This window comes from Macrotis lagotis, chromosome 5 (genome assembly GCF_037893015.1).
Source record: "Macrotis lagotis isolate mMagLag1 chromosome 5, bilby.v1.9.chrom.fasta, whole genome shotgun sequence".
NCBI classification, from domain to species: domain Eukaryota; kingdom Metazoa; phylum Chordata; class Mammalia; order Peramelemorphia; family Peramelidae; genus Macrotis; species Macrotis lagotis.
The window spans coordinates 46,081,579-46,153,667 of NC_133662.1; the positions used below are offsets into that span (position 1 = coordinate 46,081,579).

General features: G+C 33.4%; 1 pseudogene; it reads left to right on the plus strand.

The window, feature by feature from the left end:
• The first annotated feature begins 163 nt into the window (after positions 1-163).
• On the plus strand, positions 164-412 carry LOC141489690 (short transmembrane mitochondrial protein 1-like; annotated as a pseudogene).
• The last annotated feature ends 71,677 nt before the right edge of the window (positions 413-72,089 follow it).

The following is a 72,089-nucleotide window of genomic DNA, read 5'->3' on the forward strand; positions in this document are numbered from 1 at the left end:
ATCTTGAAAAACTTTCATAACATGTATCTGGAAAGATAAAATATCAGTTAAAAATAATTTGTTGACTTCTTCCTCCCCCCTCCCTCAGGGGGAGGGCTAGAAGGCTTCGGGGAGGCTTCGTGTTCCGGCTGCTCCCGTCGCTCCTGCCTCCAGCGCCATCACCATGTTCCAGTTTTTGCTAGGATTTACGCTCGGCAGTGTGGTTGGGCTCAGAACTATGACATTCCAAACTTGGCCAAAAAGCTTGAAGAGATAAAGAAAGATGTAGATGCCAAGAAGAAACCTCCTAGATCTTAATGCCAACATATTAATAATATTGTCTGGACACTTTCCTATTCAAAACAAAAGCTCCTATTCTCTCCTCCAGGACTGGATGACTTTCCTTACCCTAAAATACACTGAGATGCCTTTGAGCTAACCAGAACTACCCCTTATTACTCCTCCTGGACTCCTGACCCCTACACCTGTGTGGGAGATTCTGATACTTGAATAATGGTGCTTGACTAAGAAATGCTAGTTTTGATTAGTGGTCTCTCCCCTTAACTTTTAAATTGTGGGTTTCTAGTAATTTTTTAAGTTGCTTTTTATATGGCTGAACAGTTGGCATTAATACTAATTCTCTAATTATGTCTACCATGTTGGATGCTTTATAAGCATTTAGTATCAAACAGTGTTGTTCCAAATCAATTAAAATCATATAGCAACTGAAAAAAAATAATTGTTAAAAAAATTTAAAAATTAAAAAAAATTAAAAATCACAAAAAAAGGATTAATCAATCAAACCTTACTGAGTTAGCTATAATGAACAAAGTCCTATTCTAGAAAAACTGTTGAGATCAAGTAAATGAATGAGTTATACCTTCAAGTCAGGTAGTAGTGAAAATAAAAATGCAGTTTGGTTCTCAACCCAAAAGAGAAAGGAGAAAACCAATTGCGTGCTTTTCCATGGACTTTTTCCTATTAGGTCCTCATTAACTACAACATTTTCTTTAGGGATTATTTTATTTCCCTCTTTGTGTCCATGATTCTCTCAGTGCATCACACATAATGGATCCTTTATAAATATTTTAATTAAATTGAATCATTTGTTGAAAATTTGCAAATATATCTATAGTCAGAGAGAAATCCTTAATTTTAAAAACCAAACAATCTAATGGTTCAATCCCAAAATTTCCACACTAAATAACAAAATATTCAGTTAGTCAAGTAAAAAAAGATCTTCAACAAACAAGAAAAATTTATTTCAAACTTGGACTTCTAAGAGAACCATATGGTCCAAAAAACAAAATAGCATAAACTTACAAACGGAATCAATAAGAATGTAAATTTGAATCATTCTTGCAAAAAGAGCAATCTCCCTTCTCCAAACTATCATATATAGGTGCTAAATTGAAGCAAAATGTAAACATAATTCTCCCATATTTGAAATAATCTAGGTGTCCTCTATTGCTTCTAGGATAAAATACAAACTTCAGTTACATGTTTAAAGTCCTTCACAATCTGGATTGTCTACTTTCTAAAGATAATTATCATATTTCCCTACAGATTCCTACATTCCAACCAAAATGATTTGCTTACTTTTCCTCCTATATTCTATACCATTTTGTATCGCCTTTGTACCGCCCCATCCCATACCTAGAATTCACTCCCTTCTCACCTATACTTCCCTAAAATTCTTTTTTTGCCAAATTCATCTTAATCACAACCTCCCATATGAATTCTTCCCTGATTTCCTAATTTCTAGAAACTTCCCCCAAAAAGCATTTTCACATTCATTGTGTGTATATTCACATACATATACAGACATACATGTGATATATATATGTGTGTGTGTGTGCATATGTATATATATATATATATATATATATATATATATATATATATAGAGAGAGAGAGAGAGAGAGAGAGAGAGAGAGAGAGAAACTTGGCATCCCAAATATAATCTTTGTGAAGGCAAAGACACATTTCTCTATATAACCAGGGCTTAACAGAGTATTTTATTTGACATCTCATCAATAGTGTATATTCCTTTATTTTTCCTGAGAATTATCCCTATTGACAGTGAAGTTTATGACTTGTTTTAGAGGTAAATCTGCTCTGATTTTACTATATTTGTATATGAAGAATTGACAGATGACTTAATAAAGAATGCCCAGCTGGATTATAGAAAGACCAGCACAATCAATTTGCACTACAGTTTAAAACTGCATAAAACATCTGTACCCTACTAATGAGTTTAATAGTTATTCATCTTGTGCATAAAACCATTCAAAATATCTATAATTAAATGTGAATTTTGTTAATGAATCTTCTCACTAACATACTTTTTAAAATTTTTTTCACTGCCAAAAGACTTTTCTAGTCACGTTGGCTAATCTGTTGTTTTAGTTCTCAACTTTCAAAATATAATTATTCTAGATCAATTTGCTTGACATACAAAACAACTTCTTTTCACTTCCATCACCATTTAACTGCTGTTGTTTCTTTCCCACTGTTAGGCTGTCATAGATTCTAAAGAAAGACATAAACATTTGAGTCACAAGATTGTGAAAACATTCTAATACAGTTGTATACTCAAGCCCCACAAAAGACTGGAACACATAGAGAAAATATTATTTTTAAATTGTCCTTGTGCTCATGTAGAACTTTTTTATAGATGACTAAAAATAAGATTAACCCTTTCAGAGTAGAATAATCATATGCTTGTAGTTTTCAACCCTATTTCTAGAGAAGACAGAATTGATTTCTTTTACACATGCTAATTTTTCTTTCTTTATATTAGATGTACAATCGTTTTCAAGAGATTTGAGATAATATTCATGAGAGGAGAGATCTAACTATAATCAGTCAAATAATCAATCAACAGGGATTTATCAAGGGCTTGCTATACTCCATGCATGGTGCTAGGTTCCAAAGAGACATAGACTATGGTAAAGCATTCCTTGCATTCAAGGAATTAACAATTTAAGCAATACATATATGTTTGTGTGAATATATACATATTTACATAATGCTTACATATTTATATGACACATATTCTATTATTTACATATATATATATGATGCACAACTATTAGGCCCAGTATTATACAGATGTTTAATGTAGTTTTAAATTATAATCCAAGTTGATTGTGACACTCCTTCTAAAAACTATTTGGGCATTTTTTATTAAAATATTTATTACTTATTTATGGAACAGCTAGGTGGTAAAGTACATGTAGTGCCAGACCTGGGAACCAGAAAGACTCATCTTCCTAAGTTCAAATATGTCCTCAGACACTTACTAACTGTGACACATTCTCATCTGTAAAATGAGCAGGAGAAGGAAATGGCAAATCACTCCAATATCTTGGTCAAGAAAACCACGCAAGAGACCATGAAAACCTGACTAAAATGACTTAACAATTCTTTATATATAAGCAATAAAATCAAACAGATTTAATTATAAATCAAGTCATAAACTTCACTTTCATTTATATATATATATATATTTCATATATATTAAAGTAGCTCTAGATATATCTGTATGCATGTGTAATTTTGGAGGGAAGCTACAAATAGCTATGGCCATCTGAAAGATCATGCTGTAAGCATAAGTCCTGAAGGAAAGTGGGAACTTTAAAAAGCAGATGTACACAAATTATTATAAATGCATAAAATATTTTAAAGAAAAATAATGAATATGGTCATTGAATGAAATCTAAGTTATAACATTAGAATTCCTTGCAAATTAATTAACCAACAAACATTTATATGCCTACTCTAGATATATTAATATGGTAGGAACTATGCTGGACGACAACAATAATAATCTAGAAAAATAGAGAATGTTAGAAAGTATGTAACTTATCTACATCTTAAATCTTTCCCTTTCTAGGTGACATTTCCTAAAGAATCCCATAATCTTGAAAGATAAAGGGAACTCAGATGCTCAACATCCATTCTATATCTCAGTTGTAAGCATCTCCACTATAGCCTATTAAATAGTCATCCAGTTCTTTTCTATTGCTATTATTAAGAATGCCTACAGCCCTACCTTACTATTAATGTAACACATTATCAAGACTTGCTTGTTTGCATTTTTCAAGTGATAATGAAAATATTGTCTCAAGCTATGAAGTCTTTTCAAATATTCCTTCTAGACCTCTCCCTCCTTGAAGTTTCATGCTCTGATCTGACTTTTCCTATGTATGTATAAGCTAAATCACAGTATAGTTAATGCATATTTATCTGTTTTCCACATTCAAACTTGAACAGGCAAACTCCTATCTTAGGCAACAAGCCTAGCTTGACTCCTTGATCATAGAGGTACTTTTAAGATGCTTCTTCATTCCTTTAACTCAAAATTGAAACTTTTAAAAAATGACTTCAAAAATTTAGCATATGTTTAAAAGCAAAGCAAAGTGGTAAACCCTGAAGATATAAAAAAATAAAAATTAAAAACAGTTTCTACCTAAAAAGATTTACCTTCTAACAGAGGTGATATTAAGAAGAAATATATTCTATCCTCAGTGGCATATCCAATACATATTATTTACAATGTCAAAAAACTATTGGCATGTTAACAGTAAAAGGACCTGATATATTAATTATAATATTTTAAAAATTTATAATGATTTAATGTTTCTCCATTAAGACAAATATACTTTAAATATGATTAATTAATTTTACTTTAAAAATTTTTTCATTCTGTTATGTTTATTTTTTTGCCTCATGGAGAAAAAATAGAAAGTACTATATCAATTGTTGCAATTTGGTCCTTTGAGTTATTCTAAAATTTCAGTCCTTCAATATGTACAGTACATTTGGAGAAAAATTGAAAGTGGGATTTAGATAGGACATTTTCACTTAACAATGATTTTCACTTAGATATAAGGGAATTGGAACTGGTTTTATTTTTTCCATATTTCCAGTCTTCTAATAAATGACAAGTTGTCTTTTATTCCACAAAAGTTGGGAGCATTGCTCAATACTTTAATTTGTCAGTAGTCTGTTGTTCTTGGTAATATTTTCCATCAAAAGAAATATTCTGTTATTCATCATGCCTTATATCTTTTGAAGGCTCCTGGATTCTGTACAGATAAACACTTTCCACTCAGTTTTGTGGTATGAGTTTTTCCATAGAGAAATGTATAAAATGTATAATGTTTAGAGCTATATTGTAATTCACTGAAAGTCAAACTTCATGAGCAAATACTTTTATATTCTTCTTTTTGGGTATATCAATGAAACATTTTAAAAGATTTACTGATTTCATATAGAAAATTATTTTATAACCCTATTAACACAAGAGGTGCTACTATCCCTTAGGGCAGCTAGGTGGCATAGTGGATAGAGCACTGGCCTTGGAGTCAGTAGGGTGTAAGTTTAAATCCAGCTTCAGACACTTGCCATATTTAGTAGCTGTATGATCTTGAACAAGACACTTAATCCTGATTTTCTTGAATCCAGGGTCATCTCCAGTCATCTTGACTCATATCTGGAGCCAAGTGCTCTGGAGGAGAAAGTGAGGATGATGATTTAATCTATTGTTAAAATTCCATGAATTAGTTCATTATTTTTTGATAATGTAAATAATATGTATTGTGTATGTTACTGAGGAAATAGTATATTTCTACTTAATTTCACCACTGTTAGACTGTAAGCCTTTTTTAGATAGGAATTGCTTTTATTTTTTATTTTTTATATCTCCAGGGCTTAGAAGAGTGCTTTGCATTGATGATTTAGCACCCTAACTCAAATGTAATTCATGTGCTTATCATGACATCACCTCCCTGTTGTCATGGTCTTCTTTGAGAATGAAGGACAAACATCATCATCCCTTAAAGGGGATCCCTTTCTATAGGCCTAAATCCTTACTAAGAAATCTTGGGACAAAGAATGCAAATATCCATCACTTGTCTTTGTTTTATCTTACCCTTTTTCCAAGGGTGATTTCCAAGGGTCAGTAAAATGTTTGCTGTCATGTACTCTGGTCATATAATTTGGGTTTAAATACTGGTTTTTCCACATTGCTACATGTGTAACCTTAGAAACTTTTTCTCTGGATTTCAGTTTTCAAATCTGTAAAAAGAAGAGTATTGAATCAGATATATTTTTGGTCCATCCAAATTTTCAATCTATGTTCCTATCATCCTTGTTACCAGTTCAACAAATCACTACACATAACCCTTGAAAAACACATGATATTCTCCAATTATTCGAAAAGGGGTTCAGAAAAAATAAGCATCTCAGTACTTGATAATATTTAAATTACTTATGGCTGAAGAGTTCAATATCTTTGGCAACATAATTATTGAATGAGGTCTAAAAGCAGCAAAGGACACTACTTTCTAGCATTTTTTAATAAAAAGAGACTGACAGTTTCTCAAAATGAAAATTCACTTTCCATGATATTTAAAGGAATATTATAAATGGGAACTGTATGATTTTTATTCTAAAATTGTTCTATGTCTATTTCTTTTTTCCCTTGAATTCATAAAATATTTTTGGAATATTGAAAAAAAAGACAAACATATATTAAATTCACTAATTCCCAAAGAAGTCAAGTCCCATTTTTTAACATTTTACCAGTTTTTTTAAAAGAATTAAGAGGTAATACAATCCCAATTTTGAATTATAAATGTTTGGATCCCAACAACAACAAAAATATCTGCAAGTGTGCATATTAATATTTAAATACGTGATCTGGTAAGACAGGCTTCCACAGAAACACTTTCTACCTTCGACTGTTAAAAAAATCAATATTGTTGAAATGGATCTGACTTTTACTGAAAAAATTAATATAACTTGATTATAACAAGTGGCTTCAATTGTTCCCCTCTGTATTAGGTATTTGCAATAACTTCAAAGGAAATGCCAGCTGTTGGAAGGAAGATATGCTCATTGAAAACTGGGTCTATTTTGATCTACTGTTTCCTGGTGGCTGTTTCACAAAAGTCAATTCTCATGGCAACAGAAGCTCCCCCAAACCTTGGCTCAGTATGATACTGGAATAACAAGAACATGCAGGTCTCAGTGGTTTTATTATAAAAGACTATAGTCAGCCTCATGCCAAGCAAATAGAAAGGAGCAGTCAGGAAATACTTTCAGCCACTAAAAGTCAAAAAAACCTTCTCTTCAAATGATTCCGGTATCATCATTAACCATTTAAGGCTTCAGAACTGAGCAGATGATAATGGGACAGGGAGACAGATTAATGAAAATTCTCAAAGCATAGCTGACAATCTTTCCCTTTGAGAAGACTATATGCTATGGTTTGTTCTCATGTATTATGAGGCAAAATTAGGAAAACTACAAAACTGAAGTATCTTAATAAAAAATAGATTACTTTGAGTGATCCTGTGCTCAATTGCTTCTGATTTCATCCAAGCTTAATTTAGAATATTTAGGTTCTATAATTGCAAGGAAGTTTATATTTCAAGGAGAAGAAAATTTTAGGGTGGGAAAGAATTGATCAGTTCTTATATCCAAGCTTAATTAACCAAGGAAAGTTCATTAATTAAGAGCTAAATTCATGTAATTATGTAGTTAGTAAGGGGGAAGTTGGTCAAGGCTCTGACTTAATGAAAAAAGCCTCTAGTAATCTTCATTTGGAATACCAAATAGTTCAAAGTTCTAAAATATCAATAAGAGAAAAGGGAGGTTATCTCATCACAGTATGTATATTATAAATAATAAAACCCACTATTTTTATTAAATATTCCTAAATAAAGGAATTTTAAATTTCAAATAATGTTTTAAGCAATGTCATGCAAAAGATTTTCATGTCAATGAAAAAATTGAGTGTTTAGCAATGTTACATTTGGTATTCTAAGATGTAAGTTTGAATTCCCTCCTCTGCCACTCACTATCACATGTAAAATGAGTAACAATAAATATAATAGCATTTTACTGCCTGTCTCATATAACTGTGCTAAAGAAAATATTTTATTTATTGTAAATTTTTTTATTTTATTTATATTTGTATATGTCTATGTTTATAATTGTTATTATAATTTAATATATGTTGCTCAATATTCCATCTCAAGGTGGGAGGGCAGGCATAACATGTTATGTTTACTTAGAAGTTTTAAGTAAATTTAAGAAGAATTGAGGATAAGTCTAAGGCAATGATCCTGGGTCACTGGGAAAAGAGATATGCCCCCTTATCCCTCAGTGGTAGAGGGTTTAAACTTGTTTGAGATATGGGAAGTTGAGATAATACATTTCTTCAATTACATATTTTACACTGCTCCTCTCACATATATCCTCATTTATCATGTTACATCCTATTCATCTCTACTGTATACTATTTCATTGTCCTTGTGTGAACCTTAAGATTTTTTTGGAGGCCAGAATGCACAAAACTGGTAGCCACACAGAACTGTCCGAAGAATATTGATCCTGAAATGCCATCTGATATTTGATAACAAATGTGTGAAAGGATAATTGATAAAGTTATGCAAATTCCTTTAGCAATTTTTAGCAGCCAAAAATTTGAAGTAGAGAAAGAAAAATGAATTTGCTCAAAAGAGATTACCAAGATAGATAAGTAGAAGGTTAAGACACAGAGGATATCAGTAATGCTAGTAAATAGCTTACAAATAGATAAAACTCAATTGAGTTTGGTCAGTGAAACAGAGGCAGTCAATGGACAGAAAATAAAGAGCATCTAGAATACATAATGTGAGCAAAAAAACATCTTCAGTAGGAATGCAACAATAGGAGAGGTGGAAAAACTATGTGGCTAGATAAAGGAATTTCAGTCTGAGTCCTTTAAGACTGCACAGTATCTTTTATATCAGGTTCAGATATACTTTGTGGTAGCTAAAGAGGAATGGAGATAACAATCATTGAAGAATACGATTCCACTGCCCTACTTAATTATTATGTTTGTGTTGGGCTGTACCTGAGTTACGCCAAACCCTTCTTGGTTTAGATTCACTATGGAACAAAATGAAACACTTTGAAATCAGTCAACAGTTAATAAAAGTAAATTTAATTAGCTATAAGAGAAAGATATTCAACAGATTGAGGACACTAAGAGATGATTCAGTTGAGCTAAAACCCTTTGTCTGAGTTTACCCATCATGATGCACCAACAAAATATCAGAGACTCCAGTAGACCAGAAAGTTATGTCAACAGACTAAGCTGTTAGTCCCCTGACCCCAAAAAGATTTTAGGATTGTCTTAAAAATTTCAAAGGAAAAATTAAATTAGCTTTTTTGCAGAGGTTGATTAGGATATAACTCTACCACAAAGAAAGATAAGAATATATCCAAACTAAATTAATTAATATTTATTAATCACCTACTATGTGCTGAGCACCATACTAAGCACTAGAGATACAATTGAAGCAGCTCCTTTCCTTAAGAAGCTTATAATCTGAGTAGAGACAGAACACTAAAGGAGGTAGGAAATGGGGAGGGGGTTAAAAAGGGGAGACTAGGTATGGATATATCTTGTTTTATGGAAATGAAAACAGTCAGAGCTATAGATGCAAAGAGGAGTGAGTCAAAGTCCAGTTTCAGTATTTGATTTTAAAAAAAGGTTTTATACTATATCTTCTAGCACTCAGAGAGAAGGGGAGGCTGAGGTAGGTGGTGTCAATTAGCAATATGGTATTGAGTTTAAGGGTGATAAGCTTATCCTGGAAGGGTCATATTGTTAGGTCGAATTGAAACCAAGTGGAGCAATAGATGCACAATGAAGTTATATTTTCATCAAATCAATACCAGATAAAGAAATTAATTAAGGTATAAATTAATTAATTCCCAAATAAAAAAAGAGGAAAGAAAAAAGAGACAAACATACAGACAGAATACAAAGACAGAGACAGAGACAGAGACAGAGACAGAGACAGAGACAGAGACAGAAACAGAGAGGTATCAATTACTGGGAAAGAATAGGTGCACAACACACACAAGCAAGTGAATGCTATAATATGGTTTTCAACAAACCCAAATACTCAAGTTTCCTTAGAGGAATACTCATTATTTGACAAAAACTTCTGGGAAAATTGGATAACTGCTTAGCAGAAATTCTATTTTGACTAACCAAAATAAATTCTGATTGTACCTAGTCACAAAAGGTTATGTCATGGACAAATTAGAAAGGTATGGAATAAATTACCTTTGTTTCCATGAATAAGGGAAAATTTTCATAATTAAACTAACATCAGATCATTCAATATAAAAATAGATTACTTGAAACTGTAAACGTTTTTGTATTGTCTAATATAGTAAAAATTAGAAGGAAAATTTGAAACTGGAAAAATCTTTGCAGTAAGCTTTTCCCTTAAGACTCATTTCTTTTTTTTAAGACTCATTTCTAAAATATGTTAGGAACTAATTCACATTTATAAAACTGAGTCATTCCTCAAGAGGCAAATGGTCAAAGGAAATGGACTAGTAGTTTTTAAAAGCAGAAATGCAAGCTATCAACAACTCCATAAAAATGCTTTAAATCACTACTAATTGGAGAAATGCAAATCAGCAATTTTGAGGTTCCATCTCATACTCATTAGATGGCAAAAGTGGCAAAAGAGGAAAATAACAAGTGTTGTAGGACTGAAGCAAAATTGTTATATTAGTAGATCATTAGGGAGAGTTACACTTTGGTCCAGTTATTCTGGAAAGCAATTTGAAATTATTCTCCCTAATTTACTAAACTATGCAATGTTAATATTATACATATGTGTGTATATAATTACATATATATGCCATCAAAAAATAAATAAAGGATAAAAATACCCCATGAAATAATATCTTAGCAAATCTTTTTATGTGGTAGCAAAAAATTGGAAGATGAAGAACTTTCCTGCTTTTAGAAAAACTACTAAACAAATTATGGTATCTGAATGTAATGGACTATTACTGTGTCATAAGAAGCGATAATGTAAAGATTAAGAGGAAACTGGAAAGACTAAAATGAGACTAATTTATACTTTGGTAACATTTTAGAGAAAAACTACTTTAGAACTCTGATCAACACAATGATTAAAACATGAATCCAAAAGAACGAAGATAAAAAAAATTCCACTCACTTCCTCACAAAGAAGTTATTAGTTTAAAAATGAAGAGGCAGTACAGTATAGGTTGTTTTACTGGTTTTGTTCACTTAATTCTACAAGTCTTTGCTTGTATCAGGTATAGTCAATATGGAAATTTATTTTTACAGACTATGTATCTATATATGAAGGACTTTATATTGTTTTTATTTTATTTGTCTATAGTAGATAATGAGGGTTAGAAGGAACAAATTAATTTTGTGAACTTTTTGCCTCTTGTAAAATTATATCAATGAAACTGATTTCTGAGAAAGCATACATCAGGAAAAAAAATGTCTCTACAATCATAGTCCAAAAAGCTGTTTGGCCAGAAACCAGATTTATTCACTCGTTCTTATGTGGACTCAGCTGTCCCTGCAGCTGTAGATATTGTGAGAAGTGCATATATGTTTGCATAATTATGGAGAAGTTACCTAAACATTATGAACCTTAGTTTTCCTCATTTAGTAAAATGAAGATAATAGCTGTAGCACTTCCTTCACTGAGTTGTGGTGAGGATCAAATGAAAAAAATCTATTTTAAAAGATTTTGTAATTTTTAAAGTGCCACAAAATGTCATTTACTTTAACATTATAATTAATGTTATAATTAATATAATGAAAATAATTATTATCCTTATTTTTTTATTGTAACTATAGACCATCACGGGTAAGCGCAACTCAGGCAACCAGAATAATAAGCCAACCTGTTCCAGAATTTAGTCTGGTGCTTGGCAGAATTGTTTCTTGATTGATTGTTATAATTATTTAACTTGTTACATGAGTCACTCCATCCAGCTTCTTGGTAATAATACTGCTCCAAACTTATCTCCTCCCTTGGGCTCCCTGAAAACCCCACCCTAATACCCCAGTTAGTTTTCCTACCCCAATGTCATTTATATAATAAAGAACTTTCTTGGACCATTTCAATGCATCTAACAAGATGGCAGTCTGCTTCCCCTGTGTTTACCTCTTTTCATTGACTGCCCAGCCAGAATAGTCAGTAAACTGAAACTGCATAGCTGTCTTTGGTCCTCTATCTTACCTGCTATTTTCAGAGGATGAAAATCATGCATGATTCACCTTCAGTACCAGTGACATGAACTGAATCTGAAGTAAGGGATAATCCTCCCCTTTCTTTCATCCAAAACTCACAGAAATTGATCTGGGTTCTATATTGATTCAGTTTGTCTTATCCTTTTTCATATCTGGTATAGGAGACAATCTCTATGGGTCCCAAGAGTTTGAGCCATAGTGACCTCAGAGTCATGTAGCAACATGCTACAACCAACCAGACCAGAAGGGAAGCTCTGAGAAGTCCAGGTGCCTAGGACTTGATCATCTGATTTAAAACTTGAGACTGTACAATATATGAAGGGATTAATCCCCCATTTATGGGGAAGCAAGATGTATGTTTGTCATTATGCCTTTGAAGTAACTATCTCTTTTTAAAACTAATCTGACCCTTAGTAAATAAATAGAATTAGAGTGTAGGGGACCCCACCCCAACCATTAAGGGAACATCATTAGTGGGGTCTGGAACTGTTGAAAAGAGTCTAGAAACTCCTGTGAGTGTGCTGGAGAACCCCAGAGTGATTACAGTGAAATGTAACATACCCAACATTTAGTTAAGGAGGGGTGAGTGTGTCAGGGGAAGCAGGGTTTCATGTAAAAATATCATAATCAAATATTTTGATGAAGTGATAAATTCATAATTCTTGGAATATTAACCACTAAGAAGTTTCAAGGAATATGTTTTAGCTTGCCCTTCATTCTCAAAGAATACCTTAACAACAGGAAGATGATGCCATGACAAGCACATGAACTGGATTTCAGTGAAGGGGCATGGTGCTAAGTCACCAGCCTCACTTTCTCCTCCAGAGGCATCTAGGTCCAGTGGTCAGATATGAATCAGGATGACTGGAGATGGCCCTGAATGAGAGATAGGCAAGGTTAAGTGACTTACCCAAGGGCAAAGAGCTAGAAAGTGTCTGAGGCTAGATTTGAACTCAGGTTCTCCTGATTTTAAGGTCAGTGCCTCTTCACTGCTCCACTTATCCTTATAAGCAAACATATACATAAATGAATGAGAGAGCATTTATTCAGCACTAGTGAAAAATACTGTGTTAATCACTAGGGATACAAATGGAACTATATAGATGGTCACTCTAGGAACTCAAATTCTAATGGGGGAAACAACATACATAAAAAAATTAGCTGCAAGTTTGCAAGGCATAATGGTGAATAGAGTATAGACCTGGGATCTGTAAATTATGTAGTTAACAAAGCAGATGGCAATGTAACTGCTTTAGTGTCCTTTACATGAATAAAACTATATTCAATGAACCATTTAATAGTGTCAAAGGATTTGGTAGGTAGAACTTTTTTGCTGGATTTTCAGTACCTCTATAAGGAAGAGTAAGAGGCTGACACCTGTTGAGGTATTTGCTAGGTTACATTATGACAATGATTGTTCCTTCTTATATTAGAATGCTGATGGTAGTTACTCCTACTTTTAAAGTCATAGAATTTTTTACTTCTATTTACTTCTTCCTTTGAGATTTTTTACTAATGATAATAATTCTATTGAACCAATTATTAAAACTGATTAGAATATGTTTAGCTTAGTGGGGACTCAATGTCATTCAAAATCTAATTCACCTAAGATTCAATAAATATCTATCAATAGAAAAATATTTATTTTTGCTTAGCATCATGTTAGGCACTGAGAAGAGAATACAGAACATAATGTTCTGCTTTTGAAGAATTGCAATCTAATTAGGATTTTGCTATTTAAGTTTTAAAAATCCCAATTTTCAGTTAGACATCTAAATTCCTGACAAATTTCTCATGAGGTGTAGGTTATATTCAAGGAACTGTAGTACCTCTGGTGTGAGCACTGCCAAGACCTTTTCAGGAATACTTTCCACCTTTGATGTCCACCTGAGCTATCTAGCTCTTACCTGTGGCTCCAAGAAGCTATAGCACAAACAGCAGCCACACTCCAGTAGCCATTTTGGCGAGCAGGCTAAACCGGATTAAAGGTATCCAAGGGAGTCTCAAACTCATCAATGAGTTGGGAGGTGGTGTGTCTTCCCTAAGCATGTGAAGTCTTCCATTGGTAGAATGGGTGAATGAGAATTCTGCATTCCAACAGCCATGAAGGCAATTGAAAGCAGGCATGTAGAACTTGGTTAGATATTGAAAATACCAAGGTCATACATTGCTTCTAAAGCATTCACCAGTTATCTTGACTCTGTCTTGACACTAGACCATGATAACTTTGGAAAAACAAGTGAGGCCCATGACTTCATGCAACTCTGCCTCACTTAAATCCAATTTGAACCAAAAAACATTAGCCACACCACTTTACTATTTCTGTCTCAAAGTCCTGTGGCAAAAGGCAAGTAATGAAGCAGCAGGTGCAGATACACTGAGAGCTGTAGTCACACAGGCAGCCTAGGCCATATGGTCATTTCCCCACTGAAAGTAACAGTGGGATTCAGTGTTCCCTGGTATCTGAGAAATCCTTTAAGGATTGCACTGTTCACCTTCTGTTATGAGGAAGAAGCTACAAAAAGTGCTCTACAAATTGTTTGCTTACCCAACCCTGGTCTGATGACCTTGGCAGGTGGGGATCCCACTCTATGGTCAAAACAATAAAAAGTTACGAAAACTTCTTCAAAGCTCACCATTAGTGCATGGAACATGCACACAATCATAGATAATACAAGATTCAATAGACCTAGAAAACTAAAAACTCTTCTTGCAAAAGAATTCAGCAAGTATCAAATTCAAATATTTGTCCTTTGTGAAAAAAAGACTGACAAATGAAGACCAGTTTATTTAACTCAGAACTGGATATATATTCCTCTGCTGTGGCTACAATAAAGGGGAGTGCCATGAAGCTGGGCTAGTTTTGTTTCCTGATTTTTTTTTATTTTTGCAAGGCAATGGGGTTAAGTGACTTGCCCAAAGTCACACAGCTAGGTAATTATTAAGTGTCTGAGGCATGACTCCAGGGCCAGTGCTCTATTTACTGTGCTACTTGGATAGGTTTTGCAATTGAAATTAATCTAGTCAACAAACTTGAATGCCTAGTAAAAGGAGTAAATGACAGGCTCAAGATAATGAGATTGCCACTTGCAGGAAAATGCCATGCCACTATCCTGAGGGCTATACGCCCATCATGAAGAACTCTGATAAAATCAAAGAAAAATTTTATGAAACCCTGGAGATCATTATCATCAATGAATCAAAACAGGAAAAATAATTCCAGGTGACTCTAACAAGGCAATGATAACTATTACTGAAGTGTTGTGCTTCTCATCACAAATACTGTCTTCCATTTACATAAATGAAATAAAACTTCCAGGATGCACCTTTGCAGCAAACATTGATATTTAATAGACTATGTAATTGTAAGGAGAAAAGACAGATAGGATGTGAGAATGACAAATGCAATGTGTGGTGCAGAGTACAGACATGATCACAGACTCATCCTTTCTAAAGTAAATATTCACATTCAACCAAAGAGGCAGCCCCAAAGCAAAATGACTACCTGAAGAATTAATCTAATCAAGAGATTTGAGTCTCTCTAACTGCAGGAGCAGTTTAACACTAACTTGGAGGGAAAGGTTAGCGCACACACACACACACACACACACACACACACACACACACACACAGAGTTGACAACAGTGGAGCATAAAAAGTGGGTAGTTTTCAGAGATTTGGTGTACAGCATTGCATTTGCTCATCTGGGTCACAACACTTGCAAATATCAAGACTGGTTTGATGAAAATGATGAGGAAATATAGAAGCTGCTAAATGAAAAATGAGAACTCCACAGGGTTTACCAGGAATGTTCATCCATTTCTAAGAAGGTAGTATTTAATTCCAACAAAAGTAAAATATAAGTGAAGCATAGACAGATGTAGAACTCTTGGCTCAGTTAGAAAGTGATGGAATTCAGTCTTATCCAAATAGTAGCAATCCTGTGCTTTTATGGTGTCCTAAAGGTTATTTACGGACCAAAGATCTATGGTGCATCTTAACTACTCAGTGCTGATGGAGCCACATTAATTAAGGACAGGGAAATGATGCCAGAGAAATGGGTTGAACACTTCCATAGTGTTCTTAGCAGATCATCAACATCAATCAATACAAAAGCCATTGACCATTTATCTCAAGTTTATGTCAATCCATCCCTAGCTGAAGTTTCAGCTAAAGAGGAGATTTTGAATGACATTAGGATCCTTTCATGTGGCAGAAAACCTAGTTCTTATTCTATTCCAGCTGATACTTACATGTTGGGGACCCATTAATTACTTATCCAAAAACTTACTGAAATTTTTCACCTTTTTTGGCAAGAAGAGCTTATTCCCCCAAGAATTCAAGGAGGCTTCCCTCATCCATCTCTATAAAGGTACAAGGAATAGATTGTCTGTGACAATCGTAGGTATATTTCTCTTTTAGTCATTGCTAACAAGATTCTTGCCAGAATCCTTCTCAATTGGCTGATACTTCATCTGGAAGCCTGTGTGGCTTCAAAAATGGTTGAGGAACTCGTGATATATTATATGCTGCCTGACAACTACCAGGAACAAGAACAGAGATCTATATACAAAGTTTGTAATCTGATCAAAGCCTTTGATATCATCAGTCCTGAGGGTTTATGAAAAATTATGTCAAAATTTGGTTGCCCATAGAATTTTATGAGTATTATACATGTTTTATGCTGTTGCTTGCCTGGGGTTCTGGATAGTGGATGATGCTGTTGTGATTTTCCAGACATCAACGGAGTGAAACAAGGATTTGTTTGTGTTACCATGCTTTTTATCATTATGTTTCAGCCATGTTTTCAAACACCTTCAATGAGCATGAACTAGGCATTGAGGTAAATTACTGCACTAATGGCAAATTCTTCAACCTGAAAAGGCTACAAGCTGTGACCAAAGAGGAGGGAATGTTGATGTATGATATTCTGTTTGCAGATGATTGTACACTCAATGCAGTCTCTGAAGTTGGAATGCAGTGGGTCAGTTCTCTGCTGCTTGTGCTAATTTTGATCTAACAATTAACTAACAAGAAAATATAGGTTTTCTATCAGTCATCCATATGTGGAATCATCAATTACCGTAAATGGAAAAGTTTTGAATACCGTGGATTTGTTTACTTATTGTGGCAGTATCCTTCCAGGCAGGTACAAATTGATAATGAGATTGGCATGCATTGAGAGAGCTAGCTCAATATTTGGGAGGCTCCAAAAGAAAGTGTGGGAGATAAGAATGAAACCTGGAATGTCTATCAGTGTCATGTCAGTAAACTGAATCACTTCCATTTAAATTACCTTGGGAAAATTCTGAGGAACACCTAGCAGGAGAAGATGCCAGACACTGAGTCCTTTCTCAAGTTAAACTGCCAAACATCCAAACTCCACAATAGAGAGCAAAAATACAATGGGCCAGTCATGTCATTAGAATGTCAAAAATATGCTTGCCAAAAAGAATATTTTATGATGAGCTCACCAAGGACAAATGCACATAAGAATTTCAAAAGAAGTGATGGGGGACACACTGAAGGTCTTTTTCTTAAGTATTTTAGAATTAATTATACAGCATGGGAGACACTGAGAAAGGACCACCCAGCATGCCATGTTCTCATCAAAGAGGGTACTATGCTCCATGAGCAAGGAAGAATGGAAGCAGTTCAAAGGAAGTTTAGAATAAACACCCCAGATATTCACATGGACCATTTGTGCCCAGACTGTGGCAGAGTATTCCAAGCTTCTATTAGTCTGATCAGCTACAGTTGAACATATTGTATTTTGTCTCTAACATAATGATGTTATTTCAGTCCTCTTTGATAATGAAGGAAAAGAATCAACCACCCATACTGAGTTCTCAACAAATTCATTTAATCATTGATTCAACAGAGATTCAGAAAATTATTATTATGAACCTTATATGTTTCAAATATTGTACTGGGTTCTCTATATACAAAAACTTTTAAAAAATAGAATTTTCTATTTAAAAAGTTCTAATGGGGAGAAATAAAATGGGCACAGTTATGTAAATACAGAATATATTCCAAATAAAGGCAAATAATTTTTAAGAGATAGGGTACTAGGATTTAGGGATGAGATATTGATAGGTCTAATGAAAGAGATAGAACTGTATTTAAAATTTAAATGAAGTTTGTCTTTCCAAGAGATAAAGAGGAATAGTGAGAGCACTCTAGGTATAGGAGACAGTTCATGGAAAGGCACACAAAATCACACAGGGTTACAGAAAATAGGTCAATTTTGTTAGAATATGGAGTATGTGAAGGAATTTAATTTGCAATAAACCTAGAAATATAGACTGGAACCACATGGTGGCTTTACATATCAGACAGAAGGATGGATATTTGTTCCTGCAAGCAAGAAGGAGCCACTGGAATTTCTGTGCAGGGTAGTAAAATTTTCAGACCTGTAACTTTAGCAATATTAATTTCACATGTAGACAATGGACTTGAGAGAGGAGAGACTAGAGACATGGAGACCAATTAGGAGATTACTATAATAATCTAATTGAGAGGTAACAAATATTGGAATAGAATGTTGTCCTGTTAATAGAGTGAATGTGAGGAATGCTTTGGAGATAAAAATCTTCTTTTGATTGGTAGAAGCCATTCAAAAGAAATAAGAAAGCAGAATTCTGCTTTTGAATTAATGAATAGATAATGTTGGGAGGTTGAAGTTCAAAGAAAAAAAAGATTAAATCTATGAAATATGCTATCTATTGCTGAGAGTATAGATCTTTTCAAAAGCAGACTCTCAGAATATACCACATATAGAAGGTGATGCATATTAATAATTAAACAAAGGAGACAGAAGAGGACCAGAGAGTTCAGTAAAGATGGCGGTGTAAAAAGAAACAGTAAAACCTGACTCTATCTATACAGAACAATCTAAAAAACATACCACAATGAATTCTGATCAGAAAAGAAAAAGTCATACTGAATCATTTTTCTAGACCAGGGAAGTAGAGAGGTATGTGGTCAAAGGATGGAGTTTGACTGGTAGCTCATATAGTATGAAACATTCTAGTCCACAGGTATGAATAGGCCTGAAATAGGCACAAGGGCAGGAAATATCAGTCAGAAAGGGTTCTCAGTGAACTACTGAACTATTACTGGACATAGAGACAGGTGCCATGTGACTTTCTGTCTTCCACTATTCAGTTTAAAATTAAAATCTAGGAGAGGTCACAAGAGTAAGCCAAAAAAGTGTATAGAACAAGAATTAAGTTCCTAAAACATAGATGTGTGGTTCTGTTCTGAATTCCAGAAGGAATTCAGTTCTTTCTTCTTTAGCCTTGGATATAGGTTTGCGATAGAATATTCTGAGCAAGAGTCCTAGACTAAAGGGCAGAGGCAAGATGGCAAAATGGAGGCAGGAATTCCCAGAAGCTCTTCTCGAGAACACTCCAAATGCTATAAATTATGACTAAAATCAAACATTAGAGTGGCAGAACCCACAGAAAGACTGAGGGAAACAATTTTCCAGCCCAAGACAACTCAGAAGGGGCTATTACACCAGAATTGGTAAGAGATACAGTGAAGTACCAGAGAAAACTAGCTCCAGTCTTCCAAGAAGAGCCTGGGTCCATGGCAGTAGGAGCAGTTTCCAGAACTCTCAGCCCAGGGATGGCCAAGGACAACCTGGAAGGTCATCAGGAAAACTCTGCCACACCAGAGTAAACTCAGAGCCCAGGTCAGTATAACCCCTTCCAGGGAACCTGTGGAGCCACCCAGAGGCTACTTCTAGAGCTCTCAGCCCACAGATGATAAGGAATTGGCAAGAGACTGCAGAGGTCTCTCTCTGCTATACTTGGGGCATGACACAGCTGCTTTTCCCATACTCAGAACCTAGTCACAGTCTGGGTCCCTCTACTATCATAGAGGAACAAGAACCCTCCTCTCAAATCCAGGGGCAAGGGGAGGCCTTCTGGTCATCCACAGACCAAAGAACAGGTCAGGAGAGTAGTGAGAACCCCTCATAAAACATTGGAGGAATTAAGGTCCCTGGTGGGGTGTCACAAAAACCTCCAAAAACTTTGGAAGTGCAGTAACTCAATCATAGATGAGGAAATGAGCAAACAACAGGAAAATAAGAACCCAACCATAGAAAATTGCTTTGTTCCCATGGAGGATCAAAATATACACTCAGAAGATGACAAAATCAAAGTTTCTGTATCCAAAACCTCCAAGAAAAATAGAAATTGGTGTCAGAAGAGCTCAAAGAAGACTTTGAAAAGCAAGTAAGAGAGGTAGAGGAAAAATTAGGAGGAGAAATGAGAATGATGCCAGAAAATCATGAAAACCAAGTGAGCAGCTTGGTGAAGGAAACACAAAAATATACTAAAGAAAATAACATCTTAAAAACCAGTTAAGGTCAAAGTGAAATAGCAGTCCAAAAGGTGAATAAGGAGAAGAATATCTTAAAAAAGCAGAATTGGCCAAATGGAAAAAGAGATTAAAAAAACCTCTCTGAAGAAAAGAACTTCTTCAAATGTAGAATGGAGGGAAGTGAGGCTGACTCTGTGAAAAATCAAGGAACAATAAAACAAAACCAAAAGAATGAGAAATTAGAAGAAAATAAGAAATATCTCAATGGAAAAACAACTGACATGGAAAAAAAGATCCAAACAAAATAATTTAAAAATTATTGGGCTACCTAAAAGTCAGGACTAGGAAAAGAGCCTGGACTTTATTTTTCAAGAAATTCTACAGGAAAATTGTCCTGATTTCTGAGAAGCAGAGGGCAAAATAGAAATTGAGGGAATTCATTGATCATATCTTGAAAGAGATCCCTCCTCAAAAAAAATTCCAAATTCCAGAACTCCCAAGTAAAAGAGAAAATATTACAAGAGCCAGAAAAAAACAATTCAGTTATCATGGTGCTACAGTCAAGATTACATAGGATTTAGCTGTGTCTACATTATGGGCTCATAGGACATAGAAGAGAAAAGAGCTTGGATTACAATTGAGAATCAACTACCCAACAAAACCGAACATCCTCTTTCTGGGGAAAAGATGGACATTCAATGAAATAGGAGACTTTCAGACTTTCCTATTGAAATCACCATATCTGAACAGAAAGTTTGATCTTCAAGTAGAGGACTTGAGTGAAACATAGAGAGATGGATAGGAAGGTAAAATTGTGAGGGATTTAATGATGTTGGACTGCTTGTGTTCCTGCATGGGAAGAAGATATTGATAACCCATATGAACTTTCTCATTTATTAGAGTAGTTAGAAAGAGTATATATAGACAGGCACAAGAGGGAGCTAAATATTATAAAGCTGGTGTCAATGGATGAAAAAGGAATGTACTGGAGAAAAGGAAAGGAGAGGTAGAATGGGTTAAGATATTTCATATAAGAGAGTCAAGAAAAAACTTTTGCAATGAAGTGGAAAATGGGGAAGGTGAGGAGAAATAAGGGAGCCTTCATTCTCATAAGAAGTGGCTTAGAGAGGAAATAAGATATCCACTCCTACAGGAGAGGAAAGGGATGGGAGAAAGGGGATGTGGGGGGGGGGGAGTTGTAGGTGATGGAAGAGAGGGAATATTATGGGAGAGGGCATTGAGATATAACACACTTTTGAGGAGGAACAGGGTGAAAGGAAAGAGAATAGAATAAATGGGAGTGGAGAAGTAATAGAATGGAGGAAAATAACAGTTAACAATAGGAACTGTGGGGAAAAAAATATTGAAGCAACTTCTCTTAAGAAAAAGAATGCAAACTATTCCAGAGACAGAGCTGAGGTATCTTAAAATGGACTGATGTACACTTTTATTTCTTTCACTTTATTTTTCTCAAAGTTTCTCTATCTTTCTGGGGGGGGCGTAATATTATGTTTACTTTTACAAGATTATTGTAGTAATGTGAAGATAAACACATTTTTTAAAAAGAAAAACAAAAAACATACATTATAGATGAATTACAACTCTGCACTGGTAGATATTTTACAAGGAAATAGTTCTATATCATAGGAATTACAGTTCTAGATCAAAATAAAAATATTGGCTAGTTATAACTTGAAAAAAAAAGTCCTAGAACAAACAGGAGACAGTAGTTTAGTTGATCTGAACCACTAAGCTAATTGGAATTGAGTTCTATAGCAGTTTATTGAAAGAAAGCACAAAGCATCAGATTCACATCTAGATCTTAAGTTTGCAGAGCCCATATCAGGAAGAGAGAAAAATACATCTTGTCTCAGATCATACTTGGGAACACTGAAAGCTTACAGGTCCTAGCCTGAGTCATGAAAGCAACAGAAGGACATAGAAAAGAGAAGCTCAAGCCAAATATCTTCCTTGCTCAGAAGTGAATAGAGTTAAGCACTAACATGAAATCCAAATCAAGAAGCAAGTCAGAAGAATAAACAAACAAAAGAATATCACCATTAAAAAGCAATTAAGGTAAGGATAATACATTATGATCAAGTAGGATTTATTCCAGGAATGCAGGGTTGGTTCAATATTAGGAAAACTGTTAGTATACTCAATTATATCAACAACAAATCTATCAGAAACCATGATCATATCAATAGATGCTGAAAAAGCTTTTGACAAAATACAGCATCCATTCCTATTAAAAACACTAGAGAGTGTAGGAATAAATGGACTGTTCCTTAAAATAATTAGCAGTATCTATCTGAAACCATCAGCAAGCATTATATTCAATGGGGAGAGGCTAGAGGCATTCCCAGTAAGATCAGGGGTGAAACAAGAGTGCCCATTATCACTACTATTCAATATTGTATTAGAAATGTTAGCATCAGCAATTAGAGAAGAAAAAGAAATTGAAGGAATTAGAATTGGGAAGGAAGAGACAAAACTCTCACTCTTTGCAGATGACATGATGACCTAGAGAATCCGAAGAAAATATCCAAAAAACTACTGGAAACAATTAGCAATTTTAGCAAAGTTGCAGGTTATAAAATAAACCCTCATAAATCCTCAACTTTTCTATATATGTCTAGCAAGATACAGCAGGAACAACTGGAAAGAGAAATCCCATTCAAAGTAACCTCAGACAATATAAAATACTTGGGAGTCTATTTGCCAAGACAGACTCAGAATCTTTTTGAAAAAATTATAAAACACTTCTCACACAAATTAGATCAGATTTAGATAACTGGGAAAATATCAACTGCTCGTGGATAGGTAGAGCTAATATAATAAAAATGACAATTCTACCAAAACTAAACTATCTAGTGCCCTACCAATCAAAATTCCAAAAAAAAAAAAATACTTTGAGTTAAAAAAAAATTGTAAGTAAATTAACATGGAGAAATAAAAAGTCAAGAATTGGCAGGAGCTTAATGAAAAAAGTGCAAAAGAAGGTGGCTTAGCCCTACCTGATCTAAAATTATATTATAAAGCATTAGTCATCAAAACTGTTTGGTATTGGCTAAGAAATAGAGTGGTGGACCAGTGGAATAGACTAGGTGTAAAAGCAGGAGATGATTATAGTAATCTGCTGTTCAATAAAACCAAAGAGTCCAGCCATTGGGATAAAAACTCCCTCTTTGATAAAAAACAGATGGGATAATTGGAAGTTAGTATGGAAGAAACTTAGATTAGACCAACACCTAACACCCTTTACCAAGATGAGATCCAAATGGTTACAGGACTTAGACATAAAAAACAATACTATAAGCAAATTGGAAGATCAAGGACCAGTTTACCTGTCAGATCTATGGAAAGGGGAGCAGTTTATGACTAAGGAAGAGCTGGAGAACATCACCAAAAACCAATTAGATGATTTCGATTACATTAAATCAAAAAAGCTTTTGCACAGATAAAAGCAATGTAACTAAGGTCAAAAGAAAGGTAGTAAATTGGGAAACAATCTTTACAACTAATGATTCTGACAAAGGACTCATTTCTAAAATATACAGAGAACCGAGTCATATTTTTAAAACAAAAAGCCATTCCCCAATTGACAAATTGGCAAAGGATATGCAAAGGCAATTTACAAATGAGATCAAAGTAATCCATAGACATTTGAAAAAATTGCTCTAAATCATTAATTATTAGAGAAATGCAAATTAAACCTTCTCTGAGGTACAACCTCACACCTCTCAGATTGGCCAATATGACCAGGAAGGATAATGATTATTGTTGGAAGGGTTGTGGGAAAGCTGGGACACTATTACACTGTTGGTGGAGCTGTGAACTCATCCAACCCTTCTGGAGAGCTATTTGGAACTATGCCCAAAGGGCAACAAAAATGTGCATACCCTTTGACCCAGCAATACCACTACTGGGTCTATATCCTGAAGAGATGAAGAAAAAGGGTAAAAACATTACTTGTACAAAAATATTTATAGCAGCCCTGTTTGTGGTGGCAAAGAATTGGAAATCAAGTAAATGTCCTTCAACTGGGGAATGGCTTAGCAAACTGTGGTATATGTATGTCATGGAATACTATTGTTCTATTAGAAATCAGGAGGGACAGGATTTCAGGGAAACCTCAGGGATTTGCATGAACTGATGCTGAGTGAGATGAGCAGAACCAGAAAAACACTGTATACCCTAACAGCAACATGGGAGTTATGATCAACCTTGAAGGACTTGCTCATTCCATCGGTGCAACAATCGGGAGCAATTTTGGGCTGTCTGCAAAGGAGAGTGCCATCTGTATCCAGTTAAGGAGCTGTGGAGTTTGAACAAAGTTCAAGGACGATTCCCTTTAATTTAGGAAAAAAAGATATCTTATTGTCTGATCTTGTTACCTCTTAGAATTCTTGTCTCTTCTCTAAGGATATGATTTCTCTCTCATCGCACCCAATTTGGATCAAGGTACAACATGGAAACAAAGTAAAGACTGATAGATTGCTTCCCATGGGGGGAGGGGGGAGGGAAGTAAGATTGGGGGGAAAATTGTAAAACTCAAATAATATCTTTAATAAAATTAATTAAAAAGCAATTAAGATGACAAGAACAAGAAGGCATACAGAAGAAAATTACCTTAAAATATCTACAAGTAAATCGTCAAAGAAAAATGTAACTTGACCACAAGTCCAATAAGAATTCTTAAAAGAGATAAAGAAGAGTTTGAAAACAGCTAAGAAAAATTTTAAAACCAATTTGAGTAGTAGGGAAAATGGGAAAATCAGTGAGAGTTAAGTATGAAAAATATGAGAAGAAAACTAATATTGTAAAAAAAAAGAGGTAAAAAACTTGACCAAAGAAAATAATTGTACAAATAATACTTGGTCAAACAGAAACTAATGACTCAATGAAATAAGGAGGATAAGGAGAAAGATGAAGAGAGGTTTTGAATTGTAGAGTAGAGGGGAAAGGGGTTTCAAGATAAATGATCTTTTTAATCAAGTTCCTCTGCTAAGGGAGAGATGGAAAGAGTGGTGAGAAAAACTTAAGGAATATATATATATATATATATATATATATATATATATAAAATCTCATATATATATATATATATATATATATGTATGTATATAAAGTGCTATATAAACCATGAAGGATTACATCATTGTTGTTGTTGTTTTTGTAGTTGTTATAAATGAAGGTGAGATTTTAATCAAATTTACTACTTTAGAATTTCTTTGACTTTACTTCCATGGCCCAAGATGATCATTTTTGGGAAAACCCTCACCATCTTGCAAGATTCCATCACCTTTGGAACTCATATTTCATCCCCATCTGTGTTCCTCTGATTGCAGAATAGAATCATCAACTCCAAAAACCTACATTTAAGGAGAGAGCTACGCTCAGGACGTTTCTTCATTTCTTACTTGGCTGCACTATTTTGTAACTTCTCTGACTTTTCTTCCATGTCCCAAGTCCTGTAATACTAGTTCTCCCCTCAACTCTACCACACACATTTTATATAGCCCTATTTGTGTGTTATCTTTTCCCATTATATTCTAAATTCCTAGAGGTCAAGAATTAACTTCTAGATACATACATACATACATACATACATGGATTAATGTATATGGATTTGTATTTCCAGGACTTAGGATATTATCTGACCTCCAGTAGACTAAAATGTTAATTGAATTGAATTGGATCATGTTATCTAATATCAACTGGACCCTGAAAATCAAGACAAAATTTCCACTCCTCCATAATTAATAATCATTTATTAAGTACCTACTATGTGCCAGTCTCTGTTCTAAGCCTTAGGAACACAATAAATAAAAAAGGTGGTTTCTTTCCTTCCTGGCAAATTTACAATCTAATGTGGAGCGGGGGAGAAGAGATAGCATAGAAAAGGAAACATGAGAGGAAAGGGAAAACACAGAAGGTAACCTGCACCAAAGTATCTTATTCTGAGGAATAAAAATAGATCATGAGATGCAAGATGGAATGAGTTGAAAGTCCAATTTCTGCCCCCCTATAAAAGAAGGCATTGGGAGGAGTTTGATACTCTACTGTCCAACTCTGTAATTAGAGAGAACAAGAGACTGAGTGGGGTAATGTCAATCAAGGCTTGAGATAGCAACAATGAGATGAGATTAGAAATGATGAACTTAAAAACATACCCAGTGGTCATAGTTTTATGATCTCCTTTAGCATGGTTGAGCAACAAGAACAGAGAAGGCAGATAAAATAATACAGACTCTTGCTTGGTCAAGTCATGATAAGTGATAAATCTGGTAAGAGGATCAGAGTAAAGGAATTCAGAAGCAGGTAAGTGGTACAGTAGAGAAGTGAATTTAGGTTAGGAAAACTGAAAATAAATTTTGATTCCAAAACTTGTTGTTTGACTCTGGGCAAGTTATTTAACTTGAGTTTTCTCAACCATAAAATGAGGATAATAAATAGTACTTAACTCTCAGAATTGTTGAGAAGATAAAATAAAATAACATCTATAAAGAATTTTGCACCTTCAAGCGTTAGAGAAATGCTAGCTAAATATAGTAGTAGTAATGATGTTGTTGGTGGTGGTAATAATAGTAATAATAGTAGAAGTAGGAGAAGTAGTAGAATTAGTAGTAGTAGTAGTAGTAGTAGTAGTAGTAGTAGTAGTAGTAGTAGTAGTAGTAGTAAAGTACAGTATATATTTGAATGCATTCCCAATAAAGTAAAAAGAAGAGGAGAAAAGTAAAGTCAGAGTAGAGATGATAGCATGGAAGAAAAAAAGACAAAAAAAAGAGGAATTTAGAAGATAAAAGTTTGTGATTATATGGAATTTCAGTGTAAATGATGAAAATTGAATAAGGACATGGGTAATGGTGATAACAAGGCTATATAAATCGCTGTATGTGGGATTAAAGAATAAATATGTTGGTCAGAAGAAGTGAATTTACTCAAAGATAAGAGTTTTTGAGAGGAAATCAACATGTATGAGAAAATGGCCAGTATTAAAATTGGAGATCAAGTTCTGAACTACTGGAGAAAGAAGGAACAATGACCAGGTACGAGTAGGTAAATGACATCAAGATCTGGATAAAGTGATAAATCTGCATTGACAAAACTAAAAGAAGAAAAGTTACTGAATGATAGCAGAAAAAGAGTCCAGAAGTGACAATAAAGAGAAAAGAATATACCCACTTCAATTTATGGTCTAGTTTTTTGAAAAGCATGAAAGACAACTCTAATAATTGAGAGGATGATCAGGGATGAAGTTGTTTTAGGGAAAGAAAGTTTCTGTGTGCCACAATATGGAAGCCACACATGAAGAGAAGTTTCTAAATTAAAAGGAAATTTGTTTAAAAAACAAAACCCAGATGTCCCAAGGGGACACAGTAGGAAAGATTTTTTTAACTAAGTTGCATGAAATGAAGTATTTTTAGGTGGGCCTCAGAACTTGTGCACACTCATTTGAGAAGTAGTATGGTACAACTGAGAGTGGTTTTGATGTAAGGATGGATATCCAGGTATCAAGTGCCCCCTCTGACTCAAGTATATGAAAATGGGTTACCTGGGATATTTGAATCTGTTTCCTCATATGCAAAACTGAAGTAATAAAATTCATAGTACTCGTCTCTCAAAATCATTGTCATCAAGTTCAAATATACATGGTATATGTATATCTTAACAGGCACATATATGCCAATATGAATCTACATGTATATTCATTATTTATATGTATGTGTGAATACCTGGGTATGCATACATAGGTGCATGTGAATATAATGCTTTACTAACTTCAGAGCACTACATTGGTCAATTTTATTTAATCCTTAGTCAAGACAAATTTCTGTTATCTATGAGAAGATTGGGTTAACTGAATAGGATGAAGTCAAGATCATTTGGGGCCAAATGAATGATCAAGCTGTATAGTACCAGTTTCCATCAAAAAGCCTATATAGAAATTATATATGTGGAGCATAATATACTTCTGAATAAAAGTCCATCTTTATTGGGGAAAAAGTATGTTGCAATGTTTTGTTCCATGTCAGCTTTGTCAGAATCAATGGATAATCTTCCTATGATTTACATTCAATTATATCTATAAGCTCCTCTGTATTTCTTTAACAGGAAAATCAATAAAATTACATTAATAGTCACATTTCATGCAATTTTATCCAAAAATTTCCATAATTTTCCTTTCTTTGATAACTATGTAACGAATTATTTCTTAGACACTCATGAATTTGTTTCATTTGCATTTATTTTTGAGGTATTCTAACCAGCATCAAGTTTGGGCACATTCAGACAAATATTTCAAAAGATCCCACACAGAAGTCTTTATATCTATGCACTTCAACTCAAGGTTATGAAACTGATAATCATTAGAATAGAGAACTAAACTATTAAGACTGCAGTGTTTGTAAAACTATTTATCAAATCTCTCATGTTAAACTATACCAAAGTTCTTTTAATAAAAGCAGAAAACACTTTATCTGTATCTGATTTTACATAATTTCCTTGAAGGGAATTTTCTCCCCCTAGACATATATGAAACCATGTTTATCCAGTTCTGACTGATAAAAATATTTTTTTTCTGATGAATTAAGTTCCCTTTCAAGATAAGCATATTGAAAATATCTGTACCCACTTATGACTTTTTTTTGCTTTTGCCTTCCCAAAGAAAGTGCACGGGTTTGCAATTATTTTGAAGGTCACAATGGAAGATGATTAGTCTCTCAATTTAATGTTGTCCCATAATATGGGATTGGGGAACACTTAATGAAATTAAGAGGTAGTAAATTTAGAACCATTTGAAGGAAATATTTCTTTTAACAGTATATACAAAGTAGTCACTCGATGCACTTCACTTACACAGGAGGTCATCAAGATGCATGTGGTAACTTGAATTTAAAAAAGGGGTAGCTAATTTTTTATGACCATTCATAAATATTTGCAAGCTAGGACAATGATATGGATAATAAAGCATCATATTCAGAGCATGAGCCATTCACCTACAAGGGTCAGGAAGGATTCCTTTTTGCCTATATATTCAGCATTTGACTGTCTTGTAATCATTGAAGACTTCACCTTCCCAAGTGTAAAGCTTTAATAGCACTAATGGAAGAAGGATGCTGAATGAGCAAGGATTGTTCTTCAATCCAATATAAAACTGCTTTTAAACTCTTTGGACCAATGGACTCAACCAGTCACAAAATCATTTCTCTATTAGAACTCTTGTGACGTTGAACTCTAAAATATTCTTTTACTTTATTTTCTTTATTTCACATATGTCATGCTATCTCTGCAGTTATTTTTAAGTCTCTTATCTACTACTTATTATTTAAAACTATGTAAGAGTGATGAGAGGAATGTAAGGGTTAGATCCCTCTCATTAGATTTCATTATATCTTGAAAGATTGCATACAATGACTAGAAATAAAAATCCACTTTCCCCTATCACAAAATATTTCCACTCACTATTCCAATGTTAACTAATTTCTGAGAGTAAAAAAAAATAATTATTAGAATCTTATTAATCAAGTCCTAGAAGTTGCAGGAGTTTCCTTTGCCAAGTTACATATATATATATATATATATATATATATATATATATATATATATATATATATATATATATATATATATAATCCAAGTTCACTTGAGAATTTTTTTTCTTTCAAATGAAGTAAAATTAAAATGTTCTATTCTATGAAAATATCTTGCCTAATATTTCAGTCAGATCTCTAAATTGTTAAGCTAAGGATCATATGCACCAAAATCTGAATTAGTGAAGCATTTCATAATTAGGAGATCTTGCTACCAATGAAGTCTCAGATCTAATAAAACAAACGAATAAATAAAAATCAATGCACATAAAAATTACTAAATAATGACTATCTAATCAAATAAAATGGAGGTAGTGAGATATATGGAAAGAGTGCTGGAATTAGAGTCACAGGTTCTAAGTTTAAATCCTGAGTCTGCCATTTACTAACTATGTGATTTTGGGCAAATAATTTAAATTTTCCTCCCTTGTAAAATAAAGGTCTTAAAAATAGATGAACTTCTAGGTCCCATCCTGCTGTATATCTATGATCCTAGGTATAGATGCTATTTTATGGTCTTATCTAGTCTCTAAATTTTTTTGATTAAGAGACATATTATTTTTTAAAATAGGCTCAACTTTTCTACATCTGAAAATACTACTGATATTTTAAATTTAAACATACTCCATTTTTTCACACAGATGAGGAAAAAATTGAGTTTTCATCCAAAAGTAACTTTATTTATGTAGTAGGTTCTTGTAAGCTCTTTAATAGTTTTTTTCTTTAAACATTGACTAATTATTCTTATATAATGGTCTAAATATTCTACCACTTCTCAGCAATGTCTTTGTGAAAGCTTCATAAGATGCATTTTGAAACACTGAATGAACTAAAGGATGAACTAAAGAGGATTCTCTTAGATACTCAACTGTATGCCTTGGTTCCATATTTGATTCTGCAGAATCATAACCTAACAGTTCAGATAATCTCATTATTAAGATCTCCTTAGTGGACAAATGCTTTCCCTTTTAAAGGAGCATAGATTTTCAGACTCCTGAATCTCCAGGATACTTTTCCAACTTCAAAAGCTTTTTTAAGCCAGAGATGGCTCCACTTCTGAAGCCTTTATCCCTAATTGCTGAGTGTGGTTTTCTTCCCCAGACCTCCATTTGAGGATGTATTCATACCAACTGAACTCCTGGCTCTCCAGGCTACTTTTCCACCTTGCCCCTCCATGAATAACTTTCCTCTATAAAAGATCCTTTTAGAATGCTTTCTTACCCCATTAGAAAGCAAACTATTTGGAGATAGAAATCATCTTTCTGTTTATTTTTGTATACCTAACTCAGCATAGTACCTAGTCCTTAGGAAGCATTTAATAAATGTTTTATGTAATATAAAAATTAATCATAATTTATGATCTGATGATGTGATTTATCTTTGTTTATTAGTTTTCCTGAGTGATAGCTCATTTTACTTAAAATCCCTAACTCTTTCAGAAACTATGAGGAACTTCTTGTAGAATATACACGATTACATTAAATACTCCACAATAATCACCTTGTCCTTGAATGCAGACTTAAAGCAGTGGCACAGTTTTAGTATTAAACTTGGTCTGAAAAGTGAAGTTCATTTTATTTTTTTTCAAGGCAATGGGGTTAAGTGGCTTGCCCAAGGTGACACAGCTCGGTAATTAAGTGTCTGAGGCCAGATTTGAACTCAGGTATTCCTGACTCCAGAGCCAGTGCTCTATCCACTGCGCCACCTAGCCACCCATTGAAGTTCAACTTCTAAAGGAAAAAATGTCAGGAGTTCATTGCAATGAAGCAGAGGTGGATTATCCATTTATGAAATCTATCATACTAATACTTTAAAATAACTAAAAACATGAAAATATTTTATAAGGTTAACTGTCACATCACTCATTTGTATTATTATAATCTTATAATAAATATATAATTGAAATTATGTAACTACATATATAAATGTGAGGTATATAATATGTAATATATTGATATATGTTTGTAAATACTTATTAGTTATATCATATATTATTATAAAGTTATTCTAATATTGTAATTATATTATAACAACAATCATTTTTAAAAATCTGTCCAGAGTTATTCTTAAAATGAAGAAGGAATGTACAAAAATTAAAATTTGTTGGCTTTCCATAAATTATTTTCTTTGTTTATGCAAAACAGTAACATGGCAAATTTTTTTGATTTAATAAGCCTATTTTTATTTAACGTGTTCCTATGGTTTCTGGATGTCTTGTTCTATATCAAGAAAATTGAGAAGAAAAAAGATAAAAAACACTTCACACACACACACACACACACACACACACACACAAAACATATCCCTCACCACATTTTTCTTTTAGGGTTTTGTTTTCTGGTAACCTAGAAAAAGTGCATTTCATCTTCCTAGTTAGCAAATCAGGCAAAGTTTCATGGGAGCTTTCATAAATGTTTTAAAGTAATTAGAGAGGGAAGTAAAGTGCAAATGATGATAATATTTTCTAGTTATCCAAAAGTATCTATTTCCTTAAGCTGCTCAAATATCTTGGTGGTTCTTCTAGTCTGTCATTGATCATTATTAAATAACTACATAATATAAGCGAGTAGAACATATTTCTCTGATGTTGTACTGTTTAAATTGAAACTGCTTTGACACTTCCCACTGCTAAGAATCTGTAAGTCACAGCTCTTTTCCCTTGTTTTCCCATATCTATAAATGTATATATGTGTGTAGATATAAAAATATATAGATGCTTCTAAGATGGCTTCTAACTCTAAATCTATCGTCTACATGTGATATCATCTTCCAGTTCTTTGGTACTTAACAGATTTCTTTTTTCTATCCAGCTTCTATTTTAAAGAAGATTATTACCAAGTTGATTTTAGTCAACTTTAAATATTTTTATGGGAATTAATAGCAACAAGTTTTGCTCTAACTAGTGTATTTTAAAAGTACTCCATAATTCTTCTAATATTTTTCATTACTCTAAAGATAAACTTCATTAGCATCCTTTCACCAAGACTTAGGTGAAATTTTTATCTAAAAATAAAAAAAGATAATTATTCATTTATTTAATATCCATCTCTATTTAACCCAATTACATTTGAGACATTGTGATTGTTTTAAAAACAAACTCCTAAAAATGACAGCTTTAGAATTATTTTCATGTATTTGCTGTGCCTTAAATTTCTAAGCAGTAATCATATGAATGTTTTGCAGGGGGAAAAAATGAGATGACCATTTTCCTTAGAGACTCAGGCTTTCAGCTTCTAGCTCCCTAATAACTATAATTCATTACCTTGTGGCATAGTTCAGAATTCAGGGAGCTTGCAAAATTCCTTAGTTCAGAAAAAGATTAAGTTCCAAATAGAGTCCTTTTTAGGGGATTACTCATAAATTCTTTAAGGAAAGTTTGAGTCTTCATTACCTTTCCTATGCCATACATATTAGATGCATAATATTAAATTGGACTAGACCTACATTTCTATGGTGAATTGTCTCTCTTATCGAACAAAATTCTCTGATAGAATTTTGTTCAATACATATCAATATAAACAATAAATGTCAGAGACTATAAAGTTCTTTTGTCATTAGCATTAGAGGACAGAATTAACTTCCACCAGATAGGCTAAGAATTTATAGGTGATACTTACTGAATGATTATATGTTCTCAGTCCTGTTATAAGATGGAGAAATGTGAGTAAGGTAATAGTATAGACAGGTGGATTTGAAATTGATTAAATGACTGTACAAAAAAAATTTATTAATTACTCAGTTTCAAATTGGAAGAAAGCCTACTAGAGCAAGTACTCCAGGGATCCATCTTTAGTTCTTTCTGCTTATAATTTTTCCTGATTATTTGAGTGAAGATACATATAGAATTTTTTTTTATCAAATTAGCATGTGAAACAGAAAAGAAAGAAAGAAGAGGGATAGTAATTTCATTGTTTTGTGGTGTGGGGAAAAAAATATCCACTACAGTAACACTTTCCTGACCCAACTTTCTCACAATTTAGGATTTTTCAAGTTCTTTGACTTTCTGGACCTAGCAATAATAGCATGTTGTCTTTTAAGGTGTGTTATGATATTTTTTCAAGTGAGTTGATTAATGAGTATGACATTTTAAAAAGTAATTTTTGTTGTGAACTTTATAACAAAGAAACATTTCAACTAACCAAATAGTTGGAATGTTATTGTGTTTTAGCACTTTTACTTATCTGGACTGCTGAAAATCTCCTGCCTGGCTTTCTTTAATAAAGAGTGTGCTCATTTTATTACTATTAAACCAGTATTTAAGATGAAAATGTATTGAATTTTTGTCTATGAACTTTTTTAAAAAAGAGAGAACTCAGAATAAGACCTACTGAAATCTGTATTTAAAGCTCCAAATTTATATTCTTCAGACTTGGGTTTTAAATACTGAATATAATATTGCAAAATGTATATGATTTGAACTTTACAGGTAAAACTGTCACATAGTTGATAACCCTTCCATGTCTGAGTAAAACTATCATTTTGAGCTATTATAGTCCCCCCACAAATCATCAATCACCAATCTTTTTTATTTTAATTTTCAATTCCAAATTCTCTCCCTTCCTCCCTACTCATTGAGAAGGCAAGATGGCACCAATTTTGCATGTGAAGTTATGCAAAGCATTTCTATATTAGTCATGTTTGGAAGGGAAAACAAGAAAAGCAAAGGGGTGGGGGATATGCTTCAGTCTGACTCTATCACTTATCTTTCTGAGGTTGATAGCATTGTACATCATGAGTCTTCTAGCGCTGAAGTGTATGTTTGAATTGATCAGAATTGCTAAGTCTTCCACGGATGATAATTTTTTATAATAGTACAGTCTCTATGTAGATTATTCTGGTACTGCTCCCTTCATTCTCAGTTCATACAATTTTTCCCAGAATTTACTAGCTTTATGATCTTGGGCAAGTCACTTAACTCTGATTGCTTCAAAGCCAGGGCCATCTCCAGTTGTTCTGATTTGGATCTGACCACTGGATCTAGATGGCTCTGGAGGAGAAAGTGAGGCTGTGACTTACCACAACATCCCCCTCACATGTTGTGATCTTCTTCAAGAATGAAGGACAATATTATAGCACAATAGTATTGCATGACATTTATATACCATAACTTGGCCAGTCATTTTTCAAATGATAGACTTGACTTGGTTTCCAATTATTTGAATGTCCAATCTTTTGGTGATGTCTCCCAAAATTCAAATGGTCTTCAAAACCAATCTATAACTGAGCTTTGATGAGTCCCATTACCATAGATTTTGATTTATTTGTATAGACCACATTAATTAATATTAACAATTCTTCTTGATCAACTCAAGACAAAGTTTCATTGCCAAAGACCTCAATCTCCTCAGTGTTTAAGAAAACATAAAATAATATAAATACATAAATACATCTGTCATTCCATTTGCAAGTACATTTTATTTACCAATAGAGATTATCACAACTTCTTAATGTCTTGGCAGATTTCACAAATCTATAAGCCCAGTTTCATATTGTCTTATGGCTGACCATAAAATGAGATTATGACTTATAAGATGAGATCTATGGAATTATCTTAAGGTCACTAAAAATATTGCACAGTTTTTCAAATATGTCTAGAGTAAGAGAAATTAAAGGATTTTCCCAGAGTAACACAGTGTATGTTAGAGACAGAACTCCAAATCTCTAGTTCTCTATTTAATAAGAAACACTATCTCTCTCCCTTGCTCTTTATAATCAGAATTATTGAGGGAAAATGTCCCCCCCACTTCATAACTTTGCATCTAAAGTAAAATCTGATATCATTTTTGAAATATTCATAGGTGACATTTAGTAGAGAGCTTTGATGGGTGCATATTGTACTACTTGGTGACATCCTTGCTTAATAGCAATAAAAAATAGACAAAGCATTATATTAGCTATATTGCTCAGTCACTTGTATGTGAAGATATTATCTGATATAGAAAGTTCTATATAAAAAATTTCATATTTCCTTCTCATATCTCTCTGTACTTAAAGCATGCATTAATCATTCTTTCAAAGATTTTATAAGAATTGAAGAATTTTGCATAAAGGACAGGATTTCTTTCATATTTTGCATTTGTTTTGGTGATTAAAATACTGTCTGAACTTTTCCACACATTTAGAGTCTTCTCTTTAACAAAAATATATTAACTATAATTATATAATATAAAAAAGAGCCTTAAGTTAATTTGAAGGTGTTAAGTTCAGCACAGATTTCTTTTGTATGACAGGCTAAGCCTCAATTCTCAATTTAATTTTCTTCAGTGTCATTACCACTTTAAATTCTGATGTTATGGATTTAAAAAGTTTACTCCAAAAAAAATCTCAAAAATTTCTTCCATTTCATATCCATATGTTTCAGCTACTTTAGCATACAGATTCTTCCAAAATGCTATGACTCAAATGGGTATCATGTCAACCTCTTTGCAGGTTTATTTTTCTTCAAGTCATTTAAAAAATTTTGAGGCAATATAATAAGATTCTTTGTTTTCTATATTGCTGTTTTGTTTATCCTCCATTGTCTCTTAGCTTGATGAAGACATTAAATAGATGCTAGCTAATGAAATTAATGGAATATTTTGTCTTCTTTGGAGTGGCAATTTTTTTGCAGCAATAAACTTCTCTGAAATATGAGACAGTCAATGTTTCTACTTTTATCTATTACCCACTTTAAGAGTTAACAAATTGTTTAAATAAATTATATTGTAACTGCAGTCATCTCACACAGTTCTAGCTTCTCATCGACTTACTGACTACCTATCATGTGCCAGACTATGTTTTTGGCATAGGGGATTTAAAAAATAGTCCTTCAGAAACTTAAATTTTGGGGGGGATAACAAGATCTACGCAAATAAATAGATATAAAATATACATGAAATAAATTCAGGGGACTCACTAATAATAAAATTCACCTACGACTTCATACAAGAGAATATGAGTTGAATCTTGAAGGAAGATGAGGCTTTTAGAAGTAGAGGTAAGGAGAAAAAGAACAACAGCCTATGCAAAAACAAAGGTATATGAGCTTCAATATATAAAGAGAATAATAAGTGAACCAATTTCACTGAAATACAGACTGTCAGTTCAGGCAAATCCTGTATTTATCCAACAAAGACAAGCTAGAATCAAAGGATAAAGGATTTTGAATGTGAAACTTAAGAGTTTTTATTTTCTTTGAATTTTATCTTTGAGGTAATAAAAAACTAATGAAACTTCTTAAGCAGGAAATGACATGGTCAGATCAGTGTTTTAGGAATATCAGTTTGGCAGCTCTGGAGAGAATAGATACAGGAAGACCATTCTGAGTGGTTGTAGTATGATGACAAGAGAAGATAAATGTGGTAAATATAAAATTTTAAGACTTAGGAACATAAGATATTAAGGTATAGTATATAGTGAATGAACTCAGAGAATTAAGAGTGACTCCATAGTTAAGAAATTTGTCACCAGAAAAATCTTTATTATTCTAATTTGGTAATAATTTTGACTTTGACCAACTGCTGATCTGAATGTATACAACCAGGTAATTCTTAAATGGTTCCCTTCATTTCCAATGCAATCACGCTAAATTTCATATTTGTGTATAAATAATGTTTAGTACTTGCTACACTGAGCTCTTTCCAACTCTCTTCTACCTGAAGACATTCCAGATATAAAAAAGATTTCTTGGTCCTACCTACATTATCCAAGAAAGTTGCCTATCTACATGAATATTCCCACATAAATCAAAGAATGTGTTGAATTGATGCAGAAGATCTTTTCAAAATGTTGGTAAAATTTCTCAAATGAAAATAGTACCAAATATTAACATATTTTCTTCATTTCTGATCATGCTTTATAGGTGATTTGAGTAAATGCAATTACTTTTTACTTAAAAAATTGTTTTTAAAAGCAGTGTTATGACACTGATGAGGTACTGATATTTGAGAATTGAATAAAAATACTGCTTGGAAATAGTAATTTGTATAAACTGTTTTCTAATCATAAGTAATGTGTAGGAATAATTTTCTCTACCCTCTTTGAAAAGATATTTCAAATACTGATTATTCCTATCAATAGGTGTTCTAAAGAAATAGAATATAGTTTAAGTGGTCATTCATTTAGCATCATGCCCACATTGAATCTCTTCTTTAATATCAACATCAATTAAATAAAGCTCATTTTTCATGACAGCATGATTCCAAACCCATTAAAACTCATCTGATTTGAACAAATGTTCCCTTACATGTGATTCTACTTGGGTCACCTGATTTAATCACAACAATAACTGAGTGATCAGCCACCTGTCATAAAAAGTTTTCTTACAAGAAAGAGTAATCTCTTTTCTTGATAAAGCATCCATTATTGAAAATGCATTGTGGCATTAAGGACTGAGTAATTCATGTAAATCAATCAGAACTGCAGACATGTTTGTTGTTATTGCTGTTTCTTAATTCCAAGCCAAAGAAGTGATTCATTTTTGTTACTAATTAATTTTAATGAAAACTAAATTTCTCATTTAGAAAAAAAAGGAAAAAACATATTATACTGATAAAATGTATGTAAATACATTTTATCCACAGATTCCTCTCACTCATGATATTTTATTCTCAATAAAAGGTAATTTAATACAATCAACAATTACTAAGCGTCTACTATATATATATATATAATATATATATACATATATATGGTGCATGTTTACAGATGATGCACTGATTATATCAAATCCTAGAACATTAAAGAGTCTCCTAAAAAGAGATTTATATCCATTCAAAATAGTTGTCTAGGTATCCACAAAGGAAAAATTTTAAAAATTAAAAAACAATATCAATTATCAAGATTATCATATACATTTGACTAGAACCTATAAAGAGCTAATCTATTAATCAAACAATAAATATTTATTAAGTGACTATGTGTTAAGCCCTATTCTAAGAACTAGTTATACAAGAAGAGTGAGAAAACAGTCCCTTCACTCAAGAAGTTCACACTTGAATGTAGGAGCAATATAGAAACATATACAGATCAAACCATATAAAGAATAAATAGCAACTAAATAAAAGATGGACAGCATTAGAATTAAAAGGGGTTGGGAAAGGGTTCTTATGGATAGAAGACTGGACTTTAGCTGAGACAGGTGGAGAGAAGGAAAGAACGTGCTAGGTATAAGGCAATCAGAAAAAAAAAAATGTCCAGAATTGATAGAGTACCTTAAGCCAGTGTCACTGAATTGAAGAATACTTAGAAGTATACTATTAAAAATTTTGTAAAGGTAGGAAGAGGTTAGTATATAAAGACCTTTTAGCAGCAAAAAAGAATTTTGAATTTGATACAGGAGGCAATATAGAACCGCTGGTATTTATCGAATGGTAAGAAATAAAGATTTGGGGGATTTGGGGTGAGGAGTGTGGATTTTGAAAATTACTTTTGTGACTAAATGGAGATTGGATTGGATTGGATTGGGGAGAAATTATGAGGCAAAGCAGACCCACCAAGTGAATTAGTGTAGTAGTCTAGGCATAAGCAGTTAAGGGTTCAGACTAGAGTAGTATCAGAGGCAGAGGAGAGAAAATAGCATAATGTGAAAAAAAAGTTGGAAAGGTGAAATCAACAACCTATGGAAACAAATTAGATACGGGGTATGAGAGTTAATGGCTCAAGAATGTCACTTATATGATGACCCTGAGAGACTAGGAGAATGGTGTTACCTTCAATGTTAATAGGGAAATTATGAGAGGGGGAGGATTTAAGAAAAAAGATAGAAAACCTGTTATCTTACTATGTAATTTTGCTATCTCATACTTTAGTTTTCTTCCTTAAGGATATGATTTCTCTCTCATCACATTCAACTTAGATCAATGTATACCATGGAACATTGTAAAGACTAACAGACTGCCTTCTGTGGGGGGGGGGGGAGGGGAGAGGGAAGGAAGATTAAGGGAAAAATTGTAAAACAAAATAAAGAAAATTTTAAAGAAAATATAGTTTTGGGGCATGGTGAATTTAAGAAGTCCACTTAACATCCAATTTGACATGTCTAAGAGGTAGAGGGAAATGTATCTGTAGAGGTTAGTGGACAAGTTAGGACAAGAGAATCATTAGAAATAATAAAATCCATGGAACCTGATAAGGTCACCAAGAGAAGACAGAATCATATAGGAAACAGTTAGAGGGCATTATCTGATTGTGGATCTAGCAGAAACTGAAAAAAATGTGGTCAATTATATGGCAGGAGAACCAAGAGAGAATGGAATCCCAAAAAATCAAGAGAAAAGATATCAAGAAAGAGAGGCTGGGCAGGTCTGCTGTCATGGTCTGGCTATTGAAGAAGACCATAATATGTGAGACCCCATGGAAGTGGCTAAAAATATTATATACAAAGATTCTTGATGCTCTTGTAATTTTACCCTCAAATGCAACCTATAGAAAGTACATAGAATAAATTACAAATGAAAGATTGAATTTGGTGAAAATGGAAATATCTTCAGAAGTTAGAGGATAAGCTTCAGTCTGGTCAACTAGAAAAGATTCCTCAGGTTGAAAATAAATTATCGATGACAAGGAAAATGTTGACATGGAAACCCTGGGAGCCTTTAGTAGAAGAACCATCAGCCAACCAGTGGAAATGATCAATATAATCAATGTTAAATATCTATGATGTACAATTTTTTTAAATAATTCAAAACATTTTGTTGAATTATTGGAATTTTATTAACAGGAAAACTGAGACAAGGTAGTTAGGGACATAAATTAGTGCAGGATTACTATATATTACTATGTGATAGGGTTTGAGCATGATCATTTTAATCTGAAAAGTATTTATTCATAAAATAGATTATTTAAATTCTCTTTAAGAAAGTGATTGTGGTGGCGGCTAGGTGGCAAGTGCTATCCACTTGCCAACCCTATAGCACCAACCCTGGAGTCAGGAGTACAAATCCACCCTCAGACACTTAATAATTACCTAGTTGTGTGGCCTTGGGCAAGCCACTTACCCCATTTGCCTTGCTAGAACTAAAAAAAAAAATGAAAAAAAAGAAAAAGAAAGTGATTGTGCTATCATTTGGAAAAGCTAATCAGAATTTTTTTTTAAATCAAATCTTCAATCCAAGAATAAAGAAAATAACAGTCTAATATCTAAGGCATGAGAAACAATCAGAAATTGAAATATAATCTGCATAGATATATGAAAGACTTCTTTAATATTTTTCAGAATTTAATTTAAAAGCTTGTATTGTTATATTAATATCTAGGAAAGAACTGAATATGATGGTATGCTTGAATTTTAATGGAAAACTTTTAAAATAATGAACTGTTATATAGTAAGTTACTAAATAACCAAAATTTTAAAACATAATAATTGAATGCTTTTATTTGATTACATGCATTTTCCACATAAATTTTTCAAAACCTGCTTGGTTTTGAGTATATGTATTAAATGAAGAAAAATCTAAATTTATTATATGCAATTTGATCATGTATATTAAGCAGAAATGTTTACTAGAAAATAGAGAATCTTCAATAGTATCAAAGGGTACAGGAAAGTACAAAAAAAAGAAAAATTGAGAAAAGATCATTGAATTTAGCAATTAAGAAACTTTTGGTAAAAGCAGTATTTTGTGGAATGATATTATTGAAGGCAATATTGTTAAGGAGTTAAGAGAATCTAGTGAATGTGGAGTAGCTATTACTAACAGTTATTTTGAACAGTTTAAACTAAAAAAGGCAGAAGAGATATTTGTCAAAAGTGGTAATTAAAGGACCAGGTGAGGGTATTTTTGAAGGTGAAGGAAAAATGAATATGTTTGTAAGCATTATGGAAGCAGCTGGTAGACAATAAGAGACTGAAAATAATTGATTGAGTAGGGATGACAAAAGGGTCAATCTGTTGGAGGAGGTGGGATTAAATACAATTGTTTGATAGGTTAGTCTTGTTAAGTAAGGTAGTCATATCGTAAGAGCAAAGGATGAAGGAGTTAGGAATAGATAGAATATGAGTTATATGAGATGATGAATAGGGTAAAAGAAGGAGTTCACAGTAAATAGACTCATTTGGAGTATAAGGAAGTCATCTGGGTCCTCAGGATCTGCAGCAGGAGATAGTCAATACACGATCAAAGGAAAGTCTGACTTTTCATCTCACTTAAATTAGGTATATATGAGTGCATTTATGTATGTAAATATATATGTTAGACTATGGACAGAACCCAGAATTTAACAGGAAGAAAGGGAGTTGGGTTGTCATTGAGAATTTTTGTGTGAAGGAAAATAATAACAACTTAGGGTAGGTTGGAGGCAGAATGTGAAGAATTTTATCCAAGGGGAAATATAGTCATTAAAAATTTTGAATGACGAAGTAAATACAAAAGCCTTTCTTTCCAAATAACCTTATATTTAACTATTTTATTCTCTTTTTATTTATTCTACATATACTTGTGTATGCCCTAATTATCTCCCCTGTTAGAACATAAGCTCTTTGAAAATAAAGATCGCTTATTTTCATGTCTTTATTTTCTCAATGCATAGTATATTGTCTGTCATATATTAGGTGTCTAAAAATGTTTGACTGAATTAGAGCTGTGCTTTTGAAGAGTAGTTGGCAAATATATTCAAGATACTGAAGAAAAAAAGAATTAAAATCAGACACCAATTAAAAGAGTATTTTAATGGTCCAAGTGAGAAGCAACAAGGTTCTTGAACAAGGATGGTGGTTGTGTGAGTGAGGAGTGAGAGATGAATGCAACTACTGTTAAAGAGGTAACATGAGATACCATTTGACAATTTAAAAGATATAGGAGGCAAGGGAGGAAAAAATGGCATACAACTCTTAGGTTGCAAATCTTAGATTCCTAGTTTGAAACAACATTAGAAAAAGAAAAAAATATTGATATTGATGTTCCCTGAATAGAAATTCTTATCAGAATCCAAGACCATTTTTCTTTCTGTTTTTCCTCCCTTGGTTTTAAGTCTGTTAATGCCTTAGTCTTATTTAGACTAAGTCTATGCTTCTTTTCTTTCCATATGAAAACTAATTCACAGCATACATATGAACATTGATTATGCAGATAATTATCAAAGATGATCAATTCCTGACTTTTCCATAAAGTGAAAAAATAAGGGAGGTAAAAACAAAGACCATCATGGTCTTGGGTTTGTTTTTTTTTAATTTGTTGGTAACCCTCCAACCTGTCAACCTGTCAAGCTATCAAAGATATCAATCTCAGAAAATAAAATATAAACCTTTATTAGCAGAAGAAAAAATATTATTACCCAATAATTCATGTTATTCTTCACTAGAACCTTAATTTAAAGGTAAATTAATATCACCCATAAAAGCATCCCCTATCTACCTGATGTGCATCTTCTTTGGATGAGAGAAAAATAATAGCATAGTAATGAATAACAAAAATGCATAGCACAGTCTTATAGTCATGAAACTATTTAAATAATGAAATGTTACATAAGTTTCTCTAGCTTTTGATGTTTCTGACTAAAGATGATAAATAAGGGATAAATCATTGAGAGTTCTCTTTGTATTTAAAAAATCCCCATCTGAAAATTAATGTATTCTCCAAATCTGATTCTGTAACAAACAATTCTGATTCAAATTCACAGTATTTTTAAAAATATTCCATTGTTATTTCTATAAGCATAATTAAGCATCATACAATGTCTTTTATATGTTGAATATTCAGAAATGAGTAGTGTGAAATATAAAACAGTGTCAGATTTAACTATGAAATTATAACCTGATTTTAATTCACTCTGTAAGTTAGATGAGAGGCAACATTACACAATGGTGAGAAAATTGACCTTGGAATTGGAAAGATACAGTTTCAAACCCTGCCTTTGACACATAAAGACTATGTGAAGCTGGATGTCACTTCTAAGATCACTTCCCCTCCCCCTCAGCAAAATTTTAAGTTTACAAGTTATAGAATATTAATAGAGGGAGTTTCCCTTCTTAAAGAAATCACAGGTCCAGATTTCCAAATGAAAAAAGTCATATTAATGCTGATATAAACTTGTAGATTATTTTACAGTGGCACAAAAAATGATTTAGAGGTCTGAATAGTTAAGTTTTTAAAGTAAACCTCAATATTGTCTCTGTTCAAAATAAATTTTTTGAAGCATGTATGAAATTGAGTGGAGAAATAATTAGTAGATGTCAGCAACAAAATCACATAAAAATTTTTGTTTAATTTTTTTCACTTATAAACAACTCTTTGTGACACAATTTGAAGTTTTCTTGGAATAGTTTGCCTTTTTCTTTTCCATCTCATTTTATAGATGAGAAGCTAAGGTATCCCACGTTAATTGAACTGCCCAAGGCCACACCATTAGTCAGTCTCTGAGACTGGATTTGAACTCATGAAAAGGAAACTTTCTGACTCCCAACTCAGCTGGTCATTGAAAACTTATCTATGTTCAAAGTTTAATTGCTTCCTTGAAGTCTAATTCAAATGTTTTGTCATGCTGTGAGGGTGTATCCTAGGTTCTGTAAAGATATTTTGGTGGATTACAAATTTTCTTAAGCTGGAAAGAATTCAGTTATAGCTTCAGTGTTGAATTATTTTCCAAAATTCATTCTAGCTAAAGCTGAAGTTACATGATGAGAAGTTAGACCACCAAGTGATGAATTTTTGGGCCCCTAATCTATCAAGAATATTCAAATTATGAAATCACAGATCTTTGAAATACTAAAGCAAAAAAAAAAATACACATAGCACAGTTCAGTAATTACTAAATTGTGTAATTTACATCAAACTTAACCTTGGATAACAGAAGAAAAAAAGCTTATAACATTAATAAAATATGGCAAGGTACTTACTTTACGTAGATTTAGATGTGGGTTATGATCATAAGAACATTCTTTAAATTTTGAATAGCTTAATAAGGAATCAAAAAGACATTTCCTACTAATTAATTATACACTCATTTTCTTTTTTGTTGAATATCATTCAAGGTTGTAATATCATACACTGTTTAAATTACCATAAATGTTCCTATGGTTTAATATTAATTATATTGTATGAAAAATTGACATTGCCATAGAAGTGTATGCTAGATCATCTAAAAATCATTATGGAAGTGAGAATGAAGATTTGATAATATAAAACATATTGGAGATACTGCATTTTGGTGAAACATTATTTTGTCCCATTTTTTTCTTTCAGTTTTTTTCCCTAACTACCCATTGCAATATTCATTTCTCTAACCAAAACACAATATATTCTAATACTTGCCATTTGTAGCAAAAAAGGAGAACCTACCTGTGTATACTGGATGGCCCAAAGGAAGAGGAGTGTCCTTGAGGATCAACAACAGATATAAAGCAGAGCTTATTTGGGACTGATGAATGTTGGGAATATTGAAGTGATACATGAAAAGAGACCAATGGGGAGTATCCTGCAAGCCTCATAAGAAGAGAAGAATAGGATTCTTATCTAACCAGACATGAGTAACTAGAAAGCAAGGTGAACTTGGTCTATACATAATAAATAAATTCATTGCCCAAGAGTTATGTTAACCAATAAACCTATGTTAATTCAGCAAAGTATGTGAATAAAATACAATATTGCTTTACATAATCCCTAATTCCTGGTGACCCCAAGGGGAAGGACAGTCAGGGAGCAATTCTCTAATAGCAGGGGGAAACTTATCTCCATTAAATCCATGAAAGCTGGTAACATATTTTGTGTAAATTTGGCCATTTCCTTAGTAGCAAGTATACAGTTCTCTGCTTACAGTGGACAATTTATAAATGTTTCATTCAACTCAGTGTGTTTCTAAAAGCATTTATTAATTATTCACTATGTGCCATGCCAATTCAAAATGCTGTCTGCTTTTTAGTCATTTTAGTCTTCCTGATTCCAATCCTAGAACTTCATCCATTGTGCCATCTTGCTGTCCCTAAACACTGGAGATACAATGTCAAAAGTAGAACAACCTCTACTCCCCATCTCTACTTAAATTCTACTTGTTAAATGAATGTTTCCTACTTACTGATCTGACTATGAATATCAATAAAAGTGACATTTTTCACACCCCATTGTACTGTGGGAGGCAACATACATTAGTGGAAAGAGAATTAGCCCTAGAGACAAAGAACTGGGTTTCAGATTTTGCCTCTGACTCCACCACCTGTGCAATCAATTTGACAGTCAAGTGGAGAATGAACTAGAGTGGGAAGTTGCAGTGTCAGAGGAGAAAAAAGAGTATATGCAAAAGATGTCATAAAGGTAAATAGTCTAATACTGATAAGTAGTGGGATATGGAGAGAAGAATGAGATATAAATTAAACTAGATACTTAGGCGTATAAGCCTGTTCTACTGGGAGGGTAGTGGTAATCTCAACAGTGATAGACAAAGTAGGAAGAGGAGAGGATTTTGGGAGAAAAATAATGAATTCAGTTTTGGATGTGTTGAATATAAGATGGTTATAGGACATTTGATTCAAGAAGTCTAATAAGCAGTAGGATATATTGAGGATAAAAAGAAAAGCAATAATAGCCCTATTCCATCTTTAGAAAGGACAGAACAAAAAACTGTTCATAGGAAATTGACAGCCAAACTTCTCATGATATGTTTCAGTCCCTTAGTCCAGATGCACTAAATGATTGGGTAATAAAGAAAAACAATGGATTTGATTGCTGAGCCGGAATTAGTGATCTTGAAGAACTAGAGAGAAAGCAAAGAATCAAAGATGAGCTAACACTATTCCAGTCTTAAAAAAAAAAGTAAAGGGAATAGAATCTGAAAACTATAGGCTTGATTTTGTTTCTTGGAAAAAAGGAAAGCTAGAGAAAACTAGAGAAATGAACTAGAAATCAGACTCATCTTCAAGAGTTCAAATCCAGTGTCAGACACTTACTAGCTGTGTGACCCCTGGGCAAGTTATTTAATTCTGTTTTTATTCCATTTCCTTCCTCTGTAAAATGAGCTGGAGAATGAAATAGCAAACCACTGAAGTGTTTTTGTAAAGAAAAACCACATATGAGGACACTGAAATGACTCAGCAACAATAAATGAGCATCTAGGGAAGGAAATTGGGGGGGGGGGAGTAGTGATTGCAAGGAACAAACATGGCTTCAAAAGAACAGGCCACAGGACAAATTATCCTTATTTCCTTTTATGAAATGGTTGTTCAAATACTGTAGCAGGAGATTATTAAAGATATAGTTTTTTTAGGTTTTAGAATATCATTTAATTAATTCTCTAATGTTATTTTCATTTTTTAAGATGACAAGATATATACTGCATCAAAGAACAGTTAAATGAATTCAGAATGGGTTGAATTTTTAAATCCAATAAGTAGAAATTATTGGTTTGATATTGCCTTGACAGCAGATCACCAATGGAATTTGTATTGGTCCTAGGGAATTTGTTCTTGGCTTTCTGGAATTTGACATTTTTTCAATGACTTGAATAAATGCAAAGATTTCTAGGGCCTTATCATATTTTCAGGTGACAAAACTAAATGAAATAACTAATTCACTGCTTGACACAAGGCAAAAAGATCTCAACACACTAAAATGTTGGTCTAAACATAATAAGATGAAATTTAATAGAGAAAAATAGCAACTTCACAATTTTTAAGATGAGTGAAGTGTAGCTAGACAAAACTTTGCTTTAAAAGTAGGATTTGAACCCCAGTCTCCTAAATTCTAGTTCTCTATTTTCTTTTTTTCCACTTTACCACCGGGTGATCATGGGACTGGGGCTTTTTCAGACATTGTCAAAGGATGATAAATGAGAATATATTACATAACTAATATCTTAGACTAAGCTGACAACTCTAGACTATGAATAAGTGTCATCTACAAGGTTTTAAAGAATAATTAAGTTCTGGTAATACATTTAAAATATCAACAGGTTATAGAGAATTTTCAGGTTGAATGAACTAGGCAGTTGATTGAACAAACCATTTACACTTTTCATGGCTTGTACTTTTGCAAGATGAATAATAAGAACTATAATAAGGGCACTCAGCATCTAGTTCCCTGTCTGGTTGGGAATGAGGTGATGTGTAGATTGCTATCAGTAAGCATTACTGGAGGAACAAAATATACAGATATACAAGTTGCGACTAGATTCTAATAAGCCTTTTTTTTTGTAATTTCAATTGTTTACTTGTACAACTGAGAATTAAATAAGAAATTGTTAGAATTTAAGCTGAATATGTTTGTTTGTAGCTATTCCATCACTCTTTGACAGCATATCAGCTGTAAATTGAAATATGTGCTTAGTCTTTGGTTATTTAGGTTATGCAGTGTGATATTTTTACTGTAACAGCACGAGGTTCCTAGATTTTACTTTCTTATCCTGCTAGGTCTATAAATAAAGTTGATGTCCCTGGAATATGCATTTTAACCTTTAAAGAAAGAACCCTAAAAGCAAACTAAGCAGTCTTGATATTGTGCAAATGGGAAAGAAAGGCAGAAGCTAATATAACCCAATGAATGATGAAGAAAAATCAATTTTTATCACATATTGCTTAAAGATATAATATATATATAAATATAAATAGATAGATAGATAGATAGATAGATAGATAGATAGATAGATAGATAGATAGATAAAAATTTCAGGGATGTTAGAGGATACCTACAATCTCTTTATTTTATAGATGAGGAAACTGTAGCCCAGAATGGTTAATTGAATTTCTCAGGGTTAGTAAATGAAAGACAAAGATTTTCATCCAGGATCTCTTACTCAAAAACAAGTGGGTTTTTCTTTCCAATATGCCATTATTTTCATTAAATGATAGTCCATTAGAAATACTGAAATTCCAGAAGATTATGTGACATGATTTCCTATAGAGCAGAACTGAGTGGGAATAGATCTCTCTTAGACTCCATGAAAGCAGAAATACTCATCATTCTACACAGATCACTCTGTATAATGCTCACATGATAGTTTACCTAGATATAAAATATAAAGTATAAAAAAGATATAAAATATTGTGCTAGCCTTCCATGACCTAGCCCCTTCCCTACCTTTCAAGTCCTCTTATCCTCTTATCCTTTATCCACATCATGAATGTATCCTTGATAGTCCTCACACAGAACATTTCATTCTTGACTCCGAGCATTTTCATTGACTCTCCTGTGCCTGGCATGCTCCCTCTCATCATCTCCACCTCCTAATTCCTTTGACTTCCTTCAAGTTTCAGGTTAAGGTTCACTTGCTACAAGAAGACACTTCTTGTCCTCCTTAATCTTAGTACTTTCCCTTTGAGCATGTCTCCCATTCTCCATATATATATATGTGTGTATATATATATATATATATATATATATATATATATATATATCCTATTGGTCAACAAGTGTTTGCATGTTCTCTTCCCCTTTAGAGTGAGATCCTTAAGAGCAGAGGAGCAGAGCCTTTTCTTTGTATTATCAAACATAATACAATACCTGACAAATACTTGTTGATTGAGCAAGTATGAACTGTGTCACCTATCTCCCTAGAACAGAAGCATTAACTAAGAGCCTGCTTTGTGTTAGGCACTGAGGAGATAACAGCAGTCTTTGCCACTTATTCTACTTAAGGAGTAAATAAGAAAAGAATTTAAACAAAAGTTTAAACTTTTAAAACAAATACAAAGTAAAATCTTTGAAAGGAAGTATAATATTTGGAGAAATCAAAAAAGGCAGTTTTTAAGTAATAGCACTTCAGAAGTCTTGAAAGATGCCACAGTCCCAGATGCAAAGATGAAGAATCTATAAAAAACAAAGTCAGGGTCACCTCATTACAATGATATCAAAGGAGGACTTTAGTAAATAGATAAAATAATAACACTTTATTCATTAGAATTCATTAGCCAAAATGACATAGTAACTTCTTTTGAATTTTTATTTGATCATTAAATCTTTATCTTGTTACTTAGACTGTCTAATTGATGAGTAAGAGTATATACAAAAAAAAATCCATTTAAATGAGGGTAAAGTATCTACAAAGCAAAGACTGAAGATTAGGAGAACACAAATTAAAAATCATGTTAATGAATATAAAAGACAGAAAAGAGTACTTTCACCTAATTTTAACAATAATTTTCAGTATCTTGAGAGCTTTCTTTTTTCTAAACTGATTTCTACATTCAGAAGCATATGAGCATTTTTTTTATCTTTGCATCTCCAATTCCTGGCAAGGTGCCTTGTATATAATAGACATTTAAGAAATATTTGCTGAATTGAATTCCTATTTTCTTTCCCTTAGATTTTTTTTTTAGTTTTTTTTTTTTTTTTTTTTTTTTTGCAAGGCAACCAGGGTTAAGTGGCTTGCCTAAGGCCACACAGCTAGGTAATTATTAAGTGTCTGAGGCTGGATTTGAACACAGGTACTCCTGACTCCAGGGCCAGTACTCTGTCCACTGTGCCACCTAGCTGCCCCTTTCCCATAGATTTGAATAAATTTTTTCATCAATACTTAAAGGCTGTTCATTGGATATTTTGTAGCATGGGATAAATCAATTCCATTATTTAACACTTTTCCTTGGGCAGTCGAAATACTGATACACAATACTATCATCATTAGTTACCAGTGCTTGCCAAATGATTTAAGAATATAAAGGAGGAAGTGGGGGGAAAGGAAAAAAAAATCAGTCAGGCAGAATATGAAGGATAAAGAAGAGTTCATACCTAGGGTCTCCCAAGGCCTTCAAATAACCTTTTAGGTTTATAGCCACTCCTTTTCAAATCCTATGGTCTGGGATGTTAGAGGATACCCTTTGTCCCTCTTCAGGGATCAAAAGAATGAGTGCATAAAGCGTCAGGGTCCCATGGGATTGAGTAAAGCCTATACATTCAATATTATGCAGTTGAATTTGACTACACATACATTATAAAATTCACAACTACTTGTTTAAAAGAAGGATATTCCATTGAAGAAAGTGGAGGGGAGAGGGTTCCTTCAAAATCAAGAGTAAAAAAACACAGAAACAAAAACAAAAAACCCTGATTTCAAGACTGCAAAAACTATTAACCATTTGGGGTTCAAATAAGTCAACCCCAAGAGAAAGAAAATAGGAAGTTTACAGGAATTAAGATTTTTTTTTTCTTTTTAGTTTCAGAAAGAAGTCTAAAAAGCTCTCTTTTCTGGAGCTGAATATTTGCATTTCTTTTATAAACAATGTTTAAAGTACACTTTGTTGATTCTTTCTACTAGAATGAACAAAAAGAATTTCCTTTAATATGAAGTGGGGAAAACAGCACACAGCAGTTTGCAAATGGCAAGAGACAAGTTGCCTGAAATCAGTGGATGTGTTCATGTTTTATTTAATTATTTTAGACCAGGCAAAATCATAATTTGAAAAGACATTAAGCACTGCACCACCTTTGTAAAAACTGCATTGCTTATCCTAAAAGTTCCAACTGAAACAGTAGTTTAAAAACCCCAAAACCTGAGATAAACTTCAGAAGATTGGTTTCCCCCCAATTTGTTTTAGGTTCATATTTTTGCTATTGTTATTATTAAACAGCTGGTATATGAAAAGTTCACATCACAAAGGGGAAAAGATTGGAAGTGAAACAGAAAGACTAGCTTTTGCAGAAGATTACGCAATATTTTCCTATCAGATTGTCATATTTTTTTTTCCTGTGCATTCAGGGTTCTAATTTAAATTGGGCTAGTGATTAGACAAGCAATTTCATCAGAACAGTAAACTCCAAAGATAGATTTGGTGCCTTCTCTGCAATTTAACTTGAGCACCAAGAGATTAATTGGTCACATTGCCTGTATATATCAGTAAATATGACTTCAACCTTAACCAACATGGTTCTAAAGTCAGTACTTTATCCCTTATATAACACTATCTTTTGAATTTCTGAAGTTGCAAAATATTAGAAGGTGAAGAGGGAGGCAGGAAAAGGAAAAATATAAAGAAGGGGAAAAAATGCAACCTTCTATAGAGAATTTACTTAAGATTTTCCTGGACACATAAGTACACAGTTTTACACATTCAATTTTGCTCAACAAGACTAGACTGAACTAAAAATTGAGGTGAAATTCCACAATTTACACCTGAAAGGGAACTTAAGAGTCCATTTAATTCAATATTCCTATTCTGAAATTGATAAAACTGAGGCACCACAAACTAAAGTCATCTACTTGAGTATTTTGGTTTTGGATTAGCAAACTGAAATGAGAGAGATGATTGTTTCCTTACAGTCAGGTCACCTTATTCAGATTGCTATATTATAAGCCTAGAGAAACAGCAAGTAAATAAGAGAAGAATCCCAAGAACAACTCAAATGTTATGAGATTTGTTAAAGGATAAAGTATATTCATTACCATTGTGGGGTGAATTTAGAGCACAAAAACAGAACTGAATAGTTCCTGACCCAGAATAGTTTCATCTTCCTTAAAATATGTTCTGTCTAGGTAGCTAGACAGTCTCTAGCATCTATAATAGATCCAAATAAAGGCAGCAGAAGCACAGGTTTGATTTTCTATTTGTTATTTTATACTTTCCTTTTTGTTTGTTTTTATATAGATTTATACCTTTCTGGGGTGCTTGCCATTATCTCAGCTTTGCTATCTCATTTCTAGTCAGGGTTTCTCAGTACCAGTTATCAGAAAAGTTGTCTTTCTCTTAATTCATTTCTAAGTTAAAGTCTTATTTTGGGGTATTATAATTGGTTGAGTGAATGAAAGATTTAGAGTTGACTTATCCTACCACTTTCTTTGCAAGTATGTTATATACTACATACATTTGATTCCTCTCTTAAATAACCTTGCTGGTGGCTCTTATCTCAATCTTAATATGAGAAGTTATGAAAGAAAAGCATTTATTAAGCAAACACTTATGATATACCAACACTTGGTTTGCATCAAGTAGTTACTGAAGTGCTGAGTATAAAATTTATGTTTTCATAAAGCCAACTAAATTGCCCATTGGTCAGAGCATTGGGCCTGGAGTGAGGAAAATCTGAGTTCAAATCTGACCTCAGACATTCTTTAACTGTGTGAACCTGGGCAAGTTGTTCAACCTCTGTTTACCTTAAACCTCTGGAGAAGGAAATGATAAACTACTCCAATATCTTTGGCAAGAAAATCCCATGAATGGTATCATCTACCAATAAAGAAAAGTTGGAATCCTAAAAAAAGTAAGAATCCTAAAGCAAAACAGTCTCTTGCCTCAAGGACCTGACATTCCATTGGAGGAGAAAACATACAAAGAAGACTACCAGCAAAGGGAATTATGCTGGTATGGGAGATATAAAAGATTGAAAGTGGAACAATATTGCAGTAGTCAATTGACATACCCTTTCCAGAGACAATGGTAAATTAATAATGTTAATTTTATTACAGTTCTTAGAGTTGTAAGGATGTAGAGAGTTTAATGGATCAACTCCATGGGTATGCTGGAGCCTGCTCAGGGTTAGGAAAGGAAGACTGCTAAATTTTTAGTGTGAGCATTTAAAGCTTGAAAATCAACTCATCAAGACTTGATTTATTTATTTTGTTGATTGTTCAGAACTAAGAAATTTATAGAGAAAATGTTAATAATACAGACTACATTTTAAAATGTCTCACAAAAAGTAATGTAAAAAAAATTTAAGTTGTTGTGAGTACCTGTTTTTTCAGATAACTAGTTGTTAAGCTGTTAAACATTTCTGCTTAAATAGTTCACTAGTGGTCCAGACTAGAGGATAGAGTTTCATAGTATTCACAATAGCATCAGGCCAGGAATTGTCCAGGCTGAAGATGAGGAATATCCTAGAAAAGGGGAAATATTGCAATATATAGAATGTATTTGGTTACACATATATGTGTCATATATATATATATATACACACACACATATACTATTCAAATGTTAGCAAACACTTAACATTTACCAGACATTAAGCATCAAGTCTTCCTAAAGGACAGTCTAGTGTTCAATCCACAATGCCTGACCACATTAACACTTCACCTCTTTACTTTGATTTGACTACAAAAAATTAAATCTACTTGGTTTCTCTAAAGGGAAAAATGGTACATATGATTCACAAACACTAGCATTCTGCATCATTACTTTGTTTGTATTGTAAAGTCTCTAAGGCATTTTTCTACATTAATAAAATAACTGGACCATGGCACAGTTGATCTGTTTGCTTCAACTGTGTTACTGTCTGATGCCGTGGTTAATCTAGTAAATTATATGACATTATACTGCTAATACAGTGAGAAAATAAGCATTTTACACAAAAGAATTTGGTGGCAACTTAGGGAAATAAGTTGAGCATTGATGGGTCTGTTTGCAAATAAACCATGGGACCTCTGTAAAAGATTTGCTTCAAGCCACAGAGCTCTCTGATCTGTGCTCTCTCTCTCTCTCTCTCTCTCTCTCTCTCTCTCTCTCTCTCTCTCTCTCTCTCTCTCTCTCTCCCCCCCCCCATGCCCCCTTCCTATGTGTTGTACCTTCTTTTAATAAATTATTTTTGTTTTATTTCCATCTTTGCTTTCCCGAGTCTGACTAAGGATTCCTCATAGGCAGAACCAAACTCAAGTAGTCAGCAGCTGCATAATGGTGAGCCATCCAGGATGGAAATCTCTGCCCAGATTTGGGAACGTGGATCTAATTCCATAGTGAAAAACACACCCCCTTTTTTAGATCCTAGATTTTTAGAAAAGCAGGAAAATTATTGGACCTCTAGCCTTGCTAGAGTTTTGTGGGGAGTCAGATAAGATGATCTCATGTGGTGTTTCACGGTAGCCCTTATGTGGGCCTGCCTTGTTTTCAGACTCACTGGAATAAAGGCAGTTCTGAGGTGTTTGGTTTTACCCCACTGTGAAGTAAGTGTTGTTAAGTAAGGACATTGGGCATATGTCCAACTGACAAGTTTGCCTACCTATAAACTGAATTAAAAAATGGGAAAAATTCAGTACCAATACTCCTCCCCAAGTCTTGTGCTTGCCCCTTGGAAGGAATTAGATTTGACAAAAGCAAAACACTGAGCTCCTGGAAATTATCTTTGGGTGGTACTCTCTTTCTATTTGAAACGCTCCCTCTCTGCTGCCCCCACCCTCTGCAGGAAGAGGGTGGGGAGAAGGAAAATATTCCTTTTTAGAATGTTGAAACTCAATTCTATATCTCAGATGGAATGCATGCTTCTCTGCAGGAAGGGTAAGAGCCCCAAAAACTTGTTTTAGAAAACAAGGGACCCCCATGCCTTTTTCCTGGTTTGGGGAGGAGGGGGAGTTGGGCAACAGATGTGTTTTCAATTCCAATCCCCATTCCCTAAAGGCATTAGCTGGGCTGAGAAAACCTCACCCTTAGGAGGAGGGAGGGGAAATGGGCAGATTTATTGAGAAGCCTCCTAGTCAATTAGTTAAGAAGAAAAAAAAAGGGAAGATAACTTTTTTGGGGACAAGGAAATTCAGATTTCATCTTTTAATTAAGCCTGTGCTAATAACTAACATCTCTGAAATAAAGTAACTGGATTTGAAATTTATGAAGTTACTTAAGAATGCATTCAATTTTAACTGTTGGTTGGCCACTTCAAAATTTTAAGGAATATATATGAGGGTCCTCAAGAAACTCTGATTCTAAATGTTATTTTTTGACTGGTATTTATTGGTACATTCAAAAAATAATTTAAATATATGTGTGTGTATGTGTGTGTACATGTGTATTTAAACATCAATTGGATGTTTTCACATCTCTCTACTGATCTGGAGAAGTAGGAAAATGGTTCTATATTATGAGATTTGGTACCGACCATGGTATCCAACAATCTCACCTTGGTAAATTTGAAATCTTTATACAAAAGAGTTGTGTCTCTGTTTAAACTCCTTTGTCTGTGTGTTGTGTAATTCAGATATGAAATAGTTATCTGAATTAAATGTTACTCCTTTTAGTTTGGGTTTTGAATTTAAACATTTGAAAGGGTCTAATTTTAAGTAACTATTGAAGTGGGGATCTGAGCCTATCCCCTTATACCATTTGAAAGTTTGTAAGTGACAAAGTTTGTGAAATTATCTCAGCTGTGAGCTAAGTTTTGTTAACCTATTATTGATTGAAGGCTGTATTCAACTTAGGTTAATTGAGACTTTAAGGTTTAGTGAATGTAGAGTTCCTACCCTCAAGAGGCATTGAAAAAAGAATGGGAAGGCATTTGATAGGAAAAGGTCACCACCTTAGGTTTAAAGAAAAAAGAAACTGTTGAGAGGTAAATCAGAGTAATTTGGTTACCTTTGAAAGTTTTGTAATAAGTCTTGAGAAATTGGGATAACTTGCACACCAAGGAATCTGGGAATATTGAATCATATATAATATGTTTACTGATTTCTTTTGGGAAAGAGAAATATTGTACTAAATTTTGTAATCTGCTCTGTTTGTGGTGGCAATGAAATGGAGACTGAGGGAATGTCCATCAATTGGGGAATGGTTTAACAAACTGTGGTATATGTATGTGATGGAACACTATTGTTCCATTAGAAACCAGGAGGGATGGGAATTCAGAGAAATCTGGAGGGATTTGCATGAACTAATGCTGAGCGAGATGAGCAGAATAAGAAGAACATTGCACACCCTAAGAGCAACGTGGGAGTGATGATCAACCTTAATGGACTTGCTCATACCAATAGGACAACAATCAGGAACAATTTTGGGGTATCTGTGATGGAGAATGTCATCTGTATCCTGAAAAAGAATTGTGGCATTTGAACAAAAACCAAGGACTATTACCTTTAATTTTAAAAAAATGTTGTCTTATTATGTAATTCTGCTATATCTCATACTATATGTTATTTCCTTAAGGATATGATTTCTCTCTCTCATCACATTGAACTTAGATCAATGTATACTATGGGAATGATGTAAAGACTAGCAAACTGCCTTCTGTGGGGGGGGAGGGAAGCGAGATTGGGGGAAAAATTGTAAAACTCAAAATAAATAAAACCTTTCTAAAATTAAAAAAAAAAAATTAAGTTGGAATAATTGAGATTCCCCCCCCAAAAAAACTAGCCACTGGCTTCCTAATCATGAAACTAAGTATGCTTTTCCTAGTATCAGTCATCTTTAACTAACCTTTTAGTTCCTTTTGATATTGTTTATTACATTCCCTTTCTTAATGAATATTCTCTCCTACCTTGATTTCAAATGCAGTATACTATTTTTCATTTCTAATTCTACCTTTTAAACTTCTTTATCTGAATTTTCAACTTGACTCTACATTCCTTATTGTCAGTATTCCCAAAGGTAAGTTACCTTTGTCCTCTATCAACCTTAATGGACTTGCTCATACAAACAGGGCAACAATCAGGCACAATTCTGGGGTATCTGTGATAGAGAATGCCATCTGTATCCTGAGAAAGAATTGTGGAGTTTGAACAAAAACCAAGGACTATTACCTTTAATTTGAGAAAAGAAAAGTTGTCTTATTATATAATTCTGCTATATTTCATACTATATGTTTCTTCCTTAACGATATGATTTCTCTCTTATCACATTCAACTTAGATCAATGCATACTATGGGAATGATGTAAAGACTACCAAACTGCCTTCTGTGGGGGGTGAGGGGAGGGAATCAAGATCAGGGGAAAATTGTAAAACTCTAATAAAACCTTTCTAAAATGAAAAAATATTGATAATTGTCAATAATCTCACAAGGTCTTTTGTTGGCTGTTAGGGATTGTTGTGTGTGGGAGCACTGTAAATTATCTTCACCTGGTGTCCTTGAGCACAAGAGCCTTATTTTGCTAAGTGCCACAGGAGTGGGAGTGGATTAAGGAAACTTGTCTTCCTTTGTCTCCCACCCCTCCAACATTTGCCTGGGGAAGACGGAAGGAGTCTGGGAAAGGGACTCAACAGTTGGTAAAGGTAGAAAATTTGTAATCTTTGTCTCATCATCTATCATCCCATGTTTATTGAAGGAAATATTATATATATATATATATATATATATATATATATATATATATATATATATATGTGTGTGTGTGTGTGTGTGTGTGTGTGTGTGTGTGATATTCCCTCTTAAGAGTTAATATTCCTAGTGAAGTCCTCTCATGGTTAAAAATTATTAAAGAAGAGATAGACTATTACTTTTAGACTATTCTTAGAAGAAAGAGGGAGAAAGACCTTGCATTCCAAGCTGGGCATCCTCCCGATTCTGTTAGAGGGGAAATAGTGGACTATTTCCAAAGAGACCTTGCATTTTTAGTTAGTCATCTATTTGATAATAAAATTGTCTTAACTAGGAGAACAGTAGACTGTTCCCATGAGAAAAACCTTGCATTCCAACGAAACTCATAAGACTTCTCTTGTTTGATATTAAGTAGACTTACTTCAATAAGATAGTTATAATCCTGAAGGATAGTCTCACCAACTAGATGGTGAGGTAATATTTTCTGAAAACCTTTCATTCTTTTCTTTGTTGCTGGGGTAGATTTTTTTTAGATTTTTCAAGGCAATGGGGTTAAGCAGCTTGCCCAAGGCCACATGGCTAGGTAATTATTAAGTGTCTGAGGTCGGATTTGAACCCAGGTACTCCTGACTCCAAGGCCAGTGCTCTATTCACTGTGCCACCCAGCCACCCCCGGGGTAGATTTTCACAAGTAGAATGTAACTCTGACAACTAACCAATGAGTCGACAGAGAGGTATGATAGGAAGGAGGAGGGGATTGTGTTAGACCATATAATCTTGCTTGACTGTCAATTTGGGTCAGCTCCTTGATCTTCGCTACCTTTGTGAGACTTGGAGAATTCTTTTTCTCCTTTTCTCGAGAAAAGCCAAGATTAACTTTCTTTTTTGTTCAGAGGAGTCTCTGTTTTTTTAAGTGGATTCTTATCCCACATATATGTATATGTATTTATCAGTTATGTGATATTCTTTTGTAACTTCAGTGAACAGTTCTCTTGTGAGTGTAAGCTATTTGAGTACTGTGATGTTAAAGCCTGTAATTAACATGTGATTACTTTGAAGGGGTGGTAAGGGGAAATATCACAAAGTATGACCCTTTCTGGGATAAATCTGTGGATTCATGCATAATAATCTATGTTGTTAATTGGCTTGAAGCCTGGTTGTTTTTACTATTGTTTTATTGCATTGGAATCAATAACACATGTTAGAAATTTAAAGTTACCCAAGATGTTCTAATGGTTTTAAAGAATTCTAAAAGAAATAATTTGTATTATTGAAGATGGCTAGAAGTTAAAAGTTTATGTATAGGAGTTTCTAGCTATATTAAACTGAGACTTAAACTGTGGTTGTTTGCTTTGAGAGAAAAACACCTATGTAATATGAGGAAGATAAAATGATGATAATTTGTGATTTCTCTGTGGCACTCTCTAGCCAATTGTTATGTGAGAAGTATGGAGATGATGGAGAACCTTCTAGCCAGAAGGAGATGTTTAGTTATTTTTAGCATAAAAAGTTGATTTTATCATATCTATATATATATCTATATATATAGATATATATATATATAATATATTATATATATAAATATATATAGCTAATCTGTCTGACATCAGGTGTGTTAAAATAGAAAGACAATATGTCAATGAAGCCATTTAACCCTATGGGGCTTGATGTTAAATGCTGCAGATGAAGAAAGTGACCTTTGAAAGAACAACACTAACCTCAACTGGGCTAGAATTCTCTTAAAGGAATCCTTCACCTGGCTCATTGAAAAGGATGGTCTGTATGACTTCATAAGGGAACATGTCCTTTTGTCTTCTCTACTCTGTAATAGCAAATTGCCATGCTCATTCCAGGTGCATCATAATTAAATATGACAGTGGATCAGGTTAATGCCTATTGGCATATTTTTTAAAGAGAGATCCATTCTTCAATTGGAATTTTTGTTCATTCTAAACATGGCCAAAACAAAATAGAAAATTTTGTTGCAAATTACTTTGTGAACATGTGCAATTCTATATTGGAATCCATTTTCTTATTTTGATACTAGCTTATAATTCTTAACCCCTTATAGACCTTCTAGTTTTTTCTTAATTATCTAACCTCTGTTAAATAGCCTTCTCTGTTACAATATCTCTGGGTTTTGTTTTCTCAATTTTTTTCCCTTGACTTTTGTTTCTCTTAGTTGTATAGCTCCAAGACCATCCTCTGTAGGAAGCCAACCAGATGTGCCAGTCAATCATTCTCTGAACCATGCCTCAGTGAAATCTTCACTGTAATGTATTCATCTCCAAATAGACTCTGAAAGACCCAGAAGAATCTTGTCCTAAATAATTTCATGGGGGTAATGATGCAGGGGAAACATGAAGAGAATTGTGAATGTAAAAATTGGGTGAAGACATAAATTGACTACACCTATTCTTGAAATGTAAATTGACTAAAATTAGAGAATTATGATTGTAATAGAAACAATTGTAATCTTAGAGGCCGCTCAAATTGGGTTGAGATCCCCATTCTTGATGTACCATTGATTCATTGGTTAATGTAAAATTTGTATCCTGATCTCCTTAGGTTTTACCCTCCATCTAGTTAATTCCTGTTCCAATAAGATAAAGGGAGTTCACCTTTTGCCCTCTGAATGAGAGGCAAGACATAAAAACCTGAGTTGAACTCCAGCTCAGGGCTGCAGAGTTCTCTGACCTGTGGTCCAGCCAACACTGCTTGGCTGTTCTTTTATCACTCTCCCAATCCCATCCTATGTGTTGTAACTTCTTTTAATAAATTTTTGTTTTATTTCCAAAAATACATATTTGGCTCATCAGAAATTTGATAGAGTTGCTTTTCACTATGCTGTTGACTCTTTTTTTCTTTTGATTTTTTTTCCCTCTCACTTAGAAATGAAAGAATACTAATGGAAAAGATAAGCATCTGAATGTTGCTCTTCCTTGAATGAAGGAGGGACAGGCAGCTGGAGAGTTTGGGGGGGGAGGGGAAAGTCACTTGTTTCAAATCTCTGGCAGATATTTGTCCTTTATTTTGAAATTTTATAAATGATATCACAGGATGGTATGTTCACTTGTGTGTGAATTTCATTTGAGAGGATGAATTTTCATTACAGATGAAGGGAAATTTTGTTTTACAAAAGTATTCTACAATACTTCAAGGATCTATGGATTCATTGTATGTAATACCTTCCACATTGATAGATAGATAATAAATGATCAATGAATAAATTATCAATCTGTGTGGTTATAGGTAATTGCTATATTGCAACATATTACTAACTGCCTGACATCTGTGTGACTATTATTCATCTATCATTTTTACCATTGAGTAATTCATCTAATTCTTTTGAAATCCTTCTTTAGTGCCAGCATTAGATATCATTTCAATTCATGTCCATCAAGAAATGAATGGAATTTGTTATCTGCATCCATGAAGATCTATGAAATATTGCAGAATAACGTTTGTGAAAATGATTCCTTTATTTGAATTGATATAATTATCTATCTAGATCTGTGATCTCATTTGTCTAGGGAATTCTTTTGAGGAGAATGATCATAATAAACTAGCTTCATATAATCTAGGTTCATGATTCTGATATAAATGTGTGTGTGTATGTATCTACACATATATATGTATTAGCTATGTGATCCTGAGCATGCCCTTATATTATCAGTCCTCTAAGATTATAGATTGTCCTGAAGGCTCTAATCTACAGTGATAGAGAAAATTTCTCACCAGGAGAATAATTCTAAAGCTCCAAACTTCTTTCCTCATTAACTATCTAATTCAACCCCTTCATTTTAGAGTTAAAATAACTAAAGCTTAGGGAGGTGAAATTACTTGCTCAAGATCATTCATGCAAGTAGAATTCAGAATGGATACTTGAACCCATATTCTCAAACTCTATGGCCTGTGTTCTCTGACCCACAAGTTGGATTCTCTTTCAACTGTACTAGGTTGCTTCTTGTAGGAAATTGATCCAGCAATCATGTTCTCAGACTTGACTTTACATGTTCTTCTTTATTGCTTCATATTTCTCCCAAAATTCACCTGGTTGTCCCCAATCATAAACAAATAAAAGAAAAAAAATAAGCTAATGTCCAACCTCTCATCTTCTCTTCTAAATTTTTTGTAATTCTTATTTCTTCTCTTTGTCCTTCTTTTCTTTAAAGTGAATTCTCCCCTTCCCCCTGACCAACCCTAACTCTCACCACCATCACTTTAATAAATAATTCTCTTAAAATTAGCCACTGGACTTCCAGACAAGATGCAGAAGAGAAGCTAGGCCCTGTGTTAAGGTCTCCTGATCTTACCTTAAAAATAATATGAATCAAACCTCTTAATGGAAGTCCTATTGACAAAACCCAGAAAGAGAAGCTAGAAAAACAACACGTACCTCAAGGTCTGTCTTCGAGGAGCTGGGGTTCAGAGTGCCAACAGCCAATGGGGGCGGGGAGAGAGCCGAACTAAACTAAGATCAGACCCTGGGGCTTCCACTTTGGGAACTACTTTGCAGTGGGAACAACTTTACTCTGAGAAACAATCAGAGAGTGGAGGTGTGGACATGGGATGGACAGTTTGGGATTTATATGAAGGACTGAAGGATAGGTTCCAGCCTCTACCACCCCCTACCTGCCAGGAGGAGATATTACATTCTGTGAGAAAAGTCTCCAATGCTCCCTACTAGCCACTCAGTGAGCAAAGCCTTCAGCACCCCATACTGGCCAGCTAGAGATATTACACTCAATGAGTAAAGCCTCTGGGAATTTCAATACCAAACCTCTGTGAACCAGCCCTTCCCCTAACACAAGATCTTAGGGAAAAAGAAGAAAGGCTAGAAGAAAGGGGGGTCATAGAAAAATTCCTAGAAGGAAAAGACCCTAATTCAGAGAAATGTAGAACCTCTGAGGAGAACATAATTTTGTCACCAGCACACAAAGATTTCCTTGAAGAAATCAGGAAGGAGTTTAAAAATCAATTGGAAATTTTGGGAAAAGAAACCCAAGAGAAAATTAACACCTTGCAAGAAGAAAACAAATCCTTGGAAAATACAATTGGACTAATGCAAAAAAAAATAATTCTCTCAAAACCTCAAATGATCAAAGGGAAAAATTCTTACAAAAAAATAGAATTGACCAATTGGAAAAGGAGTTTCAAAAGGTAAATGAAGAAAATTTTCTTCCTAAAAAAAAAAAAGAATGGAGTCTATGAAAGCCAATGACTTCATGAGACAACAAGAATTTGTTGAAAAAAAACCAAAAAATTGAAAAAATAGAAGAAAATAGTAAATACCTCATCAGCAAAATCATTGACATTGAGAATATAACAAGGAAAGATGACCTCAAATTTATTGGTCTTCCTAAAAATATTGAAGGGAAAAAAATGCTGGACACAATATTACAGGATTTAGTGATGGAAAACTACCCTGATATCATAGACCCAGAGGGCAAAATAGTTATTGAAAAAAATACATTGATCCCCTCCAGAAAGGGATCCCAAAATGAAAACACCAAGGAATATTGTAGCCAAATTCCAGAACTGTCAGATAAAAGAGAAAATCCTGCAAAGCAACCAGAAAGAAACAATTTAAATACTAAGGAGCCACAAAAAGTATTACAAAGGACCTGGCACCATCAACATTAAGGGACTGAAGGACCTGGAATGCAATATTCCAAAAAAAAGGAAGGAAGATTGGGGTACAGTCAAGAATCCACTATCTGGAAAAGCTGAGCCTTCTATTCCAGGGCAAAAGATGGACATTTAATGAAATAGGAGATGTCCAGCTTTTCTTAATGGAAAGACCAGAGCTTAATAGAAAATTTGAACTTCAAACAGGAGACTCAAGAGACACATGAAAAGATAAAATTTTTCAATTTTCTTTTTAATTTCCCCTTTTTAGGGGGGAAAACTCTTATCAAATAAGATGAAACTGGAAATATCATTACCTGGGAAAAAGACTAATACCTCTCAGTAATTGTAATTCTGGTAGAGAGAATAGCCAGAAATGATGGACACTCAAGACTTTTCTGTGACTCAGATAGAATGATTTAAAAACAATACCTCCTTTAAAAGAAGAACAGTAAAGAGATGGGAGAATGGAGGAGACTGAATGGGGTAAATCTAATTATATTAAGAGGTGCAAAGGACTTACTGCAATACAGGGAAAGAAAGGAGGAGGTAAGAACTACCTGAATCTTACACTCATCAGATTGGCTTAAAGTTAAAAAACACACACTCAATTAAGTAAAGAAACTTATCTTCCCTTTAAAATGTTAAAAGGGAAAAGGGGGGAGGGGAAAGTGGAATCAACAGAAGGAAGGGGAGGAAGAAGGGGCAAAGGGAAAGGGGAAAAAACGGAGGGGAGTAGGTTGGTTATAGGAGGACAAAGACACTGAAAATGGTGATATTCAGAAAGAAAACACTGGGGAATATGAATAAGGGGGCGAAGGGGGAAAATACAAACCGAGGGAAGACAACATGGAGGGCAATAAAGAGTTAGTAATTATAACTTTGATTGTGAATGGGAGGAACTCTCCCTTAAAACATAAGTGAATAACAGAGTGGATTAAAAAAACAGAATCCTATATATGCTCTTTACAAGAAACTCATCTGCAGCAGAGAGATAAATATAGAATAGAATAAAGGTAAAAGCTTAGAGCAAAATATATTTTGCTTCAACTAAAGTGAAAAAGGCAGGGGTAGCAATCCTTAACTCAAAGTAGCTGCAAAAATAGATATTATTAAAAGAGATAAAGAAGGAAACTATATCCTCCTAAAAGGTACCATAGATAATAAAGTAATTTCAATACTAAATATGTATGTACCAATGGTATTGCATCCAAATTCTTAGAGGAAAAGTTGAAGGAGTTACGAGAAGACATAGACAGCAAAACTCTATTAGTAGGAGACCTCAACCTCTTGCTCTCAGATTTAGATAAATCTAACCATGAAATAAACAAGAAGGAAGTTAAGGAGATAAATAGATAGTTAGAAAACCTAGACATGATAGATTTTTGGAGGAAATTGAACGTGGATAGGAAGGACTATGTTCTCTTTTCTGCAGTACATGGCACTTATGCAAAAATTGACCATGTGCTAGGGCATGAAAACCTATCGATCAATAGCAGAAAGGCAGAAATAGTGAATACATCTTACTCAGATCATAATGCAATAAAAATCATATATAATATTGGACCAGGGAGATATAGACCCAAAATTATTTGGAAACTAAATAACTTCATTTTAAAGAATGAGTGGATCAAACAAGAAATTATAGAAAGAATTAATTGTTTTATCCTAGATAATGACAATAATGAAACAATATAACAAAACCTATGGAATACCCTGAAGGAGGTTGTCAGGGGATATATAATATTTTAAAATGCTTATATGAATAAATTAGATAAAAAGGAAATCAATGAATTAAATATGCAACTAAAAAAATTAGAGAAAGAACAAATTAAAACCCCCCCAATTAAATACCAAATTAGAAATTCTAAGTCAAAGGAGAAATTAATAGATTTAAAAGCAAGAAAACTATGAACCAATAAATAAAACAAGAAAATTGATAAACCTCTGTTCAATTTGATTAAAAAAAAAGAAAAAAGTAAGCCAAATTGCTAGTATTATAAACGAAAAAGGTGAACTCACCACCAATGAGGAGGAAATTAAAGTAATAATTTGGAATTATTTTGACCAACTCTATGCCAATAAATTTGATAATATAAATTAAATGGAGGAATATTTACAAAACTATAAGCTGCCTAAGTTAAATGAAGATGAAATTAAATACCTAAATAACCCTATCTCAAAAAAAGAAATTTAACAAGCTATTATTGAACTCTCTAAGAAAAAAATCTCCAGGGCCAGATGGATTCACAAATGAATTCTATCAAACATTGAAGGAACAATTGCTTCCAATTCTATATATACTCTTTGGAAAAATAGGGGAAGACAGAACTCTGCCTAACTTTTTCTATGACACCAATATAGTGCTGATACGTAAACCAGGAAGAGTTAAAACAGAGAAAGAAAATTATAGACTTATCTCCCTGATGAATATAGATGCAAAAATCTTAAATAAAATCTTAGCAAAATAATTACAACAAGTTATCACTAGGATAGTACCTTATGACCAAGTAGAATTTATCCCAGGAATGCAGGGTTGGTTCAATATTAGGAAAACTATCAGTATAATTAATTATATCAATAACAAAATTACCAGAAATCATATGATTATATAAATGGATGCTGAAAAGCTTTTGACAAAATGCAGCACCCATTCCTACTAAAAACACTAGAGAGCATAGGAATAAATGTATTGTTCTATCTATTTGAACAGCATCTACTTGAACAGTATCTATTATATTCAATGGGGAGAAGCTAGAGACATTCCCATTAAGATCAGGGGTGAAACAAGGATGCCCACTATCACCACTACTATTCCATATGATATTAGAAATGTTACCTTCAGCAATAAGAGAAGAAAAAAGAAATCAAAAGCAAATAGAATAGGGAAGGAAGAGATAAAACTCTCAGTCTTTGCAGATGACATGATGGTATACCTAGAGAATCCAAAAAAAAAAATCATCTGAAAAACTACACGAAATAATTAGCAACTTTAGTAAAGTCACAGGATATTAAATAAGCCTTCATAAATCCTCAACATTTCTATATATGACTAGCAAGATGCAGCAGAAAGGGCTAAAAAGAGAAATTCTATTCAAGGTAACTTTAAACAATATAAAATACCTGGGAGTCTACCTATCAAGGCAGACTCAGAAATTTTTTGAAAACAACTCCAAAATACTTCTCCCACAAATAAAATTACTTAAATAACTGGGCAAAAATCAACTTCTCATGGGCAGGCCAAGCAAATATAAATATAATATAATATAAAAATGACAATTCTACCAAAATTAAACTACTTGTTTAGTGCTCTAACAATCAAAATTTTTTAAAATTCCATTAATGAGTTAGAAAAAATTGTAAATAAACTGATATAGAGAAATAAAAAGTCGAGAATCCCCAGGGATTTAATGAAAAGAAGTGCAAAAGAAGGGGGCTTAGCCCTACCAGATCTATAATTATATTATAAAGCATCAGTCATCAAAACTGTCTGGTATTAGCTAAGAAATAAAGTCATGGATCAGTGGAATAGACTAAGTTCAGTAGCAGAAAATGATTATAATAATCTGCTGTTTCATAAACCCAAATAATCCAGTTTCTGGGATAAAAACTCTCTCCAAAAAAAAACTGTTGGGAAAGTTGGTAGTATGGAAACTTGGATTAGACCAACACCTCACACCCTATACCAAGATAAGATCAAAATGGATACAGCATCTAGACATAAAAAAACAATATTATAAGCAAACTAGAAGATCAAGGAGCAGTTTACCTGTCAGATCTAAGGAAAGGGAAGGAGTTTATGACCAAGGAAGAGATGGAGAATATCATTAAAAACAAACTAGATAATTTTGATTACATTAAATTTAAAAACTTTTGCACAGGCAAAACCACTGTAACCAAGATCAAAAGAAATGTAGTAAATTGGAAAACAATTTTTATGGCTCATGTTTCTGACAAAGTACTCATCTCTAAAATATATAGAGAACTGAGAAATTTAAAAAAAAAGACAAGCTATTCCCCTATAGAGAAATGGTCAAAGGATATGCAAAGGAAATTTACAGATGAGGAAATCAATGCAATCCATAGTCATATGAAAAATTGCTATAATTCACTAATTATTAGAGAAATGCAAATTAAAACATCTCTGAGGTACCACTTCACACCACTCAGACTAGTCAATATGACCAGAAAGGACAATGATCATGTTGGAAGGGATGTGGGAAAATCTGAGACATTAATACATTGTTAGTAGAGCTGTGAAGTCATCCAACCATTCTGTAGAACAATTTGAAATTATGCCCAAAGGGCAATAAAAATGTGCATACCCTTTGATCCAACAAAACCACTACTGGATCTATAGCCTGAAGAGATTATGAAAAAGGGTATAAACATCACCTGTTCAAAAATGTTCATAGCAGCTCTGTTTGTGGTGGCAAAGAAATGGAGACTGAGGGAATGTCCATCAATTGGGGAATGGTTTAACAAACTGTGGTATATGTATGTGATGGAACACTACTGTTCTATTAGAACCCAGGAGAGATGGAAAATCAGGGAAGCCTGGAGGGATTTGCATGAATTAATGCTGAGTGAGATGAGCAGAGCCAGAAGAACATTGTACACCCTAACAACAACATGAGAGTGATGATCAACCTTAATGGACTTGCTCATACCAATAGGACAACAATCAGGAACAATTTGGGGGTATCTGTGATGGAGAATGTCATCTGTATCCTGAAAAAGAATTGTGGCATTTGAACAAAAACCAAGGACTATTACCTTTAATTTAAAAAAAAAATGTTGTCTTATTATGTAATTCTGCTATATCTCATACTATATGTTATTTCCTTAAGGATATGATTTCTCTCTCTCATCACATTGAACTTAGATCAATGCATACTATGGGAATGATGTAAAGACTAGCAAACTACCTTCTGTGGGGGGGGAAGCGAGATTGGGGGAAAAATTGTAAAACTCAAAATAAATAAAACCTTTCTAAAATTAAAAAAAAATTAAGTTGGAATAATTAAGATTCCCCCCTAAAAAAAACTAGCCACTGACTTCCTAATCATGAAACTAAGTATGATTTTCCTAGTGTCAGTCATCTTTAATTAACCTTTTAGTTCCTTTTGATATTGTTTATTACATTCCCTTTCTGAATGAATATTCTCTCCTACCTTGATTTCAAATGCAGTATACTATTTTTCATTTCTAATTCTACCTTTTAAACTTCTTTATCTGAATTTTCAACTTGACTCTACATTCCTTATTGTCAGTATTCCCAAAGGTAAGTTACCTTTGTCCTCTATCTCTTACTACACTAATTTCCCCTCACACTATTAGCTTCAGCTCTCATATCTATGGCTAACTCCCAAATCACTCTTTCTAGACTTGCCCTCCCTTTTTGAAATCTAACCAAACAACTTCACTTGGTCCACTTATATTCAATATGTCCAAAAGCCAAACTAATTATTTTCCCCAAACGACTTATCCTTCTGAAAATTTCTTCCAGGGATACCACCACTTTGCCAGTTTCTCAAGTTCAAAAGCTTGGGGTGATCAGTGACTTCTCTCCCTCACATCTTATGTTTAATAAATTAGTTGTACTTCTACAATATCTCTTTCTTCTCCTTTTTTTTCAATTTCCTTTTACATCATATTAGAAAAAGTTCTAATGCACTATTCACTATTGCACTGGCTTGCAATATCTTCCTACTCGGAACCATATGACATTTTCCTTTGAAAATCTTCCATGCATATATCACATACTAATATATATAAAAGATACACTTACCTCCACTAGACTATGAGATCCACTATGATATCTCATCAAAACTATTTGCCACCAGGCAGTTAGGTTAATGTTTGTAGCATCAAATGTGAAAGTCACAATATCCCTATGGCTATAGAACCATTACTACAAATGGAATTGTCTTATATATCAGTAATGTGACAGTCAATTGTTAAATTTCCACTGTGAACATTTGTACCTTAAAAACTGGCAAATGCTACAAATCAGAGCTTGATTTAATGTTTTGTTGATTGTCTAGCCTTAATATAGTCATGGAAAAATGAGAATAATGCAGATTAAACATTAGAACATATTATACATTCATTTTTGTTCAGGAAAGCTGATTATTAAACATTTAACAGCACATCTCTGATTATAATATATGTAAACTCAGACGTGGCTGGGTACATGTATTGTCATGAGCACATGAAGTCTGAAACAGATAGACAGATAGAGAGAGAGCGACAGAGACAGAGACAGATGGAAACAAAATAGTGGAGGGTTTGGAGGTAGAGAAAAGGAGGGATGGAAGAAAGGAGGGAGAGAAAGAGAAAAGAGAGAGGAGGTGATATGAACAGTTTTTCCACCCCAGCCCTCATATAGGACTTTGTGATTGTTGTTCTGTTGTTTCAATCAAGTCCAATTTTTCATCACCAAATGTTGTATTTTACTACAAAGATATTGAAATAGTTTACCATTTTTTTCTTCAGTTCATTTTATAGAAGAGGAATTGAGGCAAAAGAAAGTTAAGTAATTTGTCAAAGGTCACATAGCTATTAAGTGTCTGAGCTCAGATATGAATTTTAGGTCTGGCATTATGTTCAAAATGATCTAGCTATATCCAGATGATATAGGACTTGGCACATTTCTAATCCACTTTAAAGTAATATTTTGATGTTTGTCCTTTGTTCTTGAAGACAACCATGACATCAAGGAGGTGATGTCATGACAAGACATGAACCGTATTCTGAGTGTAGGGGGTGCTATGCTAAGTCACCAGTCTCACTTTCTTCTACAGAGCCATCTGAATCCAGCTGCCAGATATGGATCTGGATGACTGGAGATAGCTCTGTTGCAAGTAAATCAATATTAAATGACTTGCCCAAGATCACACAGTAAGTCTCAAGTGACTGAGGCCAACTTCAAATTCCTGTCCTTCTGATTCCAAAGCCAGTGTTCTATCTGCTATGCCACCAATATTTTATGTTATATTTGTCTGTATGTGTATTACATCTGCTTTCTAATGTCAATAAACATAAGTTTGGGCAAGGGTCATATCTTCTCTCAACTCCACTTTTTTTTTGTAAGGCAATGAGGTTAAGTGGCTTTCCCAAGACCACACAGCTAGGTAATTATTAAGTGTCTGAGGCCAGATTTGAACTCTGGTACTCCTGACTCCAGGGCCAATGCTCTATCCACTGTGCCACCTAGCTGCCCATCAACTCCATGTTTACACCACTTTCACACATTTTGCTTCATTGTTCTTTGAGTCACCTATAATTCTGAAAATTTGGAGTCTTTGTTACTATAGGATTTGAAGCTATGCAACTTATTACATATTGATATCTTATTATATTATTACATATTACATATTATATATATATTATCATATATTGAGATCTTATTATATTAAGAAGGTGTATTTTTGTGGGGGAGACTGTCTGGAATTGTTGAAAGCATTGTGTAATTTCACAAATATAAACATACCTATTCTTTTCTTCTTTTGCAATTTTTGCCTCGCCTTTCTGTCCATCTGCATTGTTTCCTCAAGATCAACGTACTTCCAAATACATATACATATATAGCTAGTTGTGTATTCACACACATGCAAACACAATTATATTAATATTTAAACTATATATTATCTATTAAATATATATTTGAGACTGTCTCTTTTAGATTTGCCTCATCTCACTGAGGAGGTGCTGAGATGAAAATCAGAGAAGCTTTAAACAAAATCATCTCTGTTGTCATATATATATACATATATATATATATATATATATATATATATATATATATATAAAGCAACCTATTATGGTTGTGGAATGTGTATGGAAGACAACTTATTGAGAAAGAGATACTCTTTAAGGCTAAATTTTGCTCTGCTGAATTGTACTTTTTATAAAGAAAAAAACAGATTGTGGTACCTTTTATTCTTTTCACCTTCAAATCAATTGTGATAGATGTTCACTGAAGAAAATCAGTTGAGAAAATCTGCCTGTTTACTTCTCATATCTTCATCAAAAATTCTCTTGAAACATGCATAGATCATTCTTATAAAAACTTTATAGGATGCAAAAAAATTGGCACATGAGCAAACTGTATATTGGATTTCTTCACCAAGATATTCTTTAGGCATCTCAAAGTCAGTATTGCCAAAACAGAACTCATTATCTTCTCCATCCTCTAAAAAACAAAACAAAATTCTCATACCCCTTCCAAAAAGCCCTATTTCTTTTAGGGCACAATCACCTTTCTCTTAGCCACTCAGATATAGAACCAGAGAGTCATTCATAATCCTAACTTCTTTATCCTCTATATCCCATTTATTACCATATCTTGTGTATTCAATTTCCAAAATATCCCACAAAAATGTTCCTATCTCTTCATTCATATGGCAATTTCCCACTTCCCCACCCTCCACCCACATAGCCTTTTGGAATATTGCAGTAGTCTCCTAAATGTTCTTATTGCTTCCATTCTTTCCCCCTTTTTAATCCATTCTCCACACAACTATCAAAATTTTTCCTAAAAAAAAAAAAAAAAAAAAAACCACAGAACAGACCATATCACTCTCCTGCTCAAA